The sequence below is a fragment of the Xenopus laevis genome, chromosome 2S (genome assembly GCF_017654675.1).
Source record: "Xenopus laevis strain J_2021 chromosome 2S, Xenopus_laevis_v10.1, whole genome shotgun sequence".
Classification (NCBI taxonomy): Eukaryota; Metazoa; Chordata; class Amphibia; order Anura; family Pipidae; genus Xenopus; species Xenopus laevis.
The window spans coordinates 44,910,337-44,976,922 of record NC_054374.1 but is presented as its reverse complement, the minus strand read 5'-3'; the positions used below and the strand labels follow the sequence as shown (position 1 = coordinate 44,976,922).

At 39.6% G+C, this 66,586-nt stretch overlaps 1 protein-coding gene and 1 long non-coding RNA gene across 5 annotated transcripts; both read right to left on the bottom strand.

Moving 5' to 3' along the window:
- Positions 1–25,351: 25,351 nt before the first annotated feature.
- Positions 25,352–36,250, bottom strand: LOC121400510. The gene is made up of 3 exons (XR_005965781.1): positions 36,144–36,250; positions 28,585–28,657; positions 25,352–25,505 (listed from the first exon to the last, which is right to left on the bottom strand). It is a non-coding gene; the product is annotated as an uncharacterized LOC121400510 (long non-coding RNA).
- Positions 36,251–46,577: 10,327 nt separating this feature from the next.
- On the bottom strand, positions 46,578–66,372 carry zkscan8.S (zinc finger with KRAB and SCAN domains 8 S homeolog). Of its 4 annotated transcripts, none has more exons than XM_018249169.2 (5): positions 66,335–66,372; positions 54,481–54,577; positions 52,917–53,043; positions 50,519–50,632; positions 46,578–48,655 (listed from the first exon to the last, which is right to left on the bottom strand). In XM_018249169.2, the coding sequence occupies exons 2-5, from the start codon at positions 54,544–54,546 to the stop codon at positions 47,841–47,843; spliced, it is 1,122 nt and encodes a 373-aa protein (XP_018104658.1). In that variant the 5' UTR covers positions 54,547–54,577; positions 66,335–66,372; the 3' UTR covers positions 46,578–47,840. The 4 variants fall into 4 exon arrangements, 3 of the variants coding, with proteins under 3 accessions (XP_018104658.1, XP_018104660.1, XP_018104657.1); XM_018249171.2 differs by lacking the exon at positions 66,335–66,372 and adding an exon at positions 60,917–61,047; XM_018249168.2 differs by lacking the exon at positions 66,335–66,372 and adding an exon at positions 60,885–61,034.
- Between the last annotated feature and the right edge of the window lie 214 nt (positions 66,373–66,586).

The window sequence follows — 66,586 nt, the reverse complement described above, 5'->3', positions numbered from 1 at the left end:
TTCTTCTGCTATGTGGGGCAACTCTACCAGGCCCCATGAACCCCAAATCGTGTTCCCCGAGAGATTTAGCGGGGACAGAACTAAATTTTTTGTCTTTAAAGAGGCATGCAAATTGTACCTTAGTTTCCATCCTTATTGTTATGACCCTGTTATTGGGTGACCCCCAAATTTGGGCCCTCAGGCTGCCTTCTTCCGACCCTGCTTGTTATTCCCTAGACACATTTTTTGACAGCATGGCAATTCTTTACGATGATCAGGATCATGCATATTCTGGCGACTCCGCGATTCGTAAGTTGCGCCAGGGGAAAAGGGATGCGGAGGTGTACTGCACCGAGTTCCGCCGGTGGGCAGTGGAAACTGGGTGGAACGATTTGGCTCTACGGAGTCAGTTCCGTTTGGGGTTATCTGACTCAGTAAAGGATAGTCTTGTGAATTACCCCCTATCTTCCAACCTGGACGATCTTATGTCTCTGGCCATCCAGGTAGATAGGAGACAGAGGGAGAGAAGGGGTGAGAGGGTGGTTCTACTTATTCTGGGGATACTAATGTAAAATCTAATATGGTGAACAATGTTAAGTTTTCTAACCCCTCTGTGCCTCTGCCTCAGGAAGAGCCTACGCAGTTAGGCATATCCCATCTCACTCCTGAGGAGCAGGCACGCAAGCGTCTCCAAGGTTTATGTATATACTGTGGGGAAAAGGGTAATTTCTTAAATCTTTACCCTAGGAGGAAAGGGAGGCTAACCTAACTGGAGAAGGGGAGCTCCATTTGGGTGCAGAAGTCTCCTCTCCCCAATCTGCCTCCAAGGTTTTGATTCTGGTTAAACTAACCTGGCCTACGGGCTCTGTCAAGGTGTCCGCATTTGTGGATTCTGGGGCGGAGGGAAACTTTCTGGATGCTGCTTTTGCAGCCAAATACAAGATTCCTTTGGTTTCCCTAACTACCCCCATGAGAATATGGGCAGTGGATAAGAGACCCTTAGGGTCAGGTGTGGTTTCCAAACAAACCGTTTCTCTTTCTATGTGTATAAACAATGCGCATTGCGAGGAGATAGCGTTGTACCTTATAGAAGGTGCTACCTCTCCTCTCATTTTGGGGTTACCATGGCTCCAGAGGCATAACCCTCTGATTGACTGGGTTTCGAGGGAGGTAATTCAATGGGGTTATAAGTGTGGTGGGGTATGCTTTCCCTCAGTAGTGGCAACTACATCCCTTGAGGGGTTACCTGCTGCAGTTTATTAAGAATTTTTCCCTCATTGTGGCCCCCATCACTAATTTAACCAAGAAGGGCGCTGACCCCAGCATGTGACCCCAGAGTTCAGTTCTGCCCCAATCCTTCGTGACCCCGACACTGCGCTTACTTTTATTGTGGAGGTTGACGCCTCTGAGGTGGGAGCTGGGGCAGTCCTTTCTCAAAGGCACCCGACTACCAACAAGTTGCATCCCTGGGCTTTCTTCTCCAGGAAGTTTTCACCCGCAGAGGTGAATTATGATATAGGTAACAGGAAATTGTTGGCAGTCAAATGGGCCTTTGAGGAATGGCACCTCCTGGAGGGTGCAAAACATCTGGTGACGGTCTAAACTGACCACAAGAATTTACTATACATAGAGTCTGCTAAGCACCTTAATCCTAGGCAGGCTAGGTGATCTCTATTTTTCACAAGGTTTAATTTTTCTCTGACTTTCAGGCCTGGGACTAAAAACACCAAGGGGATGCACTTTCTAGGAGTTTCGAATCCATTTCATCTGACTCTAGTGAGTGTACTCCCATTATTCCCAGGGAAATTATCATAGCAACCCTTGAATCTGACCTTTCTTCTCTATTGCTCCCTCTTCAAACATCTGCTCCTTCTGATAACCCTTCGGGGAGATGATTTGTACCACAGGAATTAAGGGAGCAGGGAGAGGTTCATGATTCTAAGATGGCAGGGCATCCAGGCATTTCGAAGACGGTGTCCCTGTTATCCCGTCATATTTGGTGGCCATCATTCAAACAGGACGCTAAGGTCTTCGTTAATTCCTGCCCAGTCTGCCAAAGATCCAAAGATCTCGAAATTCTTCCCAGGGTCTGTTAATTCCCTTACCCATTCCAGTAAAACCTTGGTCCCATCTTTCGATGGACTTCATTGTTGATTTGCCCCCTTCTCAGGGGAAAACTATGATCTGTGTGGTGGTGGATAGGTTTAGCAAGATGAGACATTTTCTGATTCCTTTCATGTCTCCCTTCTCAAACCAGCTTCACAAATCCGGCAGTCATCTGTTTCTCCCCTCAGTGTTGGTCGAGGGTCAGCCCGAATTTGAGATCCAAGAGTTCCTTGATTCTCGCCTGGTAAGGGGTAAGCTCCAGTACTTAATTAAATGGAAGGGCTATGGCCCTGAGGAGAACTCTTGGGTCTCAGTTGAGGACATCAAGGCTGACCGTCTCAGGAAGCAATTCCATCAAAAGTTTCCTGGGAAGCCTGGGGGTACAGTGGTCCCCCCTGGAGAGGGGGTAATGTAAGAATACCTGTGCAGCGGGGTCGTCCGCCGCGCCAACGGCGGGGATGCCCGCCGCACCGTTCTTCCCTCTAGCCGCGCCAGCGTGTTTTCGCTGGCGCCTCTCTAGGGCACGCGCGGCGCACCTCCTTGTCATTTAAAGGCGCTGGCGTATGACGTCAGCGTGTAAAGGCGTGAAATTCAAATTCTATTTAAAGCCCAATCTGTCTGTTTGAAATTGCCCGTGAAAGAACCTAGTTTCTAGTGGTTTTCTGAGCCCTGTGCATCTGATTCTAAATCTGTTTGTCCTGATTATCCGGTTTTGACTCCTGCCTGTTTCCTGACTATTCTGTATTCTGTATCCTGACCCTTGCCTGCCTACGACAACTCCTCTAGCTTAACCCCTTGATTGACAATCCGGTTTTGACCCTTGCCTGCCTGATGTTTCTGATATCCGCCTGCCTCGACCCAGCCTGTCTGACCATCCTGCCTGCCTAATCCTTTTGTACCGTGACCTTTGGCCCAAAAGACTCTGCTAACAGCCGTGCCCCTTTGCCAGCCAGAACATCTCGCCTTGTACCCCTCGTTAAGTCCAGGTGGTACCCAAGTAAGCTGAGGGCTCCCCCCGAAGCCCAATGGTGGCCACACTACTGGTGAAGCTGAGCCGAGACCAGGGTACTTGGCACTTGCAGTGTCCACTGGCCCACAGGGATACCAGGAAAACTCCAGGTGGGCCCAGGAGTCAGTGGGCCCTCATACTGCTAAACATTTGGACTATCTCATGGTTATTCCTTATTTCTATGAGGAAAAAAAGCTAAATAGATGGAATAATAAATTATAGTATGTTAAGAAAAGAGACTAGGAGAATAGAGGATGATTGAAGAGAGCAAGAAAATAGTACTGAGAGTGGGCCCCTAGTCTAAGGTTTTTTGCTGGGCCCCTGGTCTCCCAGTCCGACACTGGGCACTTGTTCTGGTATTGGGTGCCGGTCGTGACAGGTAAGCAGTACTGTATGAACTGGGCCTGTTGTGGCCTGCATACCTTGCCACCAGTTTGCAATATAACAACTTATTTCAAAAAACAACATAACATTATACATTTTAAAATTTGATTTTTGTGAAGAAAGCTTTTTTAACCAGCATTAGGCAATTTTAAACATAAGCAATAAGAAACAATATTAATAATTAGAATCAGTGTTGCAATATTTATACAGGTATGGGACCTGCTATCCAGAATGCGCGGGACCTGAGGCTTACCAGATAACGGATCTTTCCGTAATTTGGATCTTCATACCTTAAGTCTACTAGAAAATCATGTAAACATTAAATAAACCGAATATTGCTTCAAATAAGGATTAATTATATATTCGTTAGGATCAAGTACAAGGTACTGTTTTATTATTACAGAGAAAAAGGAACTCATTTTTAAAGCTTTGGTTTATTTGATTATAATGGAGTCTATAGGAGACGGCCTTTCTGTAATTCGGAGCTTTCTGGATAATAGGTTTCCGGATAACTGATCCAATACCTGTATATGTATATTCTTTTAATTTACTTGATTTTTATTAATTTATTTTAACCCTTAGAATGTTAGTTTGCAGTACCATAATGTATGTAAATCACACTGACAACTTATAAATTGTTTCAAACATTTATTTTTTATTTAAAAACAGTAATGAAAGTAACACAGTGTGCTGAATTCTGGGGCTGTTCTGTAACTCTCAACATTTCGTTTAAACTGAAGGCCAAAAGTCTTATGTGGCAAGGTCATACAGTGTTTTTAGTAGCTACAGGCCTAATCCTCCCAAGTTGCACACAGTTTTTATCAAGCCCCTTTCAGTCTCTGAATCCCTGAATCCCTGAATCCATAGTGTATCATCTAAACAGGGACGGCTGGGAGGTATTCTGCTTGGATGCTGATGTTTTGCATCCATGGTGTTATTCCATTCTAATGCTGTATTCTTTAGCGTCTTCTTTTTTTTTGGGTGGCTCATCTGGTTCTGCAATCTTTACAAACTTTCCACCACATTTACGCTTGTGTTCCTTAGTATCTGGTGACCTGTTTGTTGCTCTCTTTTCTAGCTTCCCACAGGGCCCATCACATGACCACCAGTGACGTTTGAGTGCCTCCACTTCATCTTCAAATTCATGCTCAATCTATACAGTAATAGTAAAACACCAAAATCATTTTTTTTATTTTCAACTCTCTTAAAAGTAACGTAAAGGGGTAGTTTTCTTTCACACTTACTCACTAGGACATAGACAGTGATATTTAGGGCAAGTTGACATTGCAGTTGAATAGCATAGGGTCTACATAGAAAATGTGATTAAAAAATATTTAAAAAATCTTAACTTGCTTTTTGGTAGTTTTTAATCTACAAAAATATGAAATAAAAATTGTCTCAGAATATCACTGTTCACATCAGGCAAAAGATTATTTTACGGTAAACTTCGTATTTGACTCTTGGGTCCAGAACACTTTGGGGATTTATTTGAATAGAAGCACTTACTTTAAGTTTTGTTCCACACACATTATCAATGTATCGCATATAAAAGCGGAACCCTTTTCCATGATCATCATCGTCTTTAAGATCCATGATAAAGAAATATGCATGGATCATTTCATGTAGGAGCGTCTGTTTAGTAGAAAATAATACTGTTAGTTAAATATTATTGCAAGGCATAGAAGAGAGACAGGCAATATTTGATTACTTTTATGATAGGTATGATATGTTAATTAAAAAAAGATTTTCGGGTTTAGTGTTTTTTTTTTCAAATAACTTTTTTATTGTACATCTTTTTTATGTCTGAGTGACAGGTCTCATTTAAGCAGTAGAAACCAATTCAACTCCCATGACTTTCAGAGTAAAGCGGGAAAGGATGTATTATCCAGTTCATGTTACATTAAGATATGCTATAATTATATTTTCTATTGACTAATACAGGTATGGGACCCGTTATCCAGAATACTCACGACCTGGGGTCTTCCAGATAATGGATCTTTCCATAATTTGGATCTTTATACCTTAAGTCTACTATAAAATCCTTTGCTTCCAATTAGGATTTATTATATCTTAGTTTGGATCAAGTACAAGGTGCTGTTTTATTATTACAGAGAAAACGGAAATCATTTTTTAAAATGTGGGTTATTTGGATATAATGGAGTCTATGTGAGACAGCAATTCTGTAATTTGGAGCTTTCTGGATAACTGGTTTCCAGATAACAGATCCTATACCTGTATTATTGTTTTGTTACCAAACCTTTTAAGCACCATTTGTATCTTGGAATTCTTCCTTAGCTCATGTTTCTATGAGCCACTATAAACAGTTTCAATGAATAAAAGCCAGCACTTACTTCGACTATGTCTTTTCTCGGCCGTAAGTCCAGGATAGGCTTGCTCAAAAGGATTTTACATTTTCCAGAGGATGGATAACACCTGGTAATTCCCAGGGTACTGTAGAATAGAATAATTATTATATGTTATTTTATGATATTTTATTTTAAGATAATTCCTTATAAGAAAGATAATAGACAAAATAGAAGATTGCATATCTGGATTAACTACTGCTCCATTTTATTGTTGTCAGGGCTGCTGTGCTTAGCAATCTATTTAGCAATTTTAAATTGGCAAAGTAGGAAGACAGCTTAAAACATACAACATAAAAAAGCTAATTCTATTGCACAGAGTGCATGCATCTACAAAATATTTGTATGGCAGTAATAGGCCACATTTCTGCTGGACACATATAGTTCCCAGTATCCTGGGAAAGCTGAAGTTGGAGAGATGCAGACGGTCTGTCTAGGCCGGGTCTTTAGGCCTCCAACACTTATAAGAATACATTTTTTCCCAAGTTGTCTTGTTTTGCATGTACATTGAAAACAGCAAATAACTAGTGATGGGCGAATTTATTTGCCAGGCGCAAATTCTCGGCGCAAAAATTCGCCGGCGTGGGAAAAAAAAGGATGCCGGCGTAAAAAACGTCCGCCAGCGTAAAAAAAAACGGGCGCCGGCGTCAAAAACGAGACGCCGGCGCCGTTTCGCAAATTTTTTGCCCATCGCCCATCAATAAATAACTTTTGCTAATCTCAACATCAACAATAGGGGGTTCAATTAGTGAGAGGTAATACCATCCGATTACTAGCTGTATCAGTAGTGAAAAGTACCTACATACATTTATAATAATATAAAATCAATACATACTCAGTCATCCTATTGCTCCATTTAACTTCAATTTTCGGCATATGTCCCCAAAAGAATTTCTGATTGAATTCATTAAATAAGGCCTGAATATCAGGCTTTGGGTCCAACATTTCCCATAACGGATCAACCACTGTCAATTTCTCAGAACTTTTCGAATTAGATGTTTCAAGGAATGATGAAAAATTTTGGATAGAAGAATCTGAATCCATAGTTAGATAACTCCTGCTTCCAACTTCACCTGTCGCCTTCAGGAGTGTATCTGAGAAGTTGTTTAACAGTTTGTGGATGAAGCAGGCAGCGTGCATTGTGATGTCACAAAGCGTACGCTTACTGAGGATTGCTGACACAACTGAAAGTGAGGCTGAAGTTTAAACTGAAAATGTTTCTTGAAAACTAGTAAATATCAGTTGATGCTTCGAGAAATATCTACTTTTCTTGCCCTATGCCAAGAATATATAGGACTTTTGTATAAAACCACACACATCTGTGTTTTCATGGCCCAACAACAAAATGTAATTGACAATGAGGATTTCTAAAAGGCACATCTATATTACATGGTCAAGTTGATTATTTAAATCAATGGGATACACAGTAATTTTGATTTCTTCAAAGAAGGTTGTAGATGCAGGATGAATCCAGGCAGACATTTTAAAGCTGCATTTTGATTTTTGTTAGTTTGGGGGATAGGTCCATATGTCCCCTTATTGTCCTATGCATTGTGTTCCACGGCAATTGACTAAAGCCTGAATGCAAATTCTTAAAAAGCAATTTTCACTTAGGAACATGGCAAAGTTTCCATTATTTATGAATAAAGAGCCACACAAATACAGGCATTTGCAAGATACTTTTAGTTTTTAGGTTTTTAAACGTATTATTATTATTATTATTATAAACAAGAAGTGCATGATGTTTGATGTGATATGCAATGCTAAGCCCTCCCTCTCTTGTACAACTACAGCACCCAGTATTTAAGTTTCAGTTAAATGATAGTGGGTGTAGTGGGTTTGTTAGAGGGGAAGAAATGCATATTTTTAGATGCACCCTCTACCAACTTTACCAACCAAGATTTTTCACCATATTCATGCAATACAATTGTCTTTATATGTAAAACTGGCACATATGTCTTCTAAATCCAAATTACCCAACTGCAAAGCTTTTTCTGCATTAAGAACTAGGATCAAACAAGATAAATATAAATGGTCTTCTGAACAGTTTAATGCTGAAAATGCATAGGTTTACCAAAGGACTTAGCATACAGAGACCCAAAATGAAACATCTGACGCTTGGGCTACTGCAAAAGAACAACACTACCTGCTGTTAATTCACCATAAAAGCCCAAAAGACAAAGTGAGCCACACAAAACCATATATATTTGTATGGTACACATCTTAAAGGGTCTGCTCACATTTAAATGAACTTTTAGTATGGTGTAGACTAGAGAGTGCAGCCTTACAGACCATTAGTTTTTAAATGGGGGCAGTGACCCCCATTTGAAAGCTGGAAAGTGTCAGAAAAAGTCGAATAAGCAGGGGTGCTGTGCTAATGAGGTGAGTTGAGAAACTCATCTCAGGTTGCAGCAGCCCGCAAGTTACCAGGCTCTTCTAGTGCAGAGAGAGCAACTGTGCTTCTGCACTTGCAATCCGGCCCCCCCCTGCTAAGGATTTGCTTAAGGTAAGCACAGGGGTGGCAAAGAGAAGACCATTCAGGGCAGTAAGTGGTATAGAAATGCCACTGCAGATAAGTCAAAAACTATAAAGACAAAAAATAATTAAGAAGTTGCTTAAAATTAGCCATTCAGCAACATACTTCGGGCCCTTACTGACGAGCAGTTGAAGCTGCGCTCCCCTGCGTTCTGTTTTTCAGCGTTCAGCCCTAGGGGAGTGCAGGAATAGCCGCATTTAGCTTTTTTCAATGGGGCTGTACTCACACAGGGGCGTGTATGCGCCGAACGCAGGTTGAGACCCAACATGCTGCATTTTTCCTGCGTTCGGCGCCTACACCCGCCTGTGTGAGTACAGTCCCATTGAAAAAAGCTAAATGCGTCTATTCCTGCGCTCCCCTGCGGCTGAACTCTGAAAAACGGAACTCAGGGGAGCGCAGCTTCAACCGCTCGTCAGTAAGAGCCCTAAAAAGACCAAACTGCAAACTTTGGTTGGGTTTTTTTCAGGTGCTCTAGTTTTCCCCACTCTTTAAAAACATACAGGTATAGGTTAGCTGGCATCTTAGAAAATTAACCATAATGTGTGTGATGTAATTGGAAGCTTCTCTGGGGTAGGTAGTGATGCGTATGATTTATAATATAAATATGATTAACATACAAGTAAGGGCTGAAGCTTCCACTACAAATGCTGAGCAATTAATCAACTTATGTATGAAATTGCAATAGTCTAGTTTACCAATCTGCTGCTGGAAACAAGAAAGGTGTAAACAAAGCTAATTCATAATTTTTGAAGAAACAATAAAAAAAATGAAAAGCAACCGAAAAAGTAATTTTTGGCGTACAATTTGGAAAGGAGGAATGTTGCTCTGTAAGTAAAATATGGTAAATTATGCATTTTTGCACTTTGCACTAAATATTACTACCTTTCATGCTGCCACTATAGCATGCAGGGGAATATGTATATATAAGCACTTCAGGGCCTGTGCCTAGGGTGGCAGGTTTAAGGGGGTGGCCCTCAGGTGTTGAAATTATAAATGACATTTTTGTAGAAAATAATAAAATTTCACCAGTCACCAGAAACTTCCTGCGTAAATTGGTGGCGGACGAGGGGGATGTGATGGGTAACTGGTCCTGATGAATGTGATGTTAAAAGCCTCTGGATGTAACATCACATGCATGCACACCGCAGAGTGGGGTGAGGGGTCATGCTGAACTCTGATGATAATACAGCCCTGATAGCTTGGATGCAGTTTTAATGACATGTTCTAAACATGCCTCTCAAAACGTTTGCCAATGGATTAAAGGGGTGGTTCACCTTCTACAAGTGACTGTTTTTCTAATATTGAAGTGTCAAGTGTCTTTTTTCAACTTCTGAAGCAGCCCTGGGAGGGGGGGTCGCCGACCCTGTAAACTGTTCTAAATGGATACATTTAGTTGATATATTTCTTATGTGTGTCCCTGCTGAGCAGAATCTCTGGGTTTCATTACAGGCAGCTGTTAAGATTGATACAATAGTAGCTAATACTCCAGAGCAGCTGCTGAGAAATGTATCAACTAAACGTTGCAAAATTTCTTTTCTAAAAATGTTTTTCCAAATTGAAAAATAAAATGTGTTGTATCATAACTTTCATTTTTGTTTATTTTTGTTTATGAGCGAAGAAATGAATTAGTCGCTAGACACAGAAATTATATTTACCGTTAATTGCAACTGTCTTTCTTTAACATATGTTGCCAATCTAGTTCAATGAAAAACACATGCATATTAGTATGGAACATAGCAAGGAGGGAAAAAGTGCAATTTTCAAGGAAGTCTCATTCCAAGTTTACACATTTAGGGCCCGATTTACTATAATTCCAACTAATGAATCCTAATTGATTCACAGCACTTCCTATTTTAGCAAATTTCAAACATTAGGACATTCAGAAAGTATTCTGGTTAGTTAGAAAAGTGATAGAGTTGTAAACCCACCTTATTTTTTCAGGAGTTACCAGATTTTGGGCTCTATTCACCAGTCTCTTTTGCGTGCAAAAATCCAATATGCGAACGCATACCTCCCAACTGTTCCATTTTCAGAGGGTCAGTACCGCTTTTAACAGCTCAACCCGCAGTCATGGATTTGTACTGGAAAGTCCTGATTTTATCTGCACTGAACAGCTAAAAAAAGATACAATGTTTCTAACTTAATTGCCTTTTGGCAGAGCCCAGAACAGCCACAAAGTACAGATAAGATACTTTGTAACAATTTTGAGATAAGCAAATAAGTAATTGTAACAATATAAGATAACAGGTCCCTTGGGAGAAGTCTCACAGCTTAAGGGCTATTCCACACGGGGAGATAGCGACGCGTTTGCGGTCGCGGCGACAAAGCGCCGCGACAGTCGCCGCGACCGGCGCAGGCGACAGTTTTGTATGGGCGCCTATGTAAAAACGCCTGTGCTAACCACACGAGGCGATGCGCTTTTCAACAGTCGCCTGAAAATGCCTCGCCAGGCTTTTTCAGGCGACTGTTGAAAAGCGCATCGCCGGTCGCGGCGACTGTCGCGGCGCTTTGTCGCCGCTACCGCAAACGCGTCGCTATCTCCCCGTGTGGACTAGCCCTAAAGGGAAATGGGAAAATTTTTTTTTTTCAAAATGAATCAGTTAATAGTGCTGCTCCAGCAGAATTCTGCACCGAAATTCATTTCTCAAAAGAGCAAACAGATTTTTTTATATTCAATTTTGAAATCTGACATGGGGCTAGACATTTTGTCAATTCCCCAGCTGCCCCTGGTCATGTGACTTGTGCCTGCACTTTAGGAAAGAAATGCTTTTTGGCAGGCTGCTGTTTTTCCTTCTCAATGTAACTGAATGTGTCTCAGTGGGACATGGGTTTTTACTATTGAGTGTTGTTCTTAGATCTACCAGGCAGCTGTTATCTTGTGTTATGGAGCTGCTATCTGGTTACCTTCCCATTGTTCTTTTGTTTGGCTGCTGGGGGGAAAAAGGGATGGGGTTAATATCACTCCAACTTGCAGTACAGCAGTAAAGAGTGATTGAAGTTTATCAGAGCACAAGTCACATGACTTGGGGCAGCTGGGAAATTGACAATATGTCTAGCCCCATGTCAGATTTCAAAATTTAATATAAAAAAATCTGTTTGCTCTTTTGAGAAATGGATTTCAGTGCAGAATTCTGCTGGAGCAGCACTATTAACCGATTCATTATAAAAAAATTTTTTTCCCATGACAGTATCACTTTAAAGGACAAGAAAAGTTAAACTAAAGAAATAGGTGACAAATGTTGTACATGATGTGTTGAGCTTCTGTGCCAGCCCAAGGCAACCACAGCCCTAAAAGTCTGTGTCTCCAAAGATGCCCCAGTAGCTCCCCATCTTCTTTTCTGCTGATGCACTGAACATGCTCTGTGCTGCTGTAGGGACCAACTCAAAATATACAGAATGCATAGAATATAAATGTCACAGTATAAGGTTGATTAGTAATTAATACAGATAATTACCACATGGCAGCACAGAAACCATTGCAATTAGCATCAGAAAAAAATCAGCCCGCACATGCACACGTATTCGCCGGCGTCTGTGCATGCATTCCGGCATTCATGAATGTGCACATGCAGCTACTGAATGTCAGATGTAATTCCATTTTTGATCAAACTTCAGGCTGCAAGCACTAATCTGTTCCTTGTAAGTTTGCAATCTGTTTTACATGCCTCATCTGATATAGAAATCAAGGTGCATGACTTTAAACAAAAATGCTGTTAAACAAAAGTGTTACTGTTATCCTAAAGTGTTACATATTTATTTAGAGAATGTTTTCATGATTAAAAGGGGCACTTTAGTGTTAATAACATTAAGGTGCTTGCATTGGGTTCTGCTGGGAGTGTAAAAAGCCTTATATATAACTTTTAAAAATGAAAATAGATTTTAAAAGAAATGGCTTAGCTGATGTGTGCATATACATAAACAGGGTCGGACTGGGCCTGACATGCTCCATATTTGACTGGGCCCTAAAAAAGACAAATTGCGGGCCTGTGTTGCAAGCTCATATACGCACATGCGATGGCGTTTGCGCATGCCTGACACGAGCACCGAAGGGTCCCCAGGGTTTTGGAGCCCAGTGGCCCCCAAGGGTCCAGTGTGACCCAGCCTATTAAAAGGCAGCAGCCCAGATGCTGCCCCCCCACTCATTGCTTAAAGTCCAACTAAACCCCCATTGATCAAAAATTCCCATCCCCTTCCGTCCATTGGCCCCCCTCAATGCTTTCTTCCCTCCTTAGTAACTCAGTGGAAAAAGTGTCCCTGTACCATGGCATATTCATACAGAAGATGGTGCTGAAGAGCTCCGCTGTGCTACTCTGCATAATTATGCCAAGGTACATGACAGGGATACTTTTTCCACTGAGTTACTAAGTAGGGAAAAAGCATTGAGGGGGACCAATTGATGGAAGGGGATGGGGATTTGTGATTAACAGGGGGTTTAGTTCTCCTGTAAAAATTGGAGCTGGTTAAAGGGGGGCAGCATCGCTAGTGCATTGAGTGCAATAATGTTCTCTGCACTAGCGGAGCCAAATTTTGCCTCTTAAAGTTACAAGAGGCAGCTTTTTTGTGCCCCCTTGTAATGGGCCGCTCCCTGCCATTTGAGCAGGCCCGGACTGGCAATCTCTCAGTTCGGGAAAATTCCCGAGGGGCTGCTGTATACTTTCTATAAGTGGGCCGCTCCTGGTCTAATCGCTGTATTAGAAAGTTCCTTTCAAAAAATCCGGCGGGCTCTAGGACCGCTCCTCCATCCTCTCTGCCACTGTGGCTCCGCCCCTCCCACTCCTGTTATCGTGCTGCCGTGCTGTGTGTAGGCCATCAGGGGGGCAAAGGGGGGGTCAATCGTCCCAGGCCCAGCAGGATTTAGCCTTAAAGGGGGGCCCAGCTGTGCTGCTATTAAGATTAAGATCGAGGACATCGCTGAAGCTGAAGACCGGATCACTTTCTGTTCTGTGAGTCTTTGTCACTCTCTCTAATCTCTATGCAGTCTCTGTCACTCTGCCCCTTTCTCTTCCCCTCTCCCTGTCACTCTCTGTCCCTCTCTCTTCCCCTCTCCCTGTCTCTCTCTCTCTCTGTCCCTCTCTCTTACCCTCTCTCTGTCTCTCTCTCTGTCACTCTGTCCCTCTCTCTTCCCCTCTCCCTGTCACTCTGTCCCTCTCTCTGTCTCTCTCTGTCACTCTGTCCCTCTCTCTTCCCCTCTCTCTGTCTCTCTCTCTGTCACTCTGTCCCTCTCTCTTCGCCTCTCTCTGTCTCTCTCTCTGTCACTCTGTCCCTCTCTCTTCCCCTCTCTCTGTCTCTCTCTGTCACTCTGTCCCTCTCTGTCACTCTGTCCAGAGAGGAACTCCTATCTAATATATTGCAATTCGCCTGGTCTGAGGTGGCGAAGGCAAGTCTGGCGCAAGAGGTAATGTTCAGTAAAATCCGCATCTTTGTGAATTTGTGTAGTTACGTCCATTCACCAGAGCGGAAATTCACCAGGCATTAGGGAGTGAAGTACTGCTAGAGTCTATCTCCTTCCCTTGCAAAGTTAAGACAGCGACTGTTAGTAAATCGGTGAAGTACGGAACTTACATCACATTGGCGAATTAAGGTTTTCTGGTGGGCCCCTGGCATCCCAGTCCAACACTGGGTATTTTCAGGCTGCAGACACCAACTCTATATACATACATTTCCTAGGACCTGATATAAACCCGTTTTAAAACATTTAGCCTAGGGTTTCCACCTTTTCCGATCGGGGAAAAGGGGCAGGCGGATGACATCAGGGGATGGGAGGATGACAATGGGGGCTGGCAGATCGCATGGGGGGGCAGGCAAATGATGTCGGGGCGCGGACCAGTGGCATAAGGGGGCAGGGCAGATGATGTCAGGGGCGGGTCTGATAACGATTGCTGATCGCTATGTAATTAGCATCAAAGGCCTGTCCAGATTTCCTAATTTGGAAATTAGACAGCCCTTCGAAAAACCAGGCTGTCCGGGTGAAATCCGGACAGGTGGCAACCCTAATTTAGCCATAAGCAGAGACTTATGTGTCTATCCAAGCTGCATTTGATATAAAGGTAAAAAAAGACTCCTGTATGGGTTAGATGAGAGAGTTTAAATATCGGGATAGTTTACAAGCACTGGTGAACAGGAACACAACTATCAATCAATGGGGAAACTAAGTAAAATATAAGAAATTTTATCGAGAGTGATATACAACCCAACAGAACCTACCTACTTCTCACAGAGATGCTAAGACTGGGATTGGGTGGGTTCCCTTGGTGCAGCAAGCACAGGAGCCCTACTCCCCCTCAAGTCTGGACTGGGAGTCAAAATAGGCCCTGACATTCCAAGTTTAAAGATGCACAAACAGCCCCAACAAGCCCATTATATATATGACTGTCTATGGCAACTGCCAGCATTTGCCAGAACCCACAGATCGCCAGTACGACCTGTAAACTTTTACTGTAAAATAATGTACACTTACACACACACACCACAAACAGACTCAAACTCAGCCTCACACACAGACACAACAAGATTATGCCTCTCCCTAAGAGCCAGTTTCTCTCTCACACACAGCATCATGTGAACAGGCTGCGGGTCAGAAAAGATACAATGTGGGATTTTGAAGGCCTGCTGCAGCTGCCAGAAAAACCTGCAATGTTATTTGAGAGAGAGACAGAAACAGCATGAACTGCAATCTAAAACATCATCATGGGGACCTGAGGCATTTGAAGGGAGAAGCAAGCCAAAGCCAATGGTTCTGGTTAAAGGGATTGTTCACCTTTTTTTTTTTTAAAGTTTTTATTTTTGCATTTTCAAGTTAACAACAATTTAACCAAATCAAAAGTAAAGAAAACAACATTAAACATATCGTAATCTGTATATGCAGTGATAAATAATGGGTGTCTCATTTTCAATCATTGCATGGTTATTTACACATCAGAAAATAGTTGTGTTCCAAATGTGATGGCCAGGCCCTCCTCACAGCAATTTTTACTTGTGACTAATCAGCGACCTACAGTGGGCATTAAATCAAGCCATGGACCCCATATCGCCAAAAATTTGTATAAGAGTGTCAGAGTATACCGCATTTTGTAGTGGAAGTACCTCATTTATAGATTTTTTCCAAAGGGCTATCGTTGGTGGATCTGTGGCTTTACAGGTAAGAAGTATATCTTTTTTTGCATAATAATCTTATATTGGGGAGGGCAAAGTTGGATTCTATGAAATTTAGAATTTGCTCCCAAAACCGCTGGATATGTGTCCAGAACACGTGCAAAATAGTACCTACATCAGCATCACATTTCTAGCAAGTGTCAGGTGTGCCCGGATAAATTTTTGCCAGCCTTTGAGGGGTCAGGAATATTCTTTGCAGGAATTTTATTTGTATGCATCTGTCTCTGTTAGAGATTGTAAATCCAGGGACCTGTTCTAAGATTCCCTCCCACGCTGCTTAATCTATGGAATATCAGCTGACCACTTTGAGCGGAGTCCATCTAAGTGGAATTTTGAAAACTTGCAGAGAATAGCGTAAATCAGAGTGACGGCCTTAGGTAGGGCAGGTCGTCTGAGATGGAGTTCCAGCTGACTAGCTGACTAGGTTGATTCTCCCCACCAGAGATAACGGCAGATGCGCCCCAAATGTTTGTTTTCCTTCGATAGTCCTGTACCACTGGGTCTAGATTGTCTGCTATATACCCGCTGAGATATTTTCGGATTTCAATAATTAGGTATTTAAAGGAGTGAACCCATTGCAGTGGGAAGGAAGCCTGAGGTGGATCATGTACTCTATGGGGAGAATGATGGATTTCCCCCAGTTCACCTTTAGTTCCGAGTATCTACCGTAGTTGTCCACTACCTGAAGCAGTTTCTGCAAGGACTCCTCTGGGTCTGCTAATTATACCAGCATGTCGTCTGCATATAGAGAAACCTTTTCTTCAACCCTCCCCAATATGAGGCCTCTGATGTCCACATCTTTGTGTAATTGGATAGACAATGGCTCTATTGCCAGAGCAAAGAGGAGAGGGGAAAGCGGCACTCCTGCCTGGTTCTTCCATGGAGATGAAAGGGGTCTGAGAGGAAGGAGTTTTCCTTGACCGTTGCCACTGGGGATCTGTACAGTGATTGTACCCATACTATAAACCTGTCACCCAGCCCAATAGGACCACTCTACCATATCAAATGCCTTGGCAGTGTACAGTGAGACCACTACCCTGCTTCCAGCGTTCTCATGCTGAGCTTGCAGGTTTGTGTATAGGTGCCTGATGTTGATGTCCGTGGCTCGGCCAGGGATGAAGCCCGTCTGATCCGGATGGATTAAATGATCAATAACCCCTTGGAACCTGGTGGTTAAGATTTTTGCAAATATCTTAATATCTGTGTTCAACAATGATATGGGCCTGTATGAATCACAGTAGTGGCTTGGTCTTTCTGCCTTAAGTATCACAGATGTAGTAGCCTGAGATCTAAGAGAGTAGGATAGCAGTCTGTGGCGATTGATTATTGTATAGCGTTGCTAAGATTGGAGCAATGAAGTCTATATTAACTTTGTATCATTCTATTGGTAGGCCATCTGGGCCTGGAGACTTATTGTTAAGCTCCCCATAGACGCGACGATTCTTCTTGCTGAATGACCGATTTTAGAGAAGTCCGACCAATCCTTCGAAATTATCGTGCGGTTAGTGGGATTCGAACGATCGTACATCTTACGATTTTTCGGCCGACATCTGTCAGGAAATTGATCGGCCAGGTCAAAAAATCTTTGTTGGTCCCAGTGCAATCTATCTATGTTTGCAGGGCCAAGCAGGCAGCTCCCCTTTGTTTTCCTGGCAAATTGGTCTTTTTAGTTGATGGTAAATTTGTACGATCGTACGATCGTTCTGAGAAAATCGTGGTCTCACGATGAGGATCTGATCTTTTAAAAATCTCAACATCTATGGCCAGCTTTAGGGAAGCTGCCTATTGCTTCTTTGACCTCATCCACTGATATGGGTGACCCTAGGGAGGCCGTCTTTTCTCCAGTCAGGGTAGGAAAGATCACTGGAGCCAGATAGTCTGTTATTGGAAGCTCAGGCCTTAATCTACACCTGTATAGTTCTCTGTAATACTTCCCAAAATGGCAATGGATTGCGGGTTATGCAATTCCTCACCAGCAGGTGTAAGTCGTCTAGGTATAGAGGTTATCTGCTGGGGATCTCTGGCTATCCCCTCTGTTGTACCAGGCTGCACGCCTGACAATATCAAGTTGGAAGTATTTTTCAATGTGCAGGAGATCTATAGACCTCTGTGCCTCTGCCATTTTTTGTCTGGCTTGACGGTTGTCTGCTCTGTTAAGGCTGCCTTCCGCTTCACTCAAAATTGACTTAGCCTCATCTATGTCTGCCTCCACTTTGAGTCTCTCTCTTTTAATGAGGGAACTGTATTGGCCCCTCGTCCAGGCTTTACAGGCGTCCCATATTACTTCTTTGGGAGCTGAATCTTTATTTATGGACCAAAACTCTTTCAACTGGGGGCTAAAAGATTCTTGAATATTGAGATTGTGGACCCATTTTGGGGCAAGGCTCCATGTTTCAGACCCTCTGGGGCTGGGGAGAGTGAAAATTAGCTTCAGGGGGGCATGATTGGAGCAGATTCTGGGTAGGAACTCTACTGATTGGATGCCCTGAAGGGCCTCCGGGTTTACAAGAGCTAAGTCAATGCGGGAGAGTGCTGAGGTCGCTGTTGCTTAACATTAATATTGCTGCTATTCAGGGTGTAAGAGACCTACTCTAGCCATCCAGTTGGCCAGATTCATGGTGTCATGGGGAAGAGGGCAGAGTCTGTCTTTTAGGGGGTCCGAGACTGCATTGAAATCTCCCAACCATATTGTGGGGCAATGACCCATGTTAGCTGGCTATGATCTCATTCAATATGGTTGAGCTAAATGGGGGGAGGGATATATACGTTTATCAGAATAAAACACTGCCCATATAGTTTTCATTTGAGTGCAACATACTGCTCTTTGCTATCCGTAACTAGCTGGGATTGTTCACCGATAAATGAACTTTTAGTATGATGTAGAGAGTCATATTCTGAGACAATTTGCAAATAGTGTTTGTTTTTTATTATTTATTTATTTTAGTTATTTAGCTTTTTTTTTTCAGCCGTTCTGAAAGGGGATCTATGTACAAAAACTATAATCCTCTTTAGCCTCTGGGGAATGAAGATAAGCATATTTCCAATTGCAAAGAAAGCATTATTTATTTGCCATTTTTGTGTTGTAATCACGTTATTGTACATCGCATTTTCTTCCCCCGCACAACCGCTCATTTCAGCAGTGCTGAAAACCTTCATGGCCAGCGGGCGTCTCTTATGCTTGGCCTGCCTGCCTCTTCTGATAGTCCCTCCTTGTTTGCAAGACGTCACTTTGATGTGCGTGCGTCTCACTGTTAAGCCAACATGGTAGTGACCAGCAAGCACAGCAAGCGCAAGGTGAAAAGCGATTTGGTCTGCAAAGTTTTATATTAATATAGTAAATCAGATTCATCACATTGGAAATATTCTTACCTTAATTCCCCAAAGGCTAAGTGGATTATAGTTTTCGACCATAGATCCCCTTGAAGCCTTACATTTGTAAGGTTTGTAAGTGCATTGTGTATTATCAGGGCTTCTATGTACAGCAACTTATTTTTGTTTTTAAACCCTGTTCCAATTCTTTAGCACAGAAATGTCAATGTACACAGCCCAGTATTTCAGATAATATTGTTCCCCTTTAAGGGTACTATTTGTCCATTAGGGTCTGATCTATGTGGAACAGAATGGTTAAGCTCACCTACCCTTTATATGTTATGCCTCTTTCCTTACTTGTGTCCAGGGCCGCCATTAGAAATCACGGGGCCCCGTACAACAAAATTTTTGGGGCCCCCTGGGCCCCGCCCACACTGACGACCAAGCTCCGCCCCATATCCCGCCCACATCGCAGTTAAAAGACCACACAGACATCAGCGCTAAAAAAGTAACCCCCCCCCACACAAGTTGTAAAAAGCTATTGATGGTCAGGGCCCCCTTATAAAAAAAAATTGGGGCCCCAAAAAAAAAAAATTAAAATTTTTTTTTTTTAAAAACATTGGTGGCAGGGGCCCCCTGTTAAAAAAAACTTGGGGCCCCAACAAAAAAAAATGTAAAAAAACCTAAAAAATAAACAAACATTGGTGGCAGGGGCCCCCTTCTAAGTTAAAAACAAATTGGGGCCCCAAAAAAAATTTGAAAAAAAATTTTTTTTTGGAAAAAAAAAAAAAAACATTGGCGGCAGGGGCCCCCTTATAAGTTAAAAACAAATTGGGGCCCCAAAAAAAAATTTGAAAAAAAATTAATTTTTTTTTGAAAAAAAAAAAAAAACATTGGCGGCAGGGGCCCCCTTATAAGTTAAAAACAAATTGGGGCCCCAAAAAAAAATTTGGAGAAAAAAAAATTTTTTTGAAAAAAAAAAAAATGGTGGCAGGGGCCCCCTTACAAGTTAAAAACAAATTGGGGCCCCAAAAAAATTTTAAAAAAAAAATAATTTTTTTTTGAAAAAAAAAAAAAACTGGTGGCAGGGGCCCCCTTACAAGTTAAAAAAATTTGGGGCCACCAAAAAGAAAATTAATTTTTTTTTTAAAAAAAAAAACCCAAAAAAAAACAATGGTGGCAAGGGGCCCCTTACGAGTTAAAAAAAAAATTGGGGACCCAAAAACAAAAGTTTTAAAAAAAAGATTGGTGGCAGGGGCCTATAGAATATTAAAATAATACATTGGTGGCCAGGGGATTAAAAAAAAAAAAACCACAAACTGGTGTTCAGTAGAATTGAACTCATGGCTTCAGTACTTCAACTTCGCCTCCTTTCGTGACTTCGGGTCTTTTCACCGCTTCAGGACTTCGGCTTCGGCTGTTTTCGTGACTTCGGGTCTTTGCGCTGCTTCAGGACTTCGGCTTCGGCTGTTTTCGTGACTTCGGGTCTTTTCGGCGCTTTGTGACTTCGGGACTTCGGCTTTTTCCGTGACTTCGGGTCTTTTCGTCGCATCGGCTTCGGCTTTTCGGCACTTCCGCATTCGGCACTGAAGAGGCAAGACGTACGGCTCGGGCGCTCGTAAGGGGGGCCCGGATCTTCAAAAAAATGCAGCGCTGCCGGGCCCCCCTTCATGCCCGGGCCCGGTACGCTTGTCCCCCCTGTCCCCCCCTGATGGCTGCCCTGCTTGTGTCTCTATGGTTCAGGGCACCCCAAGGCAAGTTCCCATAGCACACATCCACTTGTTTGTCTCCTTGGCATGCAAGCTGGTTCACTGACTTTCTAATAGCCAAACTAGGGAAGGGTAGATAAAAATAGTACATGCCTAAAGCCCCCCTGGTCACATGCCCCTTCTGCCTGTTTCAGCCCTGGTTTCCCTCCATTATCAACCATGTAAGTAAAAAAGGGACTACAGGTCCCTTACACTTTGTATTTGTATTTTACTTACCAAAAGAAGAGGAAAAAATTCCAATCCTTCAAGATCCATTCTTAGAATACAGTAAATACTGACAATTTGTAAAGTCTATACAAAAGTGGATAAAGACCAACTGATTGAGTCTCAGGGAAAAGCTGGATATAATATGTTACCTCTGTGTATATTTAAAGGCCATCATTTAATAAATATAAAGTTTAGTGTAATAAAGTATGTGAGTAATGGCCAGTCTAGAACCTCATTTCTTATGGCGTCCTAGGGGTACACACATAGGTTGAACACCCCAAAGGCTATTCCTGCCAATAAGCGCCTTTCAGTCAATGTTGCCGACACCCCACTATTGAAGCCTGCTTTGCCCATTGATGCCCTACAGTGTTCTCTGCCTTGGCTCCTTCATATATACTCACAACCACAACCCTAGCTTGATTTGGCAAGCCAGAATAAAAATTGCAGTGCTCTGCCATAAAATATTGACATAAAGGAGAAGTCAGACAACATAGACTCTAGTGCTGTAATGTTAAAAATCAGTTTTCCAACTTTTAGAGTATATTGTACGAAATACAGTGTTACATTAACATGGATGTTACCCTTATCCACTAATGCATTTCAAGATATTCGAGTTCATTATACAAATTCCACTAGAGCAATAAAAGATTGCAGTGCTGGAGTGAAGTTAAATGTGTTACTGTATATATCTATGTTTTGTAGAAACAATATGCCATAAACTACGTTACAGCAGTGAGTTTTTGATGTGGCTTGGAACATAAAGACAAAAAGAAGTCAGTAATAAGAAACATACTTTATTAATTCTCTGTAAAGGCAGCAAATTCTGCTATGAATTACACTTGGTGTGTGCGGTATATTGGCAAGCATATTGTGAATTTTTATAGACTTTTATAGATTGAAATGATGTAGAGTATCTAAATTTTTGTGATTTACATTCTAGCTGGCGGGAAGGCAGGGGAAGGCAGTTAGGGAGATTAATGTCCCCAAAGAAGAGGAGATTTGTAGCTGGGCGACTAATCTTCCCAAATCTGACCGTGTCCCTCTGCCCTTATCAGTTCAGGGCAACAGTACATTATACTTGAAGACACTTTCATTTTTTGGTGTTAATGTTCCTTTAACTGTTTTGATGTTGGCCAGTAGATTATTTTTGTCAATACAGTGAGATTTGGTTTGGCTGGAGCAGGATTGCATCATAAAATAAAGGATCAGGTCAAGCCATGAACATAACTTCTTAATATGGATTACATGACTCGCTACCACAATTACAACAGTTTCATACACTGTAAGCTATAAAAATAAAACAGATACTTGATCGGTTGGTTCTGGCCACTGTACTTGTGCAAAATAACACCAATGTAGGTAAATAATCCCTATAAAACCTAAGCACAGCATTTATTGTAAATATTATTTATATACAGCTCCATTCACTTTGTCTAGTGTGCAATGACGAGCAGAGATAGTCAGCTGCAGATCCACCTCATCTCCTGAAGACTTAAAGGAGAACCAAAGCTTAACTAAAGAAGTAGCAAGAAATGTTGTAGATTATGTTTTGTGGTTCTGTACCAGCCCAAGGCAACCACAGTCCTTTGGCAGGGAAGATCTGTGTCTCCAAAGATGCCCCAGTAGCTCCCATCTTCTTTTCTGCTGATTCACTGCACATGCTCTGTGCTGCTGTCACTTACTGAGCTTAGGGACCCACTCGTAATATACAGTAGACATATAATAATAATGTCACAATATAAGGCTGATTAGTAATTAATACAGATAATTACTACATGGCAGCACAGAAACCAGTGCAATTAGCATCAGAATTTAATAATCAGCCCTGTAGCATCAGCTTATATTACAGACCAACCTAATTTCCTACTTGATAATTAGCGACGACTTCTAAGCTTAGCTTCTCAACAGCTGCTCAGAGCCCACTGAGCATGTGAGTGTCACAGACACATTAATTTTTAGGGTTTAGTTCTCCTTTAAAGGAAAACTAAACCCCTTCAGCGCTAAAATCCCTCCCCCCTCCTTCCTCCCCTCCTGTGCATGCGCCGAAACTCACAAAGCTTTCCAATTTTTTTTATCGGAAACTTCGTGACTTTCAGCGCATGCGCAGTACAGCTGAACAGGCAAATGCTCCTACTGTGCATGCCGCCAAACGCCAGGCAATCTAGGAAGAAGACCGCATGTTAGAAGATGGCGCCTGTGAACTCTGTGGACTAGACCTGCGCTGAGGGGTAAGTAGCAACCTAGGGGCATTTGCCGGGGGGAGGAGGGAGGGAGGGCACCACAGGGGAGGGGGAGGGATTTTAGGACCAAAGGGGTTGACTTCTCCTTTAAGTATCACAGCACTATGTGGGGGATAAGTTATTGCTATGTCTTTGTTTTATAGCTGTACCACAAAAGTTCAAAAGTTCCACCAGTCACCTTTTTTTCCTCATGAGTATTATGGGTAAAACAAGAGAGAACTGTAACAAAAACTGAACTTTGATGGCTTACATGTTCATACATTTTCATGTATATGTCATTGTTTGTTTAAACATTAGACATTTAAAGGGCACAGTGGGCACCGTATTAAACACCTTTCTGAAGTAAATTTACTTCAACACCATTTTCTACTGTCTGCTTAAAAGATAAAAGTAAAAGTTGCCTTTTGATCTTGAAAATCTCCCCCAAAATGATATGAGTACTGCCCATCCATATCCGTTATCTTGGCTGCATTCCAAGGCTGGGCAGGAGAGTTGGTGATTCTCAATACCTCAGAACTGCAGTTTACATTATCATGTGTGAAGTCAGAGCTGTGTGATTGATGACCAAACTGCCACTGTGGCACAGAATGCAAGGACATACTTACCACTTATTTGTAATATTAAAACAAACTAAAGAGGCTTTGAGGGTTACTCGTACAATTTGTAGTCTTTACAGACTTTACCAGAATTAAATTCTATGCCTTATCATGTTCCAGACCTAGCTTGTCTGGAGCGCTGGCACAAGGGTGCTTCTGGCAGCAGGCCAATGCCACAGCAAGGGTTAGACAGAGTGCTGGCAATTTCTTTCTGTGTTTCAAGCACCATTATGCTCAAAGCCCTGCAGATCTTTGTGGTTCATCTATCAGACTTTTGCATGCCCCCCTTAATTACACGGGTCTTGACTGGACTTCTCTTCATGGTGGTCCCCCATGTATTCCCTGTTCTTGTGAAGCCATGGCTACTTAACCTACCAAGATGGTATAGTTTGTGTTCATCTTGGTTATGTTTATGATTTCCATTTGTCTTTTTATTTTTCTTGAAGGTAACTAATTTAAGTGCTTTAAGTTCAGTTGGTTCCTTCATTTAACACAAACCAAACACATATATAATCTTTTCTTTTTGTGGATTGAAATGCAATAGGTGTGGTTTACTGTTACAGTTGCATAAGTACTCTGTATGCTAATGGTCACAATATTACACCCACAAATGCACAATACAGACTGAGCTACAGAGGTACAAGACACTTCCTTGCAAACTTGTAAACACAGGGCTGCAAAAGCAAAACTCATTAACAGGTGCTCTTGCAAGAATACAAGCAGGAAGTTTCAAGGAGACAGCAACATCCACCTATTTATCACCACTTAGAGCAGGACTCCACGGACGATTCTAGCGCAATCTGACGCGATGCGCAAAAACGCAGACGTCACGTCGGATGCAACGGAAATAAGGTAAGTAATGCTACTGTCGGATCATGTCGCATTGTTAATGCGACGCGACATGACTGTCGGATGCAGATGCAGCATGACAGTGGTATCGCGTCGCATCAACGATCTGACACCTTATTTCCGGTGGCATCCAACGTGACACCTGCGTTTTTGACGGATCGCGTCAGAATAGTCCGTGGAGACAGGAGGAATTTGTACCCACCAGCACATCAATAGCAGTCAGATGCAACTATCTTTCAACTGTAGGGAAGAAAAAATATCAGGGGCAAGGTGCATCACTGCCAGAAGACACAAGACTTGCACATATTGCACTTATTGCCCAATATATGAGCTGTTATATTTTTGCTTGTAAGAGACAGAATATTTTGGCAGAAGCCTAGCTGTAAATAAACACATCATCTATTGTAGGTCTCTCATTTTGGCATTGCCCTGCCATAACCCCTTCAGGTCTGTTTCAAAACAAAGTAAGTCTATGGACAGAATCTGTAAAAGTTGTTGCAGTTAGCTATTGTCCATTGTAACAATGCCAAGAGGGTTGTTCCATAGATATCAGGAGCCTGACATAAAATTATGTAAATGATAAAAACAACTCTAGTACAGAAAAATTATTAGTGAAAAAAAATGTAATGGCAGGTTTTGTTTGTTTTTTATGAATTTTAATGTGTTATTTGGTTTGCAGGTTTTGACATCTTTAATGCTATTTTTCTTCTTTTTTTTCTTTTGTACTATGTTTTCCTCTCCCTTACTTAGTCTACATCCATTTCTTTTACATCCTTCAACTTCTTATTCAGAAATCCAGGTACTTTGCATCTCTTCTTCCACCACTTATTGCATGGATTCTTATTGTTTTCAGGGTGCATCTCATCATATTTTGGTTCTGGGAGTTTGTCTCCATCATTGGCAATTTTATTTAAAGCATTTGCTTGTTCCTGCTCTTGTTTTACACTGTCCATGTATAAAGTATTTTCCTTTAGTCCCTGGTTCCAGTCACCGTTGTTCCTTTGGTCTACAATATAAAATAGTGCTAGTTTAATGCATTCTTCCTCATAACATTTCTTATAACAGTACTCATTGCCCAATTTCTACTTCTGAGTTGAACGTTACAAATACTTGGTGATACCTTATGGCCACAGAAAAAGCAAATTTTGCTTTTGGTCTAGTTACCTATAGCAGGCGTGTAGCATGTAGCATTTGCTGTTCACGTGCTTGAATGCAATTGGCAGATTGGTTGCTATAGGCTTGACAAACCTTGCACATTTTATTACAATAACCCAATAATGTGCAAATATGTAACATACCATGCTACCATAATATGTGTTTCCATTATACTTAGTGCATAGTGTTTTCTGCAGCTTTTCAGAATATGTCATAGTCTGCATGGTTACCATTTTATCTGCAAATATCCAAAATTAAAACAACATTCCAAAACACTAGGCAGGGAAACTAGGTCCTTACCTCATTTATTGAGGCCTGAACACTACGTGCATCAATGTTTCAGGGGTATGGGCTTGCTAAATAGGGTGCTATCACAGATTTCAACCGGAAATGAATAACACTATTTTCAGAAAAAGGATAATTTCCTTAAAAATGCATTTTAACAAAGGTGTGCTTGGATTTATACATCTATATGGTTGATAAGGAAAGGATAAATTATCCTAGCAATCATAGAGGAGCTTGGAAATCTGAAGATGAACTGAAGATGAATAGAGAAGCCTTAAGTAGAAAGGCAAACAGTAAAAAAATAAAATAAAACGAACAATAAAACTAACAATAAAACAGAAGCCTCAGAGTTATTATCAACAGATAATGATAATGTTTTCCAATACGTTTTTGCCAAGTACTCAGGGATAAGGCACAGTGCACAGAGGAAGGAGGGGACCTTGCAATTCATATAACCTTTGCACAGCCATTGCTGAGGTGGAGGCGTCCCAACAATGGAAGGAGCTGTGAGCGTTATCCGCAATGGCAGACGCAGTGCATACCCGCGGACCTGTGAGCCCCTGTGAATATACTATTATCATGCACAGCAGGACGCCAAACCTAGCTATCGTGAAATGTTACTAGGGGGGCTGATATCTGACATACACGTTGGGACTCTGTGCCATTTAAATATAGGAACACTGGGGGCCTCTAAAACAGACTATATGCGATATAGACTGGGAACTCATTGAATGATCGTGTACAGCGCTATTTAGCGGGCCCGGCCTCTTTTGCTTATGGAGGAGATTGGAATAGACGGCACTGAGAGATCCCTTACGGCGAGATCGAGTTTAACAATAGATCCACATATGATGAACTAACAATAACTTCTATGGATTTATTTATGGATGCCACATTCACTGGGCAGGTGGCAAGTGATTGACTGTTATATATGGAGATTTCCATACACATTAGTGGTGTTTCTAATGAACTTTATTTTTTATATTTTTTTATATGTTTTAATCTAAGTTTTTTTCTTATGCACTATAGACATACAATAATAGAGGGGATTTTCTTGATGATTTTCACACCAACACCTTGTTTTTTGGTAACTTATTTATTAATATATTTGAATATGTGCTATTATGTATGCAGAGCAGTTATACTACACTTAAAATGTTTAGTGATATATACAAAGGAGTGATTTGTCTAACACATTTAAGTATTTATTAGTATGACATGGCGGGAGGAGTAATGATGGACATCATATGTGTGGTTGGCTAGACCATTAACTATCGATATATAAATTTTGTAACAACATAAAAATATAAACACATAGTGGTAATAGACGGGGGATCTCCTTATGAGTATCGCTGGGGAACAATGGCACTTAAAATTACTTCGATCGGAAATTGGATATAATAGGGAATTATTATTTTAGCTGGTAAATAACGATTTTTTACATACAGTATATTGTCATTCATGGAGGAAGTATATTGACATGCAAGATCAGTAGATGTATCCCGAGGGCCAAATTTTAAACATCTTCTCAACTTTTAGCATTAACGTAACACTAGCAATTGAGTCGTTTATGCAGGGTATACTATTACATGGGAATGTTACAAGGTTGCTACAAAGTAGACAGTGTTACTTGTTGCTTTGGTTTTAACTCTATTTGTCAATATGTTATAAGATGACATGAAGTTTTTTAATATAGTCATATGGGGATGGTTTTAAACTTATGGATTATCTAATACTATTAATGTGGGTTTGGTTGAATAGGTTGATTTAGTGACGAGGTATGTACGTCACTTTAGCTGCTTTTCCCGCCAGTAAGTGTATTTAAGACAATTGTATTGTTAGTATGATACTTTGAGAAAGGCTCTAGGGAGGGCCGAAACGTCAGTCCATATTTTTCAATAAACTTATTATTTTTTAAGTCCTGTGAGTGCTGATCCTCTTTTTCGTATCGTATGCTGAATCTATTGATCGTGCACCCAGGCATCCGAATAGTTTTTTACGTGAGTGCTGGCATCTCTTCTATTATATATATATATATATATATATATATATATATATATATATATATATATATATATATACATACATACATACCTTGTATGTTGCTGCATAACCAACACACAGCATCACTTGCAGATTTCCATTGCTATTTTATACTTATTTTTTATAATTCTGGGAAAAATTAGGTCCAATTTGTTCAATTCTTTTCCCAAACCAGATTTTTTCTAGTTAATTTATTGATAAATAAGGTAAAATTGTGGAAGGGAGTTTAGTTGAAGTTGTTTTAATAAAATAAGAAAAATTTGGATTTTAGTAAATAACCTGCTGAATGTAAAAACTCTTTTATCAAAATTTGCCAGGTAAAAGTTGTTGGGATCCTATAGAATTCAATGGGAGCTTTGTTGATGCTACTGGACCATTATTAATCAATTCGGACTTTTAAAGTTTTTCTAGTAATTGAAAAAGTTTTTTTACAGGTATTAGAAGTTTTTGTATTTTTTAGAGCATCGTCCAGCTTTTTTGTTTAATCTTAGATGAGTTTTATAGTGGTTTTGAAAAACCTCTAAAACCATTAAAATTCAACCTTTGATAAATGGGCCTCCCCCTATTTCATCAGTAAGAATCGTTTCAATTTTAAAACTCACCATAAAAATACCATCATGAAAATGAGCACAACGTACACTGCATCTATAACTTCTATGTCACTGTCGTCGATTTCTGCAAAAGGGGAAAAAAAACATGTAGAGACTTGTAGAGAATAGAAGAATTATTCAAAATTAAATAATAATAGTTGCAGCTCGAAAAAAACAAACGTATTCCTGATGTTTTAAACAACATTTTATGTTTTTCTGCAGTTGGAGAACTTCCCCTTTTATTATGTCACCAACAGAATCAACATTTCAGGGGGAGGGGGGTTCCACCCTTCATCCTGGGTTAATCCCCCCCGAAACGTTGATTCTGTTGGTGGCATAATAAAAGGGGAAGTTCCCCAACTGCAAAAAATTGTGTGTGTGTGGATCTGGTTACTCTTCTTTGCTGTTGCTAAGGGACCTTACCCGGTCTAAGGAGGACCAGCATCAACAATGCAGTGAGAGTGAATTACAGGTGCGTGGTGGATTTTGGTTATTAACCAACATTTTAACCACATTCCTTGCCAGATTTGCTGTTTTGCATAAAATAATTGTTCAGAGTTTGTGATTTTCGTATAACACACAGACTTTGCATGAATCCCTTTACAATGCTAAATAATTGCTACATAGTGCATTAATGGCCCGTTTCTTGTGCTTTTGAAATCGAAGTGATATCTGGGATATTTTACAATACATTTAAATCTACCTGTGCATTTTGCTACTGTTCAGAGGTCCCATCACAGCATTATACCCAGGCTGGGAGCAGTGAGGGGATTTTACCTTTTAACAAGCAAATGTCATTTTGTTTTTGTGTTTAAAGCAATTACATCTAAGTTACATCTAAGATGCATGAGATGTGCTCTTACTGAGTATATATGCTTTTGTGCTTTTTTTTTATTATTGCGTTTTCAACTTTTAACCACTATGGATACCACTGTATAGAATTAGAGCTGCTGGTTTCCATAGTTACTTGAGTCTAAAAGCACATTGACTTTTATAAAGCATTTTCTGTAAAGTGCTTGTGATTGCATCACCCCATGATGTTATTTTTTTATGTACAGATTTGTTTCCCTTATTCGCAATTTTCCAGTACCCAAAAAAAGAGACATTCAAGTTTTAGAATTGTGCTTTTGTGTATTTACCAACAATCTTGGGATGTTTCTGACAAATGTAATACATCCATCAACAGATAAACAAAAAGAAGACCGCCTCACATACATAACTGGGTCATATGTAAAATAAATAAATAAATAAAAAAGCTCAGAAGGCTGTATTAATCAGTTAGTGATCAGTAAGTGGTAGCAGTCTCTAAGTGGTTCTTACTCCATTCTTACTATGGCAAATACAGTCACCCCAAATTTTAGCCCAATTGACCTTCAGGCTGACCCTGCTCCTCCCAACAATGAAGATCAATTGTGAATTATCTTAGAATATCATTCTGTATCATACCAACAGTTAATGTAAAGGTCAACTATCCCTTTACGCAAAATAATTTGCTGAAAGCAGGATGCTACTGTATTTATTGAAGCCAACTCAAACACCCTGCCTTACTTTTAATTGCCTAGGTTCCAGGTTTTTTATGAAATATGGTGCATTCCTCTGAAAAAAAGCATGACTACACTGTAAAATACCTGAAAAATACCCATATGTGATAAATGTGCAGAATAAGCAGAGGCATCAAAATGAAAATGTATATTGAAAAATACATTACATAAACCTTAAAGGGGTTGTTCACCTTTAAACTAACTTTTAATATGATGTAGAGAGGGATATTCTAAAACAATTTGCAATTGGTTTTCATTTTTCATTATTTGTGGTTTTTGAGTTATTTAGCTTTTTAGTCTGCAGCTCTGCAGTTTTCAACCATGCACTGATTTGAATAAGGGGCTGGAATATGAATAGGAGAGTCCTGAATAGACAGATGAGTAATAAAGAGTAGCAATAGCAATATATGTGTATGTGTAATCTTACAGGTCTTTTGTTTTTAGATGGGGTCTGTGACTGCTGGAAAGAATCAGAAGAAGAAGAACTATCAAAAATAAATAATGAAGACCAATGGAAAAGTTGGTCGTTCTATAACATAATAAAAGTTAACTTGAAGGTGAACCACCAATACATAAAAGCATAATAACTTTCCACCACTCATGCATACACATATTTAAGTATGGGTTTATGTGAAGTAAAGGGTATTTGAATGTACCAAGGAGTTAGATTACAACATGAAGGCTTCAGACAGGTCTAAAAAAATTGGGAATTCTAATAGTGGATAGACTTCAGGGGGTACATTATCTATTACTAGACATTAAGCCGGTTAAATAGAGGTCCGTGGGGCACATGCGCAGTAGCGCAATCCCACGGACACAGGGACTGGACGCAGAGACACTTGAACTTTATTATATAGGATAATACATCAGATTTTATGGTATTGAGAGGCCCTGTGTAAGGGAACACAAAAACCGGAACCGGAAGTGACGTACATCGCGATCGGAAAAGATTTCGTTTTAAAAAGGGACATGGAAGCTTTTTAAAGAAAGCACTTTTTAGCCTCTGAGGAAGCCAGGAACACTGGTGAAACGCGTTAGGCAACAAGGACACATGACAGAGGGTCTGCGGACAATACCACGGAGTGGATACCAAGAGAGCCGGCAAAACCACCCCTGGAGGAGCGCCCTATGTGGACTATATGTGATTATTTGATTTCAGAAACGTGAGTGCAATTGTTTTTAAAAAAATTTGTTTTAATAAAACGGGACTATACTATTTTCGGTTTCCATCTCTTCCCATACTTGCGAGTAGGAGACTGGTGCGGAGCCTGAGCCAAACCAAAACAGGGATTAAAACTACGTGCAGTTTCATACCCTTGGTCTATGAGTAGGAATTGCTGCTATTTGGTGGAGGTCCACTAAGGTATATGTGATATGATATCAATAAATTTTACCACAAAAGGATACTAGAGCAGTGTGTGTAGTACTGCAAAAGGGAGAGAGTAAAAGTAATAGGCACCTTTTAATTGTAACCAAACACTGGGTGTCATCCCTTTTAACAGAAATACTGCACCATATTGGTTTCTAAACTTCTGTTGCCACAGGCGCTGGTCTTGCTTTTGCATATTTTGGACCTGTGTAAGGGTGCATGGGAAAGAGAAGCAAAGGCCTAAATGTGCCAGGCCAGTGTATATATTTCACAGTATTTTTAAAGCTCTTATCTGTAGTACAGGTATGGTATCCATTACCTGGAATTCTTGGGACCTGGAGCTTTCCAGATAAAAGATCTTTACATGATTTTGATTACCATAGTATAACTATGCTAAAAATAAGTTTAAAAACCCCCAATAATTTTTGAATGCCCAATGCAAGCACTAAGCAATGTTCAGTCATGTTATTTAAACGAACGAAAAAAACTCTGGCACTCAAGGCAAGTGAAATGCAGGGTTCCCCCTTGCTTTTATTTCTTGTGCAGACGTGCAACGTTTCGGGGTGACCCCCTTTATCAGTCATGTTATTTGCAAGCAGTGTGGATGGCTTAGCAGTGGGGGTAGTGGACTTTCAGATCAAGTATAAGGTACTACCAGGGGTAGAACTAAGGGTTGGCAGGTAGAAAGTGGAATGATGGTGAACAGAGCTGTGCAGACTTGGGGAGAAAGAAATTGAGGACCAAGGGGAGGGATGAGGACCCCTTTTGGGAACTGTCACTGAAGTGTAGGATTTTGGTCAGTATATGCAGTCAGGGGAGTGGTTTCATACACATTTATAGTGAGGACAGTGCAGCAACCACAGCATCACCTCTTTTGTTTGTAAACCAGTAAAAATAATGAGCCAGTCCATATTTTGAACCCAGGATGTATCCATCCTTAAATTATTTGTAGTAATTCCTATACAGATAAGATACGTTTTAACCAGTTCTTTGATGTAGTATTTAGCCTAGACCCAGATTCTCTTCTTTTTGTCTGTGTCTATAGCTACCACTAGAGGTCACTGCTCGCATTATTCTTACAAATACTTTTGCCTGCTATGCACGGTTACATAACAGTGCAGCAGTTTAGCAAATTGTTTCATTTAATTTAATGGCTTTGTCTTTTTGTTTTTAATAATTATTACAGGGGCACTTGACCCTCTACCAGTATTAATGAGCAAGGAAAACTAATGCTAGAACAGTAGGTACAGGTAATTGAATGAAATTCATTTATTGTGGGGTAAGGGATTAAAGGAAAAGTAAAGGTTAAAACTAAGTAAGCATTATCAGAAAGGTGCAACTAAATATACCAGTAAACCCTCAAAGTAGTGCTGCTTTGAGTCCCCTGTCAAAAGAACCACTGAATTTCTTTGCTTCTATTGTGTACACATGGGTTTCTGTATCAGACTTCCTGCCTTCAGCTTAAACCTCCTTGCCCCGGGCGTGAGCATGCTCAGTTTGCTCCTCTTCCCCCCCCCTTCTTTGCTGTAATCTGAGCCCAGCGCTATAAGTGAGCTGGGAGAGACTCAGGCAGGTAGTGATGTCACACCAACCTAATACTGCAGCTGCTATCCTAAACAAACCGAGAGCTTCTAGAGCTTTTTACTTATTCTACAGAATAAGGGGCAGATTTATCAAAGGTCGAAGTGAAAATTCGAATTTCGAGCTAATTTTTGTGTACTTGAAAATTCGAATTTTGAAATTTATCATGTACTGTCTCTTTAAAAATTTGTCTTCGACCATTCGCCATCAAAAAACTGCCAAATTGCTGTTTTAGATGGCCTATAGGGGACCTCCTAGAACCAATTTGGATTCAATTGGTGGACTTTGAATCAAATTCGATCGATTACGCTATTACCTCGATTGGTACAATTTGAAAACGGACCTATTCGATCGAAAACAGACTTATTTGGCCAAAAAAAACCAATTTCATTTTGGTTGGTCTTTTTGAATTCAAATTTCGAAGTTATTCAAATTTGAAATTCGACCCTTGATAAATCTGCCCCTAAATGTAGCATTCAAGCTTGCACTATTGCAGCTAATCTATTGGCAATAAACTGCCTCTGTAGCTTTCCTTCTCCTTTAAAGAGAGAGAGGGGATTGTTACATTAATTATATGAAAAGTTCTGCTTTATGGAATTAGCTGCATCTTCAACACCCCACACTGCTGAATAATCTCCCCAGAATGAATGTTTATGGCACTGTTGCCTTTGCATCTGAAAAGGCAACAGCTTCAATCAGGGTGAACTTTTAGATTGGTGACATCCATGCTAAACCCTCACATTACACTGGGTAGAGTGTGCCCGCTGGCTGTAGACAATCCTGAGGTTTCATTTCACAACACTGAAGTTGGTTTCTTATTGAGTCAGGGGTTTCAATGAGAGTTTGGGCAGAGGCTGGTGCATTACATCTTATCTATGTTGGCCTCCAGGGATTTAAAGCTTGGTTCCCCTCAAGCAACCTATGGTTTATAATTAGTGATGGGCGAATTTATTTGCAGTGAATTTGCGTGATTCGCAACCAGCGATTAAATTCGCGAAACGCCCGCGAATAAATTCGCGAAACGCCCGCGAAAATTAGCGCCAAAAATTCGGGCGCCGGCGTCAAAAACGAGTGCTGGCGTCAAAAAACAGGCGCCAGCGTCAAAAACGAGACGCCGGCGCCATTTCGCAAATTTTTCGCCGTTTCGCAAATTTCGCACGAATTTTTCGGCGAAGCGAAACTACGCAAATTTGCCCATCACTATTTATAATATTGATCTCACTATGCCTCCCTTTAACTATTATGATTTGGCTTTTTTATGATGACTAAATCAGTTCTGCACAGTTGCTGAAATTTATAATATCCATCAATAATCTGGTCATATCTCAGTGTTTGCCTTAAAGTACTTGTAATTACCTCTGTTTAGTTTCAGATAAATATATAAACTGTGTATATAGTTCAGTTTGCTGTCTTGCGTCTTTGTATGGCTATTGAATTCCTCAGTGACTTTTATTACATTTACATTGTAAAGAATGGGGGCTTTGCAGGTAACTAGCTATGAGAACCTTTACTTGCATATGCGTGAAAATGACAAACTGTTTAATATTATACATACATATATATATAGTCAGTTTGTTGAACCGGCACTCACCAATGATCAATCAAGTCCCTGGTGCTGCTTCAAGAAATAGCAAAAAGATATAGCACTCAGTGCTCTTAACTATATCTTTTTACACACACACATATATATATATATATATATATATATATATATATATATATATATATATATATATATATATATCTATATAAGTTATAAAAAACTGTAAAACAACAACCTATTAAGATTCCAGCCTTTCTGTGCCTAAACATTTTAAATGTAAGTCCTATAAGCAGTGAAAACCTGTCATTTCCCAGTAACTGTGTGACATAAAAGATTCCCTTAACCCACTAAAGGTGATTAATTAATTTTAGGATATCATTAGGATATGGACACACATGGACATTCATACATACAGTACATGTGGCCCACACAAGAAACATCCTTAACAGTAAAGCTGAATAGTGACTGCATAGAGCACATTGGGAGTACATACTTACAATGAAAATATTAAACATGGCAATTCTGCATCTGTCTAGCTTCATCTTTATGTTAAGTTTTAGTATGTTGTAGTAGTATGACCTATATTTGTATAATATATATGTATATATGTATAATTATTGCTACTTTTTATTACTCATCTTTCTATTCAGGCCCTCTGCTAGTTATTTTCCACTCTCTCATTCAAATAAATGTATGGTTACTAGGGTAATTTGGACCCTAGCAACCAGATTGCTGAAACTGAGGAGTGGAGAGCTAATGAAAAAAAAATTAAAAATGAAAACCACTGCAAATTGTCTCAGAATATCACTCTCCACATCGTACAAAAAGTTATTCCAAAGGTAAACAACCCAGTTGACTAGCAATTGCATTTATATCCTGGCTATAAGAACTACTGTACATACACCAGCTCTGCTGTATATTTTACTGCAGCTCAACCAACGAACCAGTGACCAGTAATTACTAACTGCTAAATAACACTAAAGGCTAAATAACATAAAAACTACGAAAAATAAAAAATGAAAACCACTGCAAATTGTCTCAGAATATCACTCTCTACATCATACAAAAAGTTATTCCAAAGGTAAACAACCCAGTTGACTAGCAATTGTATTTACATCCTGGCTATAAGGACTACTGTACATACAACAGTCTCTGCTGTATATTTTTTACTGCAGCTCAACCAACGAACCAGTGACCAGTAATTACTAACTGCTGCTAAGTCACTATGGCTTCCCATAACATTATTAACCTAACTATAACCTTTCCTTACATTTCCTTACACTGAAAGTAAAATATTGCTATCTATCTATATTGCTAGCTATCCTGTATATATATTTACATATGCAGAAAGACAACTAATAATAACAAAGGCCAAAGGATGTTACATTTATAGCGGTAAATTAAGTCTCATTAGTTGTGCCTTTATAAACAGCAACAGACCAGTAGTAGATCAATAGGATCAAAAGGAATCTAACATTATTCAAATGTAATACAGTGACTGCCAAGTGCAGTTCAGATCTAAAAAAGATACATATACCTGGAAAGTTGTTATCCATTTTGTTTCGTGTATAGTCAGTTGGGGAAGTATGGTCAGCTAAAAGCAGTTAGGAGGAAGTGATTTTAGCCAACCAGCATGGTGGGATAATCCACTTTCTAAAATGAAGCAGGAGGGTTGGGGTTTGACCCATGTCTGTCTTGTTAATGTTGTGTATAACTAAAACTATACTGTGCATGTACGTTGGCAGTTCTCTATGCTTCTATAAATCAAGCTGTGCATGTTAAGGTTACCAGGTTCTAAATATGAAATCTGGAGTCATGAACAAAGAGTAACCTGTATAGTGCAGTGCCAGCATTTCTACAGGCTGTCACATGTATACGCACCTGTGGGGCACCCTTTTTAGTTGTTCACTTGAACTCACAACACACAATTTCTTGTTAGCAATGTTGTATGCGTTGAATGCACAACTAGCCATGTGTCTGTATACCCAACGCAGAAATTAGATGAATATTTTGTACCAATTACAAATAAATATTTAATTAAATGCACAAGACCCTACAATGAAAAGCTACTATATCCTAATATTTCCCTGCAAATGCTAGACTAATGTTATAGTACCCGTACACAATATTAGGGAAAATGTTGCTTTGTCCCTACAATGGATAATTTAATTTAGCTACAAAAAAGTAGCTGAAAATGTTTTGATGAACTGGGTTGTAGGGAGGAACAGTGTGATTTTTGCAGGGAGGGAGGAGCAGTGGGATTTTCAGAAGCAACACAATTTACTGTAGATTTTTGATAAAGAGTATTGAAGGGTTTTTTTTTGCCTTAAAATTAACATTTAGTATGATGTAGAGAGTGATATTCTGAAAAACTATGCAGTCTGTCTTCATTTTTTATTATTTGTGTTTTTTTAATAATGTATCTTTTTGTTAAGGACCCCTCCATATTGGGGTTTCAGCAGATTTAATTTGTTGCTAGGGTCCAAATTACCCTAGCAACCAGGCAGTGGGTTAAATGGAACAAGAATAGTAGAGGGCCTGACCAGAAAGATAAGTAATAAAAAATGACAATTAAAATTGGTAATGTGCCAAAAAAATGGTGACATGCCCCAAACAAAAAGAACATATTTATAAAATTATGAAATTAACTTGGACCTGCTGGAGATTCTGCAGCCATCAAGGAACCCTAGACAATATATTTTGGACCTACCCTGTACTTCAACCTTTAGGTCAATATTTTAATTATACTGAATTTGTTTGTCCCTTTAAAATGAAAATCATCAGGTTATTTGCATGTGCTATATCTTACTATGTAGATTTAGCAAGAAAAAAAAACTAATAATGTTAATCTATAGAATTACAGAATTACAGACCAGAATTATTTGAGGAAACTTTCTGCTTTGGTGTAGTATTGGTATGCCAGTATAGCAGCAAAGCTAAATTGCACATAGCTTTTTGTTAGTTTCCCTTTGCAGTTTTCCTAAGAATGCATGGAATTTCACTGATCATAGTTTGTATGGATAAGGTTCAGTGGTTGTCATGATAATAGAAACCTACCAAGAATAACTAATCGAAACTCGGAGCTTGGGAAAGTGAAGATTAATGTCTTTTAATGTTAAAAACTATTCCTTCCCGGAAGGATGATTTTAAATTCCTGTGGTTTTGAAAGCACACCCTTAAAAATGAATGGAAGAAAGAGCACAGGTAAGTCTTTTGCAATATTGTACTTCATGTGTTAAGTATTTGAAATATACCATGCAATAAAAAACATACGCATTCTAACGAACAGATTTGTTGAGACACTTAAAAGGCATCCTAGTGTGCTCTCTCTGTCTCTTTTCTTTCTTCATATTTATTATGCAGTTTTAAAAATGGTGGGATTCGCTTCTTTACATTTTTGACTTCTGTCGGAAGCAGTGTCAAATCTAGTGTTACACACACCTTGATAAATTTGCTATTTATTTTACACAGATTTTTACACCATTTTCGGGGCAAATCGTGTTTCACACAGCATAATAAATATGCTCCTATGTCTTCAAAAGAAGCAGGGAAGTACATGGTGAACTGAAATATGAGCACACTGATTTCATAGTCAGTCACTATTTATTGGGCCTGTGGGGGACTTTTTGGGCCTCTGTGTACTTGAAATGCCTGCGCATATTTTGAATCCCAATCCGGGTCTAATTCTACATTTAAAATCGCTGATGGTCACATGATTTTATACCACTCAACCTCTATTAACAGGATCTTAGGGTCTTACCTATAGTCCACTTTCTAAAGATATTCTAAAACATAATTTATTTAATCAAGAGAGGACAAAGTGCAAGAATATCGGTACAGGTATGGGACCTGTTATCCAGAATGCTCAGGACCTGGGTTCTTCTGGATAAAAGATTTTTCAGTAATTTGGATCTTCATTCTACTAGAACATCATTTAAACATTAAATAAACCCAATAGGCTGTGTTTGCCTCAATAAGGATGAATTATTTCTTAGTTTGGATTAAGTACAAGGTACTGTTTTTTTATTACAGAGAAAAAGGAAATCATTTTTTTAAATTTTAAATATTTGGATAACGTCTATGGGAGATGGCCTTTCCATAATTTGGAACTTTATGGATAATGGATTTCCAGATAATGGAATCCATTAAAGGTATATTTACCCACACTGCAGCATTTCTTTAAAGGACAACTAAATCTTAAATATGGCTAGAAATGCCGTATATACTGAACTTATTGATTGAGTCTAAAGGTTCAGGGCCTCTATGGTAGTAATGATCCAGGCCTACAAAGTTGTCACAGGATTTTCCAACCTTGGGTTTTGTTAGAAGTGTCAGTGACACTCACATGGTCAGAATGCGCTGAGTGGCAATTGGGAAGCTCAGCTTAGGGGTTGTTGCAAATCATGTAGAATATGAGGTTTATCTGTCATATCATTTGTCAAAATCGGCTCGGGAGAGGGAGCTGTACTGGATATATAATATATAAGGAGTTATAACATGTACAGGGATAAGGTGCAGCAATAATAAATGTGTGATTCACAACTTAACATTTTATACAATGTATGAGTCATGTAGAAAACGTGTAGAAAACTTGAATTTGTGATGAATGCAACCATAAGGTAAAAAAAAATTCTCATATAGTTTGGTGGGCTTACATTCTTTTTTGTTTACAAATTTAGAGACACATTTCAAATAAGGAAATTCCACAAACCAGGACATGCCTTACTATTAATGTAGTCCATCAGCAGAGCTTAACACACAAATAAAGTTTTCTTCTTTATCTTAGCTCAGTTCAACAGACTGTAATATAAGTAGAAAACAAATTAGCTGATGTTGAACTTTCTCAAGCTTTAAACAGTATATATATATATATATATATATATATATATATATATATATATATATATATATATATACATATATATATATATCTCATATTAAAGAACAACATTATTCCTTTATTAAAAATGCTTTTGCACATAAATTAATAATCAGTCAGTCAATTGTATATAAGGTACAGTAAATGAACAGTTGGAAATTAAAGAGGTGCCACATTGCTACAGTTCTTTGCCTGAAACAATTGATTTCATAGCAACAGGAAGATGATTAATTTTTAATTCTTACTCATGATAAGGGAACTATAGGGCTCAGACGCAATGGGCAGCTTGTGCTTTTCTGTGTCTATAACCACTTTAATTAAAAGTACTTGTGTCCAAATGCGCTTTGTGCACTTCTGTATAGCTGCGTTTAGCATGGGCCCTTCTTGCCCTCTGTTCTGAATTGAGAAATGCTGCGCTGTTTGACGCTATTGCTATGTGAACTCTGGAGCTACCATCAACTCTGACGGTAACTACAGGGTTCCCTCAATAGAGGTAGCTCACTATCAGCTAGAATCAATGCAAATAAACACCAGAACTGACGCCAGGCAGACTGTGAAAATATTCAGTGCAACTATGTCCTATTTATAGTAAAGTGTGTGCAGTTGCATCCATTTTGAGGGACTGAACGCAGCTGCACCAGATGAAACACACAAGAGTAAAATGCAGCACAATTGCATCCAATTCAGCTCCTACAATGTACCTGAAATAACCCCTGCATTCTGGGAAAGAATCGTAAATTGTGGGTAAAATTGTATCTGAAATTGCATTTTGTTTACCACTTCAGGGTAAGTGAATGAGCCCTTACACCTCTGAAGGTGTGGCATTTAGATCAGTCCGATCAGTCCACATGTTGAATGGATAGATATTGTTGTGTAGATATATACAGGGATGGCTATATACTATTATTCCATCAATGGTCTGATACTGTGACTGTGACTCTTCCTACATGCTAATATGGCTTGCTGGGATGGTGTATCAACAGACATTTTTAGTATGAACAGGTTGACTGTATTCTGATGAATTGCATCTGTAAAATGTATACCCTTATGTGACCTACATGCTTAAACAGTTGGGCAGTATGGTTGAAATAGACCAAAATGCCAAGCCAACCTGAAGCATGTACTGTATAGCCAGCTCAAGGCAATGCCCTTGGTATCCACACTGCATGTGTCCCAGCTAACACTTGTGTCAGCCAGTGAGCAAAGAAGTCTACTCCTCAGTAGAATTTGGTCCCCATAGATGTAGAACTTCTAAAACCAAATGAATTAATATTGTGTTGATTAAATGAGCACTAAACACTAAATTTGTATAACCTCTAAACTATTTGGAACCATGATCCAAAAGTGATGATACTGGTGGAGGATTGAGCATTTTATTATACATTTTTAGGCAGGCTCTGAGATACAAGTGGATTTGCTCAAACCTTGATGACAGAAATAAACATCTCCATTCCTTACGGAAAACTTTTGTTAATCAGGGATACCATCCACAGGTTATTGATGATCAAATCCACAGAGCAACTCAAATACCCAGAGACACACTCTTGGACTACAAAGAAAAGACAGAAAACAACAGGGTACCTATTGTAGTTTCCTACAACCCATAACTGAACATTATTAGAAAAATAGCCAGAGACCTGCAACCCATGCTTCATACAGATACCCGACTAAAACAAATATTCCCGGAATTACCTCTCTAGTTTTATAGACAACCACCTAATCTGAGGAAAATGATTGTCAGAAGTGCTCTTCCTAAAACAACTATAGCTGGTACATTTCCCTGCAACAGATGTGAAACCTGTAAATATCCTGTGCAAAGATCAAGTTGCTTTTCCAAATACACAAAAAGTCTACACCATTCTGGACTACTATTCGTGTGCTTCATCCAATGTGGTATACATGATTACATGTACTAGATGCTATACAGGAGGCATATACATTGGTGAAACAGGACAAAAATTGCACACAAGGATGAACCATCACAGACATAAAATCAACACCAAATCATGTGATACACCAGTGGGGCAACATTTCTGCAGTCAAAATCACAGTCTTCAGGACATGCAGGTCTTAATTCTAAAAGGGAACTTTAAAACTGAACGGGAAAGGAAGATTTATGAACTCAAATGTATGGAGTTATTTAACACATTAAGACAGGGCCTTAATTTAGGGTCAGGTTTCATGTTACACTATGTGACCTGACTGAATCCAGAGACCTGGACTATTTACAACCCACCCTAATTCATTGTATTATCTCTACATTTGATCTCTATCTATCTGTAACTTCTTAATTTATTGTCCATGAATACCTTTCACTGATCTAACAGAATATTTGCTGTGCCTTTCTAGCTTTCATTTGTATTTTGCCTGAGGAAGGGGCCTTGGTGCTCCGAAAGCTTGCTATGTATTTTTTTTTTATTGTTAGCCAATATAGGTGTTACTTCTACAATACTTTATGTATTTGTTTGTTTTTTTATTTGTTATATTATACATTGGAGTGGCTAAGATACATGTGCTAAGATGTGTTAATCATCATCATTTATTTATATAGCGCTGTCAAGATACGCAGTGCGTAAATGCACAGTTACATTTTATTTTACAAACTTTGAAACGTGAACAAAGAAAATAGTAATTGTGACATGTGCAAAAGGTGTAAGTCAGTATTTAGTAACACCCCTTTCTTGGACCATCTTTCATGTTTAAGATCTAACCACAGATTTTTCAATGAGTTGGGAGACTGTGAGGGCTTGCTTTTCGTCAAGTAGCTCATGGTGGTTTTCAGGTATGTTTAGGGTCGATGCCTTATTGTAGAAGCCATAAAATTTTCAGCTTCAGTTTTTGGCTAAATTTTTCACACTGGCATCCAGATTTTTTGATATTTAGTGGAATCCATGATTCCTCTACATCAGTGGTCCCCAACCAGTAGCTCGCGAGCAACATGTTGCTCTCCAACCCTTTGGCTGTTGCTCTCAGTGGCCTCAAAGCAGGTGCTTATTTTTAAATTACTGGCTTGGAGGCAAGTTTTGGTTGCATAAAAACCAGGTGTACTGCCAAACAGAGACTCCTGAGGGCTACCAGTCCATATAGAGGCTACCAAACAGCCAATACCAGCCCTTATTTGACATCCCCATGGACTTTTTCATGCTTGTGTTGCTCCCCAACTCTTTTTTACATTTAAATGTGGCTCACGAGTAAAAAAGGTTGGGGACCCCTGCTCTACATGTACAATGTTCACTGTGCTACTGGCTGCCAATAACCCCCAAGCATAATGGAACCACCTCCATATTTAGCAGATGACAATGTGTTTTTTTCTTCCAAACAAACATTTGGTGATTGTGGCCAGAGACTGTAACATTTCCTTCATCAGTCCACTGCACTTGTTACCAAAATGCTTGTGGCTTTTTTAGAAGCTGTTTCACATAGATGATGTTAATAGGTAAGGCTTCCCCCAATGATGCTTCCATATCTTGTTTGTGCAAGCAATACTGCACCGTAGAACATCAACACTGCTTCGGTGTCAGCCAAACCGAAGATAAGATATTTTATTGAGTAATATAGTAAGCGAAAGTAGTCATCTCTTGTCATGGATTCTTCCTAAAAGTGAATTTACTTCAGGATACCAGGTTTTCCTGCAATAATTGTACGTTATTTAGCTTTTGTCCAAACCATTCAACATTTTCTCAGTAGAGTAGGTATAGCTTTCAAGGAGAAGGCACAACATCAAAGATTCCATATCTAGTAATAAGAATGAAACATACAATAAACATTGTAATGTAGTAATATGATGGTATATGTTTTATAGTATGCCATATTTCTTGCCACAGAGCCTGCACATATTCCTAGCTGCTACACTGATTCCTGTTTAAACGCCTACATACAGCAATCACACCAACACAAAAAGGAAGCTTATCAGGCAGCAATTTTAAGACTAACAAAATCAAGTATAAAGGAATTTCCCTCCCACTTTCTTTCATTAAGAATATTAGAAGAACTTGTTCCCATGTTGCATGTGATTCAGCTTCCTATGAATAGTTAGTAAATACAAGAATGAGTCCATCAATGTCAGACTAAGCTGAAAAATAGCAATGAAGGGAGATTTCATATTACTTATAAATTACCTTTTGTTTGAAGTTTAGACTCTTTTACTAAGAACAGCAGGCCAACTGTTCTCTCCCAACAGCGGTCTCTAATTAAATTGTTTTTTGGGGGGAAATGGGCATTAGACTCACACTGTGTTTGATCCATGTAAGAACCTGTGATTTTATATTAACTTTCTCATAATAAGACAGTTGATAGTGTACATTTCATGTAATTTAAAAGAAGATATTACATACCAACTTAGCAATATAAGAACTTCTCCATAATAGGAAATATACAGTCTGTTTCAATAATGGAATAGTAATTACTTTTATAAAACCGGTCAGTAATTAATTGTCACATTATTTTAACAAGGCACAAATACACATTGATAGACATAGAGTCCATAAAAGAGGCTTAATATGTAATTGATTTAATGGTTAAGACAGTCTGTACATACATGTATTGCATGGTTTGAGCATATATTTGTGTTGTTTAAGTTGTCATCACAATAATATAAGTACCTCTAGGACAGTGCTGTCCAACTGGCATCTGGCCCGCGACCGCCCCCCATTGTGTGGTCCCCCTACATGAAAGTCTGACTGTTGTGCCTGCTTACCTTGTGTATGATTTAAAAGGTATCACTACAGAGATTAACTGGCCCCTACATTGTTTAATCTTCAATTCAGACTGTAAATTAGGGTTGCCACCTGTCCAAATTAGGAAATCCAAACAGGACATTGAAATGAATGACATGGTGATTAGCCATCAGGCTGCCTCCAATGCTACCGATACACCACTGACGTCATCCATCCGTGATGTAATCCACCCCGTCCCCTGCCCGTTTTTCCCCATCTGAAAAGGTGGCAATCCTACTGTTAATTCCTGCATTGTTCACACCTGTAACACCTCTATTGTTCAAACCACAGACCCAGACTGAAAGTGCCCACTTTGTTCACCTGTGCACAACCCTTACAAACTGCTGGAGGGACACCATCATTGTGTCACTGTACATAGCACAGCATTAACTGTTCATCTTAGAGTACTGATAGGTTTCTTTTTGTCCTACTGTATTCGGCCTTCCTTATGCTCCCTGTGTATCATACTCTGCCTGCCCTATGCTCCTTGTGTGTGCCATACTCTGTCTGCTCCGTGCACCCTTTGGGTGCCATATAGTGATGGGTGAATAAATTCACTAGACATGGATTCGCATAAAAATTGTTGCGCGTCAAAATTATTCAGACTCCCTTTGACTTTAATGCATTTGGACAAAATATGTGCATATAAAAATTGTCGCTCGGACAAAAATTATTTTGATGCCCATTGACTTCAATGAATTTTTGTGAATTTTCACTTTTACGCAAATTTTTTTGGGACAGATTCGTCCATCATTAGTGCCATACATGCCCTATGCACCCTGTGCATGCCATACTCTGCCTAACCTGTCCTACCTGTGTGCCATACTCTGCGACCCTATGCTACTGTACCTGTGTGCCATACTCTGCCCTATGCTCCCTGTGTGTGCCCTACTCTGTTTGCCTTTTGCAACCTTTGGGATGTGAGCTTGGTAGGGTTTGTTAGCATTTTGAATTGTTGTTAGGGGCCCCAATGTGTTTAATCATGTGCTGGGGGAGGGGTGCTATGTTATGGATTTAAGGGTATGTTTTATTATGACTTAAAATTTTCACATGCTGAGTGATGAGTGAAATCCCTGCAGTGAGCACCAACCATTTGTTTTTTTGGTGTGTTACTACCATTAATGTGGACATGGTCTTAAAAGTTCTTGTGGTAACATGGGTGTAGTTTAAAGAGTGTGTGGTTTAAAAACAGGGAGTGGTTAACACTGGTTTCCATTGTTGGCCTTCCACTATGTAGACCATTAAAGTTCCTGCCCTCGGCACCACAGAAATTGGACAGCACTGCTCTAGAGTATCAACGGTGCACTGAGGTGATAGAAAACATGCAAAGGACCAACCATGGAGTTAAATGACCCTGTTTAGCTAAAGAAAACAAAAGACAGATCAAAACAGAATAGTGCAACTTCTAATTGCATGCAGGCAAACACAGAAGAGTGGTGGTCAGCCTGAAAACATGAAAGCTGGCATTTTGATTGCCTGTGGTCCCAGCAATGCATCAGAGCATGCACACAATACTGCATTACATCAGAACAGAGGAGACAGTATTGGCTTATATGAACAGACTGCTGTGAGATTGGAGCAGCTTCGTGCCTACTTATTTAGAATCTTCCCAAGCATACAGCAATAGCAAGTAAAAACACAACTAAAAGCATATCCTTCTATGGCAAAAGTTCTAAATAAAGACTAACACTTTGTAGGACAGCCAGCTGGATTCCAGATACAAACGGTCACGTATGGTATCCCAAACCCAGAACAGACCCCAAAGTTCCAACCTCAGCTCACGCTTCCACATATAGCACCCACCTTTGGCTTTGGGATGAGCCCTCCACTACTCAAATGCCTCCAGGTCTTAGGACCAAGGACAAAGTTCTGGGCAGACAAGGGAACCGTAATGTATACATGGGGAACGTTGAACAGAGAGTAAAGTTGTGGAACAGGTTTCGAAAAAAAAGTAGTACTTTCAGGAGCGTAATTAGGATCAACAGGCTGGATCAGAGCCAATCAGTGACTTGGTACAAAGTCAGGATCCAGAAGAATGTTCAAACAGGCAAGGGTCAGTTCAGGCAGCGATACAACAAAAGGTCAAAACAGGCAAAGGTCAGGAACAGATAATCAGACAAGAATCACACCCAGGCAATTTCAGGAAATAGAGTCAGTGCAGTGTAGGGGGTTTTATATTCAGACAAATTACACAGACCACCTGTGGCCAGATTGACAACAGGTGAAACAAGCCATGACTACTTGCAGTTACAGGATCGCCCCTGCTGTCTGCTCACATAGAGCAAGAACATCAGGTCCCTGGTTCAACGCCAGGCAGGTTGTTACACAAATCGTAAACTCACAATACAAATTAAAGTTTCATATTCCCATAACAATATCAAATTGAAACCATCAGTTTTTATTTGTTGGATTAACGTGTGTGCTACTTCTCACACCAACAGCTGCGACCTTTAAATCTGCGCATGATACACTGCATGCAAGCAATATTCCTACTGTACATTGCCGCAAACACAAAATACATAAAATTTTACGTTTATCTATTGAAGATTCATTGTTTATATACACATGGTCACTGAGAGTACAGGTTAATAAGATATTCACAACACATTTTAAAACGTAAGTTTAATTTCCCTCTAGAAAAAGGTAAAAACCGAGACCCTTGGTTTTGTGTGCACGTTCCATCTCTGCCCATTTAATTTATACAAATAGATCAAAGCTCCTGTATCACTATATGAAAGTCACATGAACAACATCTACTTATGACCACTTGGTGGTGCTGTGCTTCTTGAAGTCTGCAGAGGATGCTGCATTGAATGCAGGCGAAGTGGCAGCTTCTACTGTGTACAACTGCAAATATGCAGCAATGCATAAACAATAAGTTACATTTACAGTATATTATTAAAGAAAAACATACGATTTTTTTCTAATGTCCTAGCCTTCTTTGAGCATCAAAATGCATTACCATTCTCTCTTTGCATTATACCAACTGAGCTTGGTGTTGCTAAACTTAGCAAACAGCGACAGTGGGCACACCCTACTCAATTTTGGATAGATAAAAATATATATAATTTGGTCACACATACAGTGGCCCAACAGCAACAGATGACTGCAGTGCTTGAGAATTCCCCTATTGGGAGATGACCAAATAATAACCTCACATGCTGATGGAGATCTCTAACCAATAGAAATTATACAAGAGAGATCACATCATAACCAACTGATCCAGATCTCTCAAGAACCCTACACATATGGCCAGATAGCAATTTACTGTGTACAACATTTACAATGATGAATGCGTTGTATCCTGAAACTGAACTGAAAATGTCCACATAACACAAAATTAAAAACGAAGGGAGGAAAAAAGTATTAGCTTTACTATGTACATGAAATATCTCCATATAATACACAAAAGCTATGAATATCTTGTAAATTATATCCTTATAAACGGTGAGTTCTGATGTCATCAGTTATAAATGGTGAGTCCTGATGTAATTTCTGTCACATGACTGAAATTTTATAATAATAAATAAAGTACCCCCTTCGGCCTCGTGTTTTTATATGGTCATGAAACTCCTCTGTAACTTATAATATCCTTATATTTTACAAGAGGAGGTACTTTATTCACTATATAAACACATCTCTAGGCTTTTGTATGAATCCTCTTGTGTCTAACTAGATGAGAGCTACGGAAAAAGCACTTCCCACACTCCTCACACGAGTATGGCCTTTCTCCAGTGTGAACTTTTTGGTGCCTAACAAGATCTGAGCTGTGCCGAAAACTTTTCCCACACTCGCTACAGATATAGGGCCGTTCTCCTGTGTGAACTCTTCTATGGATAATAAGATTTGAACTGTTTATGAAGCTTTTACCACATTCCTTGCATACATATGGACGTTCCCCTGTGTGGATTCTCTGATGCATTATGAGGTAGGCGCTGCTAATAAAACTTTTGTTGCATATCTTACAGGCATGGGGCCTTTCTCCTGTGTGGGTTCTATGATGAATAATGAGGCTTGCATTCTGAGTGAATGTTTTCCCACAATCAGAACATGAATACACTTTAGGGGGCTTAGGAATCTTAGTACGATTAGCCACCTCTGGTCTTTTGTTTGCTTTCTGTTCATCTTGTACTTGGTCCACACTTGTACTTTTAGCCCTTTTAAGATATCTCCTTCTTATGTGTGTCTTTTGAGTAGAAGTAGCAATTTCACTGCTCTTTTCCTCCATTACTTGCATGTTCCTTCTGGGGATTATGTGTTCTCTAACAGGATTTGCAGTTGGGATAATAATACGTGGTTTCCTAGCTAGGATTCTTCTTATACTCAGTGTGGGCTCCTGAGGCGAACTTTGTGAGGAGTCTCCTTTAATGCTTTTAATTTGGGATGTGCTATGGGGCCTTTTGATTTGAGCATGTAACAGGCTCCCTTTACTGTCTGATTTACTTCCACATTCACCTGTGAGAAAAACAAGATAAATAACATCATATAAGCACAGGTTTCACTTAGAAGAACAGGAGTTGGAGTTTACACATTTACAAAAATAGAGATTCTATACACATACAGTATTCTATATTTAGCTAGTACTTAGTTGATAAACAAAAAGTTAATGAGCTCTACAGCAAAATCATTTTAGAGCTTGAAACTTATACTTTTTTTTATGCAGGTATGGGACCTGTTATACAGCATGCTCAAGACCTGGGGTTTTCCAAATAATGGATCTTTCTGTAATTTGGATCTTAATACGTTAAGTCTACTAGAAAATGAGTTCAACATTAAATAAACCGAATAGACTGGTTTTGCTTCCAATAAGGATTAAGTATGTCTTGGTTTTGATCAAGTACAAGGTACCGTTTTATTATTATAGAGAAAAAGGAAATATTTTAAAAAATTGGGATTATTTGATTATAATGGCGTCCATGGGAGACACCTTTGAGTAATTCGGAACTTTTTGGATAACGGGTTTCCGGATAACGGATCCCATACCTGTATATAGAAACGGCATATCAGTAAGTAGCCCACTGGGTCTAACAGCTGTTGCACTGTATGCTTTCTCTGCAATTACTCCTCTGTATCTTACGAATGGGGTGTGGTATGCCAGGCTGGATTCAAGATCTCTAATTCACCAGAATGATGAAAAAGGGATTTTTGACTTCTATTTACTGAGAGTGAAATATGCTGTATTGTATTGAATTGAACTAAACGTGTTCACAATGGAAGAAAATGCTACATGACAATGTTTTACTGCACTTTCTCTAATTATAGAGGGTGCCTGCACAGGAAACCCTCTGTCCCAAAAGTCTATATAATTAGAAGCTTTCCGCATAGGGAGCCGTGTCCCAACACCCTCTACAATTCGAAACTTTCTTCAAAGGGAACCCTCTGCCCCAGCACCCTCTATAATTAGAAGCTTCCTGCATAGGGAGGCCTTTGTACTAGCACTGTCACTTCACATTGCCCATAAGCATAGTGCAGTGTTTTGATATGATACATAAAAAGCCCCTCCCACTAGTATGAAGTACTGCAAAGGTACACTACAAAAGTGTTTTTTTCACAATTTTTTAGTCATTGTGAAAACTGTGTCCCTTGGGGCTCAGGAAAGCATATTTACTGTAAATGTATGTTATGGAGAACAGTTGCTTAAAGGAATATTGTCATGGGAAAATATTTTTTTTTCAAAACGAATCAGTTAATAGTGCTGCTCCAGCAGAATTCTGCACTGAAATCCATTTCTCAAAAGAGCAAACATATTTTTTTATATTCAATTTTGAAATCTGACATGGGGCTAGACATTTTGTCAATTTCCCAGCTGCCCCTGGTCATGTGACTTGTGCCTGCTTTCTGGCAGGCTGCTGTTTTTCCTTCTCAATGTAACTGAATGTGTCTCAGTGGGACATGGGTTTTTACCATTGAGTGCTGTTATCTTGTTTTAGGAAGCTGTTATCTGGTTAACTTCCCATTGTTCTTTTGTTTGGCTCCTGGGGGGGGGGAAGGGAGGGGGTGATATCACTCCAATTTGCAGTACAGCAGTAAAGAGTGATTGAAGTTTATCAGAGCACAAGTCACATGACTTGGGGCAGCTGGGAAATTGACAATATATCTAGCCCCATGTCAGATTTCAAAATTGAATATAAAAAAATCTGTTTGCTCTTTTGAGAAATGGATTTCAGTGCAGAATTCTGCTGGAGCAACATTATGAACTGATTCATTTAATATTTTTTTTCCCATGACAGTATTACTTTAAAAGTTTTGCATAATCTACACATGATTATTTTAACAGATTTAACTACTTCTGGTATTGGCACACAAAATACTCCTTACCTGATGCAGGACTTGAACGTAAGTCTGGTTTTCTTGCGTACAAATTGCTACTAACGCACAACTCTTCTCCTCTGCGAATAAGGGATACCGTTTCAGGCTTCACATAGATGTAACCTGTAACCACAGAAATCATTAAGAAATTGAATCAAATCGACCTGTGGCTGAAAAACAGACACAATAAACTAACAAATGTCTGTAAAATCAGGTGAAATAGTTTCCTTTGCAAAGAATACCCAGAATCCAGATTTCTCTAAAAGGAGAAAATATGTTATTCAATAATTATGAATACTCAATTCATCCATTAACCGGTGATTGTGGATTTTGCTTTTTAAGACAATATATATCCATCAAGATCACTATATTCATCAAATTATTCTAATATCTAATATTGATTCCAAATGCACATCTTCATGAAGTAATTTGAACTTGGAAACATTTGTGATTGACTATCTAATCTTAATCTGCAACACGGCAGTTGGCCAGCCCACTTTAGAAATTGATTGTTGAGTAATATCAATCTCTTGTGTGTGTTGCTGGATTCTGTATATCTGTTGACTGGCAGGATGTGTTACTTTTATTAATTATTATTAGTTAATTTTTTAGTTAACTAGCAAATACACTGTTCTATGAATTCTTAAGGGAAGAGTTACTAGTAGTACAGGTGGCAACAAATTACCCCACTTTTAAAAATATACTAAAAGCTACAACAAACACCATTCTTTATTTATTGGTTTATTTGTATTAGTCCAGAGGTACAGCATCACTATGAGATCTCCCTCCTATCCTACTCCTTTAAAAATGTCTGAAGCACATGCCATCTTTTTGATCTTGCTTGGCCCACACCACATACTCTGTTTCTGATACATTATATAGCTTTAAGAAGGGGTTGGATGGCTTTTTAGCAAGTGATGGAATACAGGGTTATGGAAGATAGCTCATAGTACAAGTTGATCCAGGGACTAGTCTGATTGCCATTTTGGAATCAAGAAGGAATTTTTTTCCCCTCTGAGGCAAATTGGAGAGGCTTCAGATGGGTTTTTTTTTTAACTGGCAGTTAGGCAGTTTAAAAAAAGTTAAAAGGTTGAACTTGATGGACATGGAAAGTAAGCTTGGAGATCAGCCAAAATCATTAAAAGACTGTCAAAAGAGTGGTTACATCTGCCAGTCCCAGGTCTCCACAGATGGTGGTCAAAACACCCTTCTTTGCCTTCAATTGCTTCCCAATAAATATATCTCAATATATAGGGAAATATATTGGCAATGGCAGATGCTAGTGCTGGTGGGAAATACTTATAAACACTCACTTTATGCTAAACTACATGGGAGATTTAGATCAGATTATGTGAGTCAGATTTTATCTGATGCCACGCAAGATTTTGTTAGATCCTACAAAATCTGATCCCCAAGCTATAATGTAAAGTCAGATCAGATGAAGTCAGATGGTGTGGTTTGTTCCTGCACATACAGCCAACCTTCAATGAGAAAAAAAGTCGGTCGGACATCATCAGATTTTATCTCATTGTATAAAGACGAAGCTTGCAGCATTCCCTTCTGACAGAAGTGACAGATAGCAAATGATGGTCCCGTTATATATTGGCCAGTAGGGTGACTTCTGTCGATCCAACATCATCCTACAAAATCTCCCATATAGTGTAGCCCTTTGGCAATTCAAGCTCACAACACCAGTGTGTGACATAGGTAGCTTGTTTCCTTAATTATGAATTGTGGCAGCTGTAGACTGGGTGAGGAGTTTGTTCCTGAAAAGAACATCCAGGCTCTATGTTCTGCTAGTCAGCAGGCACCAACATTAGCTAATCACAGATTCGGACTGGGGGGCCCAGGGCCCGCCAGGCCTGCAGCCTCAGGGGGTTAGCTGGCAAATATAGCTGCATCTCTATAAACCCCTGCAATGGAGTTGACCATTTACAGCCACAATTGCCTGGTGGCATTACCATACAGCCCTTGTAAAGCAATTCAAACAAAATGGTAGAATCAAGGAAGCATGTGGCCATTTTTTTTGCTATGTGGCTTCGGTGAGATGATACGTTGAATAAACATGCAGCGCTTGTCCCGCTTGCATGGAGTGCCGGTTTATCTTCTTTCTATTCGGTGAGATGTGCCATATCATTTCCTCAGCATAGTACAGTAGAAGCCTAGGCAGAATACTAATGTGCAGATAATGAACAAATTAGCCAGAACTTTGTAGAACAATAACTAGTGTAAGCCATGTGTTTTATATGTATAATAGTTTGATCTCCCCTAAACCTATATAAATCTTGTATACTGATCTCTTTGGACTGCCTCATTAATTACTATTCATTACTCCTAAAGGTTTCAGTAAAACAAAGCACTAAGGTTCCCCATCACTCACGCCTTAGTTAAGAAACTCTCTCCCTACCCACTACGGTGGGGGTCTGATGAATTTCCCTCATTACATTCTTGCATGGTTCCTTTTGCCGTTCTTCAAAAGACTCTAATTCTTCCACAGAGAAGCACACTGCAACATTATCTGGTTTTATGGAGTCCTGAAAAAACAAATCCACATTAGTGAAACTTAACATGATTGCTAGTGATTGTGTTCACGTTAGTCTGTGTCTGTGCACCCTAGTTTTCAAATACTGAATTTAGACCAGGTCTTTAGCTGGGCTTATCTTGGACCTTTACCTTTTTTCTATCTTCAGCAACTCCTGTATAACCCAATGTTTGGATAATTGGCTTGCTAAACAAGGAAAGTTTACCCCATACTTCAGTCCATTGGCAGACTGAAACAGAATCTCTTGCATTTTCGCCATTTATTTTTCACCATCCATTCTTCCTTATACAATATTTGATTACAATTCCATGCCCAGTCTCAACACATGCACCATACATTACTGTAGGTATTGGTCAGCCATATGAAAAACTCTGCTAGGACACCACGGCACTCTGTTCAACACAAACCCTTTTCAATGAAAGGGGTTATAATGCCTAGGAATGCACTGAATCTAGAATTTGTCCTTTTTCAGTAGCCCAAATTCCAGTTCCTGGCCAAAATGGATTCTTAAAGGAGAAGGAAATGTTAAAACTAAGTAAGCATTATCAAAAATGTCTATATAAATACACCAGTAAACCCTCAAAGTAATGCTGCTCCGAGTCCTCTGTCAAAAGAAACACAACATTTCTTTCCTTCTATTGTGTACACATGGGCTTCTGTATCAGACTTCCTGTTTTCAACAACTGCTAGGGCTTGAGCATGCTCAGTTTGCTCCCCTCTCCATTACCCCCTACCTCTTCCCCCTCCCTACTGTAATCTGAGTGCAGAGCTAAGAGTGAGCAGGGAGAGACTTAGGCAGGAAGTGATGTCACACCAAGCTAATATGGCAACTGCTATCCTAAACAGAGAGCTTCTAGAGTGGTTTACTCACATATAGTAAAGCATTCTACAGAATAAATATAGTCTTATAGCTTGCACTATTGTGGCTAATCGATTGGCAAAAACTTTGGTAGCTTTTCTTCTACTTTATTCATAAGATCAATGAAACTGAGTTATTATCCTGCGTGCAGTGCAAGCAGATCTTTTTTAACCCTTCCTGCATATGTAAATTAGGGTAAGGAAGGGTTTATCTGTTGTTTGGATTTGGCAGAATCCTAGATGAAAGATTTGGTAAAGCCCCAAAACAGTGGATAGTGTACGCTTAGCAATGTCCCTTTAACATACATTAGTAAGGATAATGAAAACAAGGAAAGGGGGAAAGTGAGTAAAGAAAAAGAAAAGTTTCATTATGCAAGAAATAGTATGATTGTAGCTGCCATAAACAACAAAAAGACAAAGATGAATTATGACAAACTTCTATCTTCATAAAGAGTATTCATTCTGTGTCATACGTCTGGAATTAGATCTGACACCAACAGCCACACAGATAATGTTAAAAGTCAGAACTAGTCAGGATGATTTTAAATAACTTGATACATCTTTATCTTACCTCCTCGTCATCTAACGCCTGATTACTTTGCTCTTCTGCCTTACAGTCGGCCATGTGTAAATACATTTGCAGAGGTCACACTTTATGTGTCAGATTACTGAAAAGAACAGAAAATCATTATGGTCACTATTATCCTATAAACTGTTCATAACTAATATACAATACCTTTAGAAACAGCATCTGTGTAATTTAGCTACTCATTTCTCAACTCACCACAATTTAGGTTGATGAAGAATAAAAAAAAAAATCAAAAACATGTAAAATTACATGCCTTGCATGTAAATGTTGAGACAGGCAAATAAGATTACACCCTGAAAACTTCTATCCAACAGTTTAGCTGATGTGGGAATCCTGGAAACACTAACAATGTTGGTGTGCTCTATCTTCATAATGTTAAGTGTAGCAGGTACTCAAACAAGCTGCTGAACAGTCCAAGTAAATATAAAAACGTTTGTTTATTAAGTTAAGCATAAAATAGTGTTTCATGTTTTCTTTAGCACTTGATCACAGGCTTATGATAGGGATAGAATGAAACATGTGAACTAAGTGTTTGTTTTCCTTCAGTTTCATTTGAGTTCCTGCGTTGCTTGAACTGGTTTTATAACCACTTTCTAAGCTTTAGGCTCAGGCCAGTGACAGGTGCTAGGCCCATAGTGTCCTTACATCACATGGCCATATATATCTGCAAAACCCTCAATGCAAATTATTATACAACATGAGCAATGGCAGTCTGACAAGGGTTAAACGAAGGCAATTGTGCTGTCTGTGATAACAGGAAGGCTGGGAGCCACAATTCTGCAAATTTGGGGGGGGGGGGGGTGTCTGCCCAACAGCAAGCATGCTAAAAAAAGAATTTCATAGTTTCATACCTCCCAACATTTGGAAATTGTAAAGAGGGACAAAAACAGCACGCAAACATTTTTTGACCACCCCATTTTGTGGTCACACCTCCTAATTACCATGTCCATTTTACAAAATGTGGCAGGTTATAAAAGTTTGAACACATTTCTGGGAGTTTAGGGAAATGTTTTATGTGTTATAACAGTTTTGGTAATGAAGCTGAAATTACCCTTTAAAGGATAAGTAAACCTTAAAAATAAATGAATTTGAAATTGATGAATTTAGAATTGCTATTCTAATCACTTTTGCAATGGACATTATTTTTTTTTTTTTTAAGTCCAAGATGTTAAAGGATACATGTCAGGTTAATATGAATTAACACAACAATGCCACCTGCTGGTCATTTTTTGACCAGTCTGACCACCAAGTAGTCAATGAAGTTTTCAAGAGAAAGAAAGAGGCTGCTCTGATGTTCTTCTGCTTAAGCATAAAATTAGAAACCTTTCTCACATCTTTCCTAAGCAAAAGAACATCAGAGCAGCCTCTTTCTTTCTCCTGACAACTTCCTTGACTACTTGGTGGTCAGAATGGTCAGAAACTGACCAGCAGGTGGCGCCATTGTAACAAAATGAATTCAATTCATATGTATCCTTTAATATCTTGGAATTTAAAAAGAATAAATGTACATTGCAAAAGTGCTTAGAATAGCACTCTCATCATATTTACATACACTTATTTTTAAGGTATACTTATCCTTTAAGCTGTCTCGGTTCTCCCAAGAGACCTGCTTATCTTAAATAGTTACATCAGAATCTTTGCTTATCTTAAAGTGTTACGAATGTATCTAAGTACAGCTGGTCAGAGTTCCAGGCTCTCTGCCAAAAAGCCACTTATTTTAATTACGTTTCAGAAACTTTGTATCGTTTTTTGGGACTGTGGGCTGAGCTGTCAAAATCAGGACTGTCCCACAGAAAATGGGACAGATGGGAGGTATGAAGTTTGCAAAAGGTTAAACTGTTTAGCTTATTAGGGAGTTTTGTGCATAAACATGCATTGCCAAACAAGACCACAGTATATGGGTATAGAATGCAATGTATACAGTGGAAGAGGCACAAGCACCCCCTAATAAAATTTGTGTAAGAGAATAAGTTCAGTACTTACTTACATTACATTTTGTTTCCTGTAAGACCATATTTTCCAGGAATACTTCCTTCTCTGCTACTACAGAGGGAACTTATGTGCACAGCTGAGGTAGGAACTTTTACGTGATGCACCAGTTCCCATGTGCAGGATTAAGAGAATGTTCCTGTTGTCTTTCAGGTAGTAATCATTAGCCTAATATTTTACAAACTGATTGAAAACTGTTTATGTGCCACTGCAAACTGGTTCTATACTGCCTCCAGCACAGTGAGCTACAGCACAGACCATTAGACCTGCAAATTTAGTGCACATGTTGCACAGTAACTAAAGCTGGATACAGATTCCTATGTTGCCTGATATTATATTCATATGATTGCTATTGCTAATGTCATAGTATCATGAATAGATCATTCCCTACCATTGAAGAGGCTGCTCAGATAAGTGGTTTTGAAGAATAATAGTTCAATATCTTAGATTTACTTCTACAAGGTATAGTATTTATTCCTGTACAAAAAAAAACTTCTTAAATTTGCCCTTTTTACAGGAATGTAAAAATTATCACCTGTCATGCACTGTACATCGCTAAACATTACTGAGGGGTACAGGGTATACTTAATGCAGGGGCCCCAAGAGATGCAAAGGTATGATCTGTGGGTCACAAACAGTGTGGGACTGGTCTTTGGGTAGGGATTGGGCTGATCAGGGGTATAACCATGCAGGGGGAGGGCCCTGCTAAGCGACATCATGCTTGGACTCTTGGAGACCAATTTGGTTCAAGTATTTTAAGCCTGTTTATCATAATTAATTGCTCAAGTGTAAATTATCCTCCCAAAGAAGGACCCAATACTCTTGCTGCACGATTTAAAATGACACATTAAGCCAAGTGATGCATCTCCCATTTAAGGAACTGCCCAAAGATGAATTTTGGAAATTAATGGGTAATAGAAATCTGACGATACTTTTCGATATTAATATAATTTGCCTATTGTGTGGCTACTACATTTAAGGCATGTATTCAAATAAATAATTGTTGAAGTATTACAGTTAATATAATTAATGTCAAAGCTCCTAGATTTAACACACTCAAGGGGTTATTTATCAAAGTCGAATTTCGAATGTGAGTGATTTTTTTTTTACTCTAATCTACTCACAACTCGAATGGGAGGTTATTTATGAAAAAACTGGAACGTCTTATATTCGATCGAATAGTCCCTACTCGAAAATTTTAATTGAATTGAATCAAAGGCAATTAACATATTCAAATGGTTCAAAAAACCCTGCCATTGACTTATAAATGAACTCAGCAGGTTTTAGGTGGCAAATATTTGAATTAGAACAGTTTCCATGGTTGAGGTATGATAAATCTCACATTCGAGTTGGTGTTTTTAAATTGAAGTTTGTGAGTTTTGACACAAAAAAATAAAAAAAATGTAAAATTTGAATTTAAATTTACCATTTGAACCTTAATAAACCTACCCCTTAGAGACCTTCTTACTGACAGGTCATACACCTGCAGCTACCACACTTGTTTTTAGAAACCCTAAATCTTTCTTTCGGGATAGTTTTCTTTTGCTGGTTGGAATCTATGGGCTGAATCAACATTTGATTGGAGCTTTTTCAAATATCTATAGAGAAGGCTGGAAAATCCCTTAGAACAACAGCTATATTGTGCCATGGATCAATTTTTAACAAACCTAGCCATGTGATCATGGCTACGTCAGGTCTCCATATTTAGTGATGTTGCCAAATGAGCATTGAAAGCAGTGTATGATTAGTTAACCCCTGACAGTCTTAAAGGGGAACTATACACTTCTAAGTGACAAAAGACCAAACAATTGGGTTAATAGGTGTGTAAGCTCCTTCAGGCAGCTTGATAGGCCTTTTTAGTTCTTGTTTTCAGACACACAATATTCCTCAATTTGTGTGGAAATGGCTGTCCTCCAACTCTAATGTTTTCTTAGTATGAGGGCTCAGCTTGCGCCAGAGAAACTTTAGTATCCTGTCACCAACTTTATGTCCTTACTAAAGTGTGTAGTCTCAAAACTTATTGGTATAGGAACAGATACTCCAATGCAGAAACTGTGCTGCAGCATTTATTCAACACGACATGTTTCGAGCTGTGGGCTCTTTCTCAAGTGTAAACACTTGAGAAAGAGCCCACAGCTCGAAACATGTCGTGTTGAATAAATGCTGCAGCACAGTTTCTGCATTGGTGTATCTGTTCCTATACCAAGAAGTTTTGTCCTCCAACTCTGACACTGGCCCTAGCACCCAGTAGGACAGTGTGTAACTTCCTACTGTCTTTATAGAACCATAGTCTCAATATTCACTTGCTAGCTGCTCTTTGAATTGCCCTGTCCTTTTACCATATTACCGCAAATCAATCCAACATCTATGTAGGGACCCATAGGGTTACTGTGGCCCTATTTAAATCCCTACACGTCCTGATCTCCCTAGTTGCTGGGCAGATGCCCATATAGCTAGTTGTAATTTACATATCCCAGTTATTGGCCAAGATGTGCTGTGACCACTTCTTGTATAGTGAGTGAGAAGGGGTGGGTCTTCCTCTTTGGCTCCTGGTGTTTGACCCATCCGGATGTTTCTATTGACCCTGGGTACACCAAGGCCCACTAAAGCCATTTTGCCCTAGAGCGACCTGAACCTCTAGTGTGGAAGTTGGGGAGTAGGGACCCCTTGAATGAGGCTAGTGAGTGTCAGGAATATATTTGTTATAGACTCTCTAGGAGAGTGACAGTGAAGGAAGAGAGAAAGAGCAGCTTTGTGCTCCAACAAGGAGTGTAGCAGGGAGTAGCTTCCCAGGATATAAGATTTGCCTACAGTGAAGGGACCACAGTTGATAGGGTGTCAGGTTTAGGTTCTCCTCCCTGACCACTACACTGGGTGAGATATTTCTGCCTGGAGGTCTGCTTTACTACCTTGACTACATCCTTAGGAAATGCATCTGCATCTACCTCTGATAAACTGTCTGAGCTGTGTGCCTATTTATTCTGCAAATGCCTCTTTACTGATGTAAGTACCCTGTGGATCATTTGTCTCTGACAAATAAAGTTATTTTTCCTGGCACCCATTTATTTATTGTTTAAAGCACAGTAGCCTGTGGAAGTTGTAGCTGCACTACACCACACCAGTGTAACCCATGCTCTACTATACTAGCTGGTTGTTAACCCCGTTGTTCACAGTAATGTAAATAGTGTGTGCTGGGCCCCCCTGCAAAAGAATCTTCAGAGGGGCCAGGCGCAGGAGGATTTTTTTTTTAGCTATAGAAGAAGCAGACCCCACAGTCCAGGCCCCCGTGCAACTGCGGGATCTGCTTCCTCTATAGTTACGACACTGGTTGTTCACTTAACTTTTTTTTGTTATTTAGCTTTTAACAAGCAGCTCTCCAATTTGCAATTTCAGCAATTTGGTGGCTAGGCTCCACATTACCCTAGTAACCATGCACTGATTTGAATAAGAGACTGGAATATGAATAGGAGAGGGTCTGAATAGAAAGAAAAGTAAATAAGTAGCTACAACAATACATTTGTAGTCTTTTCAGAGCATTTGTTTTATGCTGGTTACAAGGAACAGGTAGCCTGCATACAGAATAATGTACAGCTAACAAAAGTGGTGGCAAATGTCATTTACTGCTGTCTAAAGAGGAATTATGCCCCATGACCCCCCTGACTGGGCTGATGTCAAATCCAAGTGTACATTTGCCTCCACAACCTCTTACAATTGTAGAATAAATATTAATCTGAATCTGTATGGATTGCTTAAAATCAAGATTTTGTGCTTTTGTGATTTGGCAAAAAAACAAAATCAAACCAACAACATTATTACAGTATCTAGTAGAATTAAGTCAAAGTCTACTGGACATCTAAATTAGTGATGTGCGAGTGGGCTTTTCCCGACCTGCACCCAACCACCCACCCACCACCCTTCCACTCCACCGATGACGTCACAAAAGGTGAGGGACGAGAGGCGAAAATCTATAAAAACTCAGTGGAAGTTCGGGTCGACCCGCACATCACTAATCTAAATGTAATTCTACTAGATACTGTATATCATGACCTGGATGAATGAGAATCTTCATAGACAATAACATTATTGTGTTACAATAACATGTAATATCTAGCGGTACTTAAGCACCTGTAAGGTGATGCTAACACTACAGTATGTATATTTGAATATTACTACTACAGAGAAAAAACTGTGCTAATTTTGAAGCGACAATTCCACTTGGTAATAAGTAGCAATAACAACCAAAATCGATACAGCAGTGCACGTCTATTTACTTGGCCCCTGTATGACAACTGTACCTTAGTAGTGCAGCTTATCACTTCTACTTATACACAGATCACAGTGAAGAGGTTGCTTTTACATGTAAAGCATATGACACTCACCCTGCCCCGAGTACTTACAAGTGTTAATAAAGAGATACAGCTACACATACATATTCTCTCCTACCGAGCTCAGCAATTCCAGTCTGTTGCACACAGTGAATTGATTCAGACGGGAAGTACAATAACAAAGAGGGGGTAGTATGTGTTCCAAGCCTCGTCCTGAATCTAAACTGCCTGCTTTTGCAAGGGAAGCTGGAACTTGCAGTTGATAAGACAGTCATGCTCCCATATAGGGCTCTGATTGCCTCTGCATTTTGAACTACAATTCCCAGAAAAATGTTTCCATTAAGTAAAAGGAAGGGGTTGTCGAAAATGTGCAACAACAGAATATGTTTTCATAGACACGTCTTAATCAGGTTGCCCTCTGTAAGCATATATCGCAGATGACGATGGCCAGTTAAAGGGGATGTAAAGTTATCCCATTAAGTTTAGGAATTCTGATAGAATCCCTAAAACAAGCAACTTTCCAATATACATACTCTATTTTATTTGTACTGTTGACATATTAAATCCGGTTTCCTTTGCAGCCACAGACTGCCTCAGTCAGCTTCTTGCTTTGTTCCTGCTGTAACCCGATCCCTCTCATACTGCTCATTCCATGTGTGCAGCAGGAGCCAATCAGTGGCAAGTATGTTTGTTGTTGCCTGTGCATACTCTGTTCCTACCAGGTCTGGTTGCACTGAGAGATAAGGGTAGCCAGTGGCAAGGGCTCACTGGCCATACACAGAGACATCCGCTCGTTTGCCAAACAATCGTATCTCTCCCCGATATGCCCACATTGAGGTGGGCGATATTGGCCTGATCTGACCATGGGCCTAGGGCCCAACGATCGGATCATAATGCTGCCAATACGGGCAGTTGGAATGAGGGACCGCATCTACGAACAGATGCGGCTGAGATCTGACTGGATTTTTAGCCCTGCCGATCAACATCTGGCCGACCTTGGCCAGATATCGATCGGGGAAGCCCGTTGGAGGGCCCCACACACGGACCGATAAGCTGCCGACTCTGTCGCCAGCTCTTTTCGGCCCTTGTATGGCTGTGTGTTAGAGCTGAAGACACTGGGTTCTTTATCGTTTCATCAGAAAGAATAAAATATTATTAACATGTATTTATATAGTGCCAACATATTGCGTAAAGTAAATGTGATTATACAACTAAATCACATGAATTATATACATAGAATATATGGAGTTACATACATCACAATCAATACCGGTACAAAAGGTGAGGGAGGCCCTATGCAGAAAGAGCATACACTCTAAATGGAAGGGAGTAATACACAAGGTTTGGGAGTGGGCAAGATCGAATTAAGTGGGTGAGAAATGTGGTACTGTATGTGGTGTTGCATTTGGTAGTTAAGCAGAGTGAGGGTAGGCTTCTCGAAATAAGTGCGTTTTAAGAGATTTCTTGAAAGCAGAAAGGTTGGGAGAAAGTCGGACAGACCATGGGAGAGAGTTCCAAAGGAGGGGTGAAGCCCTTGCAAAGTCTTGAATGCGAGCATGTGAGGAGGTAATGAGAGGAGAGTTGAGTAGCAGATCAGTAGAGGAGCGTAGTAAGCGGTTGGGTGAGTATATAGAGATGAGTTCAGAGATGTAGGGTGGGACAAGTTACGAAGTGCTTTGAATGTCAGGGTCATTAATTTGAATTTGATTCTGAAGGGTAGCGTAGTGCAGGGATTGACAGACTGGCATGGCAGAGGAGGAGCGGTTCCTGAGGTGTATGAGCCTCGCAGCAGTGTTCATTATGGACTGGAGAGGTGACAGTCTCTGGAGGGGAAGGCCAATTAAAAGAGAGTTACAGTAGTCTAGACGTGATATGACAAGAGAATAAAGCATGTGTATTGGAAAGATATTTGTTTTTAGCGATTCTATCATAATCCCTTAATTTAATAGGATAACCAATTTTAAGGAACACAAATAACTTTTACATACTATTTTGCTTCATACTTTGTGTTTGACAAATGAACTGAGAAATATATCTCTTTAATATATATGATTCTTTGTTTTAATAATGATGCCTTAACGTTCATGTTGCCCTTATTGCATTGTAATTGCTTGTGTGCTTCAGGTGGCAGTAGGCCCAGTAGCATACCTTCCAACATTTGAGAAATGTAAAGAGGGACAAAAAATTAGCCACAACCATTTTATGGTCACACCCCCTAATTACCATGTCCATGTTATAAAATGTGGCACGTTATGAATGTTTGACACATTTCTGGGAGTTTTAGGTGCATGTTTTATGTATTTTACAGTTTTGCTAATGAAAAGTGAAATTGCCATTGCCTTTCAAAGTTTTCCCAAGAGACTTTCTTATCTTAAATTGTTACAATTGTTTCTTTGATTATCTTAAATTGTTACAAATGTATCAAAACTGCACCTGCACAGTGTTCTGGGCTTTCTGCCAAAAAGCCTCTTATTTAAATTAAGTTTCAGAAACGTTGTATCTTTTTCTGAAGTCAGTGCAGGAGATCAAAGAAACTCTGGACATTTCAGTAAGAAACCAACACTGCGGTGTGAGCTGTCAAAATCAGGACTGTCCAGCAGATAACAGGACAGTTGTCAGGTATGCAGAAGTGCCCCTGGGGGATTAAAACCAGGGGAATGCAAATAGGGTTGCCACCTTTCCCTGAGTTGCGGTCAAGGGCCCTTTCAGTGACACACACAATCACAGGTGGTCTTGTGACAGCTGAGCTGTCAAAATCGAGACTGCTATGACTGTTTAAAGGAACAAAGATAACTTTTACATATTAATTTGCTTCATGCTTTGTGCATGACAAATGAGTATTTGTTAGTATAACCCATTTGTACACTAGGGGGCATATTTATTATGCTGTGTAAAAAACCAGCGGCATAATACACCACACATCACCAGGCTTCGCTGTGTAAAAAACAGTATAAGAAACGTAAAGATGCGGAAGTGTAACGTTTTTACGCCTTTTTTATTATGTAAAATAATACTTCTGCTGGAAGGAATGTAACATAATGTCATCAAATCTGGCGTTCACATGATGTAAAATTACACACACCTTCACTATTTATTTTACACAGTTTTTTTCCAGCGAATTTAGTTTTACATAGCATAATAAATATGCCTCAATTTTTTACACATTTATCTTCTAGTAAATGGCTGCTGTTTTTATTAATGCTTCTCAGTGCAGACATTACTTTATGTTTTGTGCCAGTTCTTTCTATTCTGTAATGTCAGCTGACCGGGTTCTAAGAAGAGAAGAGCCCAAACACTTAGCAGACTCTCAGTAGCTTTACCCAGGGCTGAGTTGTTAAGCACAAGTGGCAATTACATTCAGTTGCAATGCTGAAAAGGAGTAAGTGTAGTGCTTGGGACAAATATTACGGAAAATACCTAAACAAAATATAGTTCCACTAAAACAGGTTAAGCACAAAACTGATTGCATGCCTTTTTAGAAAATGTGAATACACAGTATAAGGGCTCTTTAGTAAATCTGGGCTCCTGTGCACAATATAACCTTATAATAGGGGCTGTGCACCTAAGAGTTAACTTTTAGTATGACAGAGTTTTTCTGAGACAATATGCAATTGGTTTTCATTTTTTTATTATTTACGGTTTTTGCATTATTTAACTTTTTATTCAGCAGCTCTCCAGTTTGCAATTCCAGCAGTCTGGTTGCTTGGGTGCAAATTACCCATGCATAGACCATGCACTGTACCTGCCTTCCATATTAAACTATGCCTTCCTTCCTTTACCTCTATGTACTTATTTGAAATGATCGAGCATGCTCATCAAATTGGTTCCCAAACTGTGTGTATTGCACCCTAGGGCAATCCAAGCCAGGGGAGGGTTGCTTTTTCCAAGCTTACTCATAAGGAGTTTTACCAAATTAAAACACGTTCATGTTTTGGTGTTAATGCTCCTTTAAGTTGTCATTTAAAAATACTTGGTCAGGGTGGTCTCAACCTTTGGGTTGTTTTCAGGCCTCCAAATAAATAAGGGTAAATCAGTTATCTTCCCAATAGATCCCCTTGCTGGGGCCCCATTAACACACATAGAACAGCCCCAGGTGGTGCCCAAATTCAAATACCTTGGAATAATAATTCACAAAGATTTTACACAATATGAGGTTCTTAACTTCACTCCAATAGTGCAATCCCTGGTCTCCAGAATTCAGTTGGGGCAGGATCTCCCACTAACCCTGCCGGACTTCAGATTATACTTTAGAGCAAACCAATTAGTTTTTGCCAACTGGTGGTCCACACAGGAAGCAGACAACCCGGCAGACAACCCAGAGACTAGGCTGGAGGCCGCAGCCCTACATTCCCTGGAAGCATTTGCTAAGCTTTAAGGATTTAAAACACTTTGCAGCTTTTAGAGAAGAGTTTGGGCTGTCCCCTGCTATGTACTTTCGCTACTTACAACTCAGACATGCTTTCTACACCCAGCCCCCCCCAAGACCCCTGCAGGTATCTGAGACATCCCTGGAAGCCTGCCTCCATGGACTCATCTTAAAAAATCACAATTAGAACAGGTTCGTAAAGAAACATTAGCACGTAAGACCTATATGGTCAGGGGCGCGCCGCCAATGAGGCGAGCTGAGCCGCTCGCCTCAGGCGGCAGCGCCTGAAAGGATTCCAGGGGCGGCAAAAAGCCGCTCCTGCACCTTTAAGAGCCGAATTTCCGGTTTTTGAACCGGAAATTCAGCTGTACTATTGCGAGAGAGCGCTCTCCGCAATAGAGTTTCTGCCTCCCCTCCCGACACGTAAGTTGGTGAGGGGGGGCGGCATTGCAGGAGCCGCCTCAGGCGGCTCCTAAATCTGAATCGGCGCTGTATATGGTATTGGAGAACAAGAGAATGCAATTGAAGTTACTATTAAATCACAAAGTTAAGGCTTATTTAAGAACCAAACAGAACTTATATGAATTTGGTGATAAGTGCAACAAATATTTCGCTAGAATCTTGAAAAAAATCATAGACTCAAAATAATATTATGGCTATTAAAACCCCAAGAATGTTATTCATTATGATACCAAGGGGATAGAAGCATTTGAGGTGTATTATCAGTCACTATATAAAATACAAAATAATAATCAGTCCCCAAAAAACTTAGATATGGAGAAATTAATTAAGGATGCTAATTTGAAGTCGCTTACGCAAGAACAAGCACTAGACTTAGAGTCACCATTCTCATATAAAGAAATTGAGGAGGGAATTGAGAGCATGCCCTTGGGAAAGAGTCCTGGTCCAGGCGGCTATATAACATCATTTTATAAAATATTCAAGGCAGACATTACCCCTCTATTATACCGACATTATAATCACATATCAGGAAAGAATGGGTTTTACATACAGGCTCAGGAAGCTCAAATAACCATTATACCGAAACAAGACAAAGATCCACAACTATGTTCTAGCTATAGGCCCATCTCTTTAATAAATATAGATATGAAATTATATGCTCAGATATTGGGGAAAAGGATGAAACAATACTTACCTTATCTGATACATTCAGATCAATTTGGATTCATCCCTAAAAGAGAAGCAAAAGATAATATAGCAAAAACCATATCTTTAATACAGTATGCAAAAAAATCACAAATTCCAACTTGTCTACTCACAACAGATGCCAAAAAGGCATTTAATAGGTTTGGGGAGCAATTTCGTTATAGAATATTAGCTTAATATGATAGACCCTCGGCCAAAATAAAAATTAATGGTACACTCTCCCAGAAGGTTCAGATATTTA

Excerpts from the sequence above, each read along its gene's own strand:
- zkscan8.S (XM_018249169.2), bottom strand. The coding sequence starts at position 54,546 with ATGTATTTACACATGGCCGACTGTAAGGCAGAAGAGCAAAGTAATCAG. Across the intron at positions 50,633-52,916 it reads TCAGACCCCCACCGTAGTGG|GTTACATCTATGTGAAGCCT; the intron begins GTAGGGAGAGAG and ends CTGTGGTTACAG. Across the intron at positions 48,656-50,518 it reads ACGTTCAAGTCCTGCATCAG|GTGAATGTGGAAGTAAATCA; the intron begins GTAAGGAGTATT and ends TTTTTCTCACAG.